This window comes from Lampetra planeri, chromosome 45 (genome assembly GCF_965212315.1).
Source record: "Lampetra planeri chromosome 45, kcLamPlan1.2.h2, whole genome shotgun sequence".
Lineage (NCBI taxonomy): Eukaryota > Metazoa > Chordata > Hyperoartia > Petromyzontiformes > Petromyzontidae > Lampetra > Lampetra planeri.
This window is the reverse complement of record NC_136151.1, coordinates 9,488,066-9,560,154: the sequence shown is the minus strand read 5'-3', so window position 1 is coordinate 9,560,154 and position 72,089 is coordinate 9,488,066. Positions and strand designations below refer to the sequence as shown.

General features: G+C 47.5%; 4 protein-coding genes across 4 annotated transcripts in view; 2 read left to right on the top strand and 2 right to left on the bottom strand.

Moving 5' to 3' along the window:
• Positions 1-23,364: 23,364 nt before the first annotated feature.
• Positions 23,365-36,143, bottom strand: ILKAP (ILK associated serine/threonine phosphatase). Its single transcript, XM_078614942.1, has 10 exons — positions 35,841-36,143; positions 34,212-34,328; positions 33,298-33,412; positions 32,801-32,907; positions 31,814-31,907; positions 30,903-30,990; positions 29,393-29,508; positions 27,237-27,356; positions 26,396-26,477; positions 23,365-25,191 (listed from the first exon to the last, which is right to left on the bottom strand). The coding sequence occupies exons 1-10, from the start codon at positions 35,875-35,877 to the stop codon at positions 25,030-25,032; spliced, it is 1,038 nt and encodes a 345-aa protein (XP_078471068.1). The 5' UTR covers positions 35,878-36,143; the 3' UTR covers positions 23,365-25,029.
• Positions 36,144-38,345: 2,202 nt separating this feature from the next.
• LOC144733160 (aerolysin-like protein) lies at positions 38,346-41,102 on the top strand. Its single transcript, XM_078614943.1, has 3 exons — positions 38,346-38,415; positions 39,474-39,537; positions 40,072-41,102. Exon 3 carries the CDS (start codon positions 40,081-40,083, stop codon positions 41,020-41,022), a length of 942 nt encoding a protein of 313 aa, XP_078471069.1. The 5' UTR covers positions 38,346-38,415; positions 39,474-39,537; positions 40,072-40,080; the 3' UTR covers positions 41,023-41,102.
• Positions 41,103-42,585: 1,483 nt separating this feature from the next.
• Positions 42,586-65,675, bottom strand: LOC144733158 (uncharacterized). The gene is made up of 13 exons (XM_078614941.1): positions 65,457-65,675; positions 62,746-62,911; positions 60,832-60,876; positions 58,436-58,511; positions 57,257-57,388; positions 56,698-56,811; positions 54,697-54,795; positions 54,137-54,195; positions 53,265-53,378; positions 51,483-51,801; positions 49,113-49,634; positions 47,548-47,943; positions 42,586-46,715 (listed from the first exon to the last, which is right to left on the bottom strand). The coding sequence occupies exons 2-13, from the start codon at positions 62,791-62,793 to the stop codon at positions 46,168-46,170; spliced, it is 2,472 nt and encodes an 823-aa protein (XP_078471067.1). The 5' UTR covers positions 62,794-62,911; positions 65,457-65,675; the 3' UTR covers positions 42,586-46,167.
• A 4,276-nt stretch (positions 65,676-69,951) lies between these two features.
• Positions 69,952-72,089, top strand: part of LOC144733143 (E3 ubiquitin-protein ligase TRIM11-like) — a 14,426-nt gene continuing 12,288 nt past the window's right edge. The window contains exon 1 of the mRNA XM_078614915.1: positions 69,952-71,362. Coding sequence (XP_078471041.1) covers positions 71,003-71,362 — 360 coding nt within the window. The 5' untranslated portion in view covers positions 69,952-71,002. The remainder of the gene's footprint in view (positions 71,363-72,089) is intronic.

The window sequence follows — 72,089 nt, the reverse complement described above, 5'->3', positions numbered from 1 at the left end:
TCTCCAAATTTACGGAGAGTGAATAAGTGGGCTTCCCACTTGTAATCTATCGGCAGTTTAATGTGTTGTTTATCTTCATAAAGACGTATAGATGTTTCTACTCGTTTTTTAAGTTCACGAATCATACCATTTTCGAAATGCTCAGCCTTCTTATCCTTGAGTATTAGCTTAGGCAATGATTCCAAATCATTCTCTAGCCAAGGGTGAATTTCACTTGTGCTGTTTTCAGTCTTTTTCGATGACCATGGCAATTGCCATTTCCATAGCCACTTATTTTTCTGTTCCGCTACTGCTTCTACTTCTCTGATTCCAAATGACTTCAGATGTGTCTTGTTACCGTATCGAGCAGGTATAGAAGTCGCTTGCTCATATTCTTCTTCTAGCTCCTCTTTGAGTTTTCTATCATCTGGTAAATCCTTGCTCATCGACGTAGCGATCCTGTAGAGATTTGATAGAATCTTTTCGACAATAATGCTGCGTTCCTTGTCAGAGAAATCTCCAGCTGGCCGTTCATTCAATTCCGTTTTTAGGCATCGCTTAATTTCCTCAAAGAACTGCTCCGAGCAGCCTTGACGCACTACGGCGGCGTCCAGTATCTGTGTGAGGGTCGTCAAAGTAGACTCGCGGATGCGCTGTACATAGCTGTTTACCGTTTTATTTATCTCGAGCTCGCACTGTTTTTCTTTTGCATATGCCTGTAAACTATTGATTTTTGTAGAGACATCCTCACATGCCTCGCATCGGGATGTTTTTGATGCACCATCGTTACAGCCATAAGGCACCGCATTCAATTCCTTTTGGAATATTCTCAACACATTTTGGTAAGCCAGATGTTGAGTTTTTTCATTCCAATTCTGCACCTCCATGCGCATTTTTCTTTTCAGCTTCTCTGTGTGCGAAAAAAATGCCACATCAGCGGCCTCTTTCATGGCTGCAATTCGGTGGCCACGGTCAATGAATTCGTAAATTTCTTTGATGTTTTTGAATCGGACAGCAAAATTGTCTTTGGAGACGCAACTCCAAAAGCTCTGTAAACGCGAGTGCCATTCTGAGAACAGCACCGAGCCACCAGAGTTTGCACAAATATCCAGGATCGTTTTATACAGATCCAGCACGTCCTCGTGGTACTGCTCCGATGGGGGAGAACCAGCGCTAGCCCCGTTCTTGAACGGGCGGAATTGTTTCAGAAGCTTGCCATTCTGGATTCTGTCAGTCAGGTTCTTCAAGCAGCTGACATCGGCAATGCCCATGTCAAAATCCTTCTTTTCCGTAAGCTCCAGTGCCTTTTCAATCGCTTGACAAAATTGGTTTTGAGCCGATGACATCATGTCCGAGTTCCTCTCTGTGAGATGCTGAACCATGAGAATGTCCGGCGCCATCTTAACCTCTTCGAGCCGAGCCATCGCGACGATCGCGATCTGCAGGATTTCAGTCAAATCCCGCATGTACTCCCCGAGGACGTTGATGAGCGTGAGGTTGCTCACGCTCATCGCGAACGTTGCGAGTATTCGGTCCTTTTGTTCCGCGTTGTCCTCGTTCATTTTCTCCGGCGCCCCAAGTCCCTCGGTGTCGATGAGCACGATCGCGTCGCATTTGAGCTTCTTCACGAGCTTCTCCTCCAAGAAGAGCAGCCTCATGAAGAGACCGCGGGTGCAGCGGCCAACGGAGACGGCGAATTTGCAAGCGAAGAGGGCGTTCAGGAGTGTGGATTTCCCAGACGACTGCAATCCCAGTATGGAGATCACGAATATGCGGAGTGTTGGGAAGTTGCGGGAAATGTGTTGAAAGATGTCTGCCAACCACGCTTCGGGCATTTTGCTGGAGTCACCGTTAAGCAGTTCAATGGCATGGCCTTGGGTGAGCAACTCTCCATACAATTTTGGAAATGTTAATATGTCTTCATTTTTACTTTGACCCCCTTGTACTATCTCATAAATATTACCCAACTCACGAAAGAAATGCTCCAAACCAAGACACATATGGTCAAGCTCTTTCAAGTTATCGTCAATATCCATTTTTATTTTATTCGCAAATTTCTTGTTTTGATTCTTTTGAACAATTTGTCGTTCCAAGTCAACAATTTTACTTGCAACTTTTTTTCTCATATTCGAGGATTCTGCATTGGATAGGAGTGAGATATCCCTCTCAAGATGGGCCATGGCTTTTAGTCTTTCTGAAAGAGGCAGGCTCAAAACTGCCCCATAATGTGTCATCAGCTGCTGGAGTATAGCATTGTCTCTCCATAATCTAAACAGATTTGTTTTTTGACTGGTTGCATGCAATTGAAAATGCATGACTTTTCTAATTTCTTTGCACGTCTTCTCTCGAACGAAATCTACCACTCGTTGTGATTCGACACATTCAATCCCGTGTGCGAGAGACAGTGGGTCGCATATTTTGTAGCTTTCAAGCTTCCGGTTAAGCGTCATTTTAGTAGAAGGCATTTTTAGAATTTCTCTAAAAATGGAGCGCACCTTCTCCAGAGTAGCGTCCTTTGTCAGCGTTGATGTCTGAATTTTGATTTCGTCTGCTTCGTCGCAGTCCGATGGAGGATCGACAAGAAGGAAGAAGGATTTATCTTCAGAAAGTGCATGTTTGCCAAACGCCTCATTTCTTTTTGCCAAGACGTTCTTTGTTCCTGGCATCATGAAAATGAGGTATGCTGAGGTGAACTTCTTTAGGAACTCGAGAGTTGTTGGGTGCTCGAGGGCATCGCCGTGGAGGTTCGCAAGGAGCACAATCTCCTGCTGCCCCTGCGAGTAAAACTGCTGCATGACAGATTCCCACAGACTGGCGCTGCACGTCTCCTGTGTGAGCCACGTGAACTCCACCGTCCCGGCCAGGGTCAGAGGTGGCCCTCGCTGTGCTCCTGGTTCCCCACACGACGAGAACATGTTCTCCACGGCCATGAGCTGGTTGAGGATTGTGCTCTTCCCGCAAGAACCACTGCCGAGTCTAACGGCCAGGATGAGTCTGAAAGGGCTGAGGAACAGGTGGTTCTCAGCAATGACGCCAGGTTGGGCCTCCCACTTAATCGTGTTTCCAGCAAGCAGAGGAAGCATCACCTTCAACTTGCCTCCAAGTTCCAGATCTGGCATCACCAGTGGGAGCGCCATTGGGAACTTGGTCATTATCTGCAGCATCTCTTGAACGACTGTGCAATCAGCAGCGCTCAGCACAGCAACGATGCAATCGAGTCGAGACAGGGAAGCTTTGTTCTTCTGTTGTGTTTTCTGAGCATTGCGCGCATTACCAATGTTAGTTGTAAAATTGGGACGTTTACTGGCATGGCCAATAACGGTTGCAGATTCTCTTTGACCCAACCTACAGATCGTATCTGCTCGAAGAATATTGCCTTTCCACATTTTAAATGTCTGCATGATATATGGCAGAGCTTTATTCATGATTCCTGATATTTTTTCAGAGGAAAAATCTGGTTGCTTGATAATTCCACGCACCATCACGTACTCATAAGGTGTGGTCATTGGCAAGGATTTGCCAAACACTGAGTGCCAATGTTCATGCACTATCACAATCACTTTCTTACCTTGCAGACTGGAGGTATTTGGTCGACGATCAACTTTCACATCGATACCAACATCTCTCTGTAATTTACGTAATTCGGCTGACTCCATCTCCTTGTTAAACTTCTGAATATTGTCCACAGAATCCTTGAATGTCTGCAGAGACCAACCCTCGCTGAATTGTTTATCCTTTTCATTCCAATATATCAGAGCGTTTGCTTCTTTTAGCGATTTCTCCAAAGTCGCATCATTGACAATGGATCGTGCAAAAATATTATCGAAATCGTGTGGGATATCTTTAAAAGTAATGATTTTCTGAAATTTGCTCAAAACACTTTCCAAACTTGAAAAGTCATTTGGCATTAGAGACACACTGTTGCATGGGAACTTATCTTGACATTCCTTTGGAATTAATGTGTGATCCATGAGGTTCATTGTTTGAAGCACGCTGTAGTCCTCGATTACACGTTTAATGAGGTACTTGAACGAAGAATTGGTCCAGAGATCTTCCCATTGATTTTCTTGCAGCCCAAGGGTTAACAGCAGGTTCAGCACCCCGACAACTGCCTTGGGCTCATTTGCCTCTTTGAGTTTGTCAAAAGCAAGCTGCAGCATGACCAGGTGACGATTATACTGCAATTTTGAGAGATGATGAATCAGTGCGTGAAGCTGATGTTTCTCTATGCATTGAGCAATGGATGTGTTTGAGCTGGAATATTGAGAGTTACTGAAATCAATTCGACCAACATATATATTTATGGCATCATAGGCATTAAAGAAATATGAGTCATTTTGATACATCTGTTTCAAAATTGAAATCAGTGATTTTACATGAATCGTTCCGTCTTGGTTTTCAGAACTGACCACAAAGTCATCTGCTGTTGCTAGAAATACGTTGCATTTATCATGGAAATCACTCTCCTGCAAACTTTGAATTTCATGAACAATATATTCTGGGCATTCTGGGTCATCTGCAACTAATTGCATAGCATTGTTAACCCTCATTACACTATCATCAGTGCACGGACCAGATGGCAACTGAAATTGCTGTGTGATTGCTTTGGCCGACTTAACCTTGGCGAAGAACTTATCTCGGGAACTTAACCACTCTTGCAGCCCAGTACTGATCAACTCACAATCTTGCAGCTCTAGACGGTCCTTGCCAAAACTGCAATCCACGTTTCTCCATCCGTGTTTCTCGAGAATATTGCGTATTTTTGGAGTATCCCTTATGGCAAAATGTGTAACCAATACAATTACATCCATGTCTACTCGGGAAAGACAACTGCGTACAATGTGCAGTGCATCGGTAAGCTTCTCATCGACATTATCCTCAAACGACTGCATCCTTAGGTGATTATAATTGTGCTCATAATGATTTGCTTGATTCATGAGTTCCATGGCCTTCACTGCGTAAATGGCTCTGTTGTGATAGATAGAACACTTCAGGGACGCTGGCGACAGATCGGACAAATCGGGCTCATTGTGTTCAGAGGTTGCCGCTTTGTTGAAGAGATCGACAAGAATCATAATGTCCAGATGGTCTAGACATATGGCTTTCACTTCCTTGTCACGAAGGACAAACAATAAGGGTGCTTCGTGCTGCTTGGCAATGTCCAGCCTACCCACCACCCACTTTCCATTGGCACAGGCGAGTCGTTTCAAGTTGTCGCAAAGGCCGACTATGGATTCATACGCAGTATCCAATGCATCGATTGGGACAAAAAACATCCAGTGGGAGTCGCCACTCCAGAGGCACTTTAAAGATTCCATGTAGGAGGAGGCAATGTGTACATATCCCATTTTTAATAATTCCACTAGGCGATGAAGATCTTTGAATTCGTTCGGCTGAAGCGGCAATCTGATTTTTAAGCGTGAAGCCACGATCGTGTAAAACTGATTCTCCACTGACCAATCTGTGCTTATGGTGGCACTGACAATGCCAAGGATGAGTGGAATATCAGCCACCTGATAAATTTGTTGGTGTTCTCTAGCCTTAATTGTAAGAGAGAAGTTGTCAGAGATGGAAGGCAGTGCAATTCCCACATCAATGTTATGCTCTTTCAGTGCATGACTGATTTTAAAGAGGCGATGGAATACTCCACTGGCAGGGCCACCCTTTGTCTGCAACAATAGTTTAATGTTCGACTCTGTGTTCATCCATTCGTTCAATAATTCACGGTTGGTAAAGATGCAGATTTCAGCCTCCATTTGAGTTGCATCTTTCTCATGGATTCCGTCAAGTTCGTGTTTTCCATTCATCACGAATTTGTCCACCTTTGTGTATATGTCAACTGCGCTGAAGTGAGACATTTCATATTCTTCTATGATCTTGTGAAGCTCAGTGCATGTGATTACTGCCTGCTTATAGTCTTTCAAAGCATTACAGGCACAAATAAAGAACGATTCGACATTTTTGTTCAGTTCCTTCTCGTATTGTGAAATGTCTTGAGAGAGTGGGGAGCTGGAGTCCGACAGGATGCGCTGCAGACGATGCTCTTTCTCGAGCACTCGTCTCTTAATGCAGTCGGGATGACGAGAATCCTGCAGGGAGATGAGCATGGCTCTGAAGTCGCAGAGTAAAGTATCGTTGATCTGCACGTAGAGCTTCTCCACGTCAACGTCGAGGAACTGAGCAATGGGTACAAGCACCCAGCGTATCGGCACTCCCGTGATGTTCGCGTCACTGAACTTGTAATGTTGCTCATCGGCAACAGACGCGTCTATATTTTCCACCAACTCAAACATCTCCTTGACCGTGGATGGCTGCCGCTTCATTGGCGGCTTGGAGTGAATGTCGATCTGCGTGCTGTAGTCATTCGCCTCGCTCGTGTCCAACCACTCCAGCTGAGCTTTCAGTGAGGCCGTTACTTTGCCAAAACCGAGTTTCCCAACCGCACCGCCGCTGATGCCGTCGCTCGTTTGCGTCTCATTCCGCGTGACCAGTACGTGCGCGTTCACTTCCGCGCCCAAGATCACCCCATACACCACGTGTGTTGCTTTGATGCGTCTTTTCATCAGCTGTCTGTGTACGTGCTCATCGATTTCCGTTTTAGATATTGGAAGCAAGGAGATTGAAAAGTTTTCCAAATTGTACTGACAGATTAGTTTTTCTTCGTTCACGCTTCTCACAGATTTATTGCTATACTCTGCAAATCCTTCAACTTTAATGAGCCCACATAGTAGCTCCAGGCCCATAGAACCTTGGGCTTTGACCATTGTGATTTGGTCTTCGGTTCCCTTGATGTGTTTTAAGCTGTACTCAAGCTTCTTGAGTGGGTGGGCAATCAGGTGTTCACTTTTAAGTTGTTTCTTGAACAGGTTTTGATGAGTTGTTTCAGAGCTATGACAATTCCAGAGCTCACCAAGGCCACTGACACCATTCTTTACAATCGGTAGAACTATGGTGACGTCTTCCATGTAGACGTCATCTTTCTTGACAACATTTCCACTTGCCTAAAAAATACAAACGTGTTGAATGGTCAATTAATGTAATATTAAGTTTAACAAGTAGTAATAGTAGAAGTAGAAGGGCTTTTGCAACCAATATTATCCATAATAAAGGGTATTTTGGGGATAAATCGTGTAAATATAAATGTGTGTCAGTAAACCCACCACAACCACCACCCAACACAGCCAATCAGTGAGGGGTTTGTCACAGAAACAAAACAGTGGTGCCAATTCGTTACTAGATTAGCACTAACCGGTTGTTGTGTGTTGGAGGGTAAACCCACAAAACATATTCGAGTAACCGTGACGTTTCACCAGGAATCACAACAACCAGCCTCAATTATGGATAACATAATCCTACAAATATGCGGAGAGAAAATACAAAAAGACCTGTAGTTACCTGTGATGGCTGTCCAACTGTTTGCTTTGCTGCAGTCTCCATGTCGAGACACCAATGGAAGTCTGTAACATTCAGAACGCCACAGACAAAGTGAACGTTATTCACATGGGCATGGATCGGCACTCTGATGGGAACAACAATAATTTTAACTTGTGGATGGATTGTTTACGGATTATTATTTGTTTAAAGCAACCAATCATTGACATGACTGCACAAAACCCGGCTAGAAATGCAAGATCAATAAAAGGCATTCTATTTACAGCCACACAACTGCCACCGCTATCATGTTATAACGTGGAACGCGTGCACCCAATCACCCACCCACTTACTGACCAACTTACCTACCCACTCACCCACGCACCCACCAACTCACTGACCAACCGACCTACTCATTCACCCACGCATTCACTCACCCATTCACTCACCGACCCACCCACTCACTGACTAACTTAATGACTCACTCACGCACGAGCTCACCCACTCACTCACCCACTCACTCACCCACTCATTCACCAACTTACCCACTCACTCACTCACCCACGTATTCACTCACTCACCCACTCACTCACTGACCCACCCATTCACTGACTAACTTAACAACTCACTCACGCATGAACTCACCCACTCACTCACTCACTCACCCACTCACTCACCCACGCATTCACTCACTCACCCACGCATTCACTCACCCACTCACTCACTCACCCACTCACTCACCGACCCACCCACTCACTGACTAACTTAACGACTTACTCATGCACGAACTCACCCACTCAATCTTAATTTTGGAGCTTTCGTGACTGCAGGAATTATTCTTTGGTTCTTTCGGTTAAGTCACGTCTAAAGATAAAATAATAAATTAAAATAATAGCATATTACGACGTTTCAATTGCAACACAAGCAATCATCATCAGGCATAAAAGAAATAGCAACAAAAATCTAAATAGAAAACTATAGACAGACATACAAGCAGACAGACATCACAAGGACACACAGAGAGAGGACACATATCGGCACAAAGAGAGGGGTCGTTTCTGTGACGGTCCCTTAAATATAGAGAGGGGGGGCGGGGACGGAGAGAGGGAGGGGGCAGAGAAAATTAGCATATCAATGAGTGGACGGCAACGTGCTGCTGCTGCAAGTAAGATGACGACGTGGCACGGCAACGCAAGCTTGAAAATTAGGAAAAAGGCACACTAAAATTAAATAACCTAGCAAAATATCGAAATGTGATGTAGTGTGCCTTTTTCCTAATTTTCAAGCTTGCGTTGCCGTGCCACGTCGTCATTTTACTTGCAGCAGCAGCACGTTGCCGTCCACTCATTGATATGCTAATTTTCTCTGCCCCCTCCCTCTCTCCGTCCCCGCCCCCCCTCTCTATATTTAAGGGACCGTCACAGAAACGACCCCTCTCTTTGTGCCGATATGTGTCCTCTCTCTGTGTGTCCTTATGATGTCTGTCTGCTTGTATGTCTGTCTATAGTTTTCTATTTAGATTTTTGTTGCTATTTCTTTTATGCCTGATGATGATTGCTTGTGTTGCAATCGAAACGTCGTAATATGCTTTTATTTTATTTTAATTTATTATTTTATCTTTAGACGTGACTGAACCGAAAGAACCAAAGAATACTCACCCACTCACTCACTCACCCCCTCACTGACAAACTTACCTACTCACTCACCCACTCACTCACCCACCCACTCACTTACTCACTCACCCACTCACTCACCCCTCAGCCCAACTTAGATCCGCCTTGGCACAGTGCATCGTTCTTGTGCATTTTAACAGCCACACATAAAATGACTTACTTTACCAAAGAATTTCCCATTGACTACTCACCTCGTGTTTAAGAGGTAGCAGGAGTGAGGCAAGCCGACATCGTCAGGCAGGTTGACATTGGGGTTCAGGCCGCTTGCAATCCACCTACGAGTTTTACACAAGCAACAGAGATATTCTACGTTAGTCCAACAGATATTGCATAATAATCGGAATTATAAAAATACACTATCCTAAATGCATACTCGGAGCACTAAAAGTAGTCTTTGTTAAGTATCAATATGCCGAGGCGATGTGTTGCGAGGATGTTATTTAGTTTAATGTTCTCTAGGATCCAAAGGAAAATTGTGGCTAAGTAAATTGCATTGACAGGAGGACAAATTGTAAAGTTTTGAGTGATTTTAAATTAACAGTGGCCAGGACTTCTGTAGTCATGGCAAGATATGTCTACGTTCGATTTGCGATATTTCCTCAACTTCTTTCATTCTGCTTAACACATAAAAAGCTTTCGTGACCATTATCATCTATAATACAAGCTTATTTCGGTTAGATCGCATAAATATACAAATTAGTAAGATATGTCACGTAAACAGAACGTGCCAATCCCTTCCTAGTACAGTGATACCTTGACTTTCGCCACTTGACTTTCATCGCTTCGCTCTTTCGGCCGTTTTCAATTATAACCAAATTTAAAATTTCGTCCACACGGCTTTCCTCTTTCGTCTGATTTCATCCCAAACCTTGCACAACATTTGCGCAATGCGCTGTCTTTTTCGTTCAGTCTTTGAATAGTCCAGTCGGCATCTCGTATATTTGTGTTCATTCATTTATTATTAATACTGTACTTATTTCTGTGATTATGCTGTAAACAATTAAGTTATTTTTGTCATAACAGTATAATACCACAGTGTTCATAGTTATCTTCGTGATTATAAAACACGTGTATAGTATTCATACTGTGCTTTTTTATTACTGTAAAATACTTATTTTTGCAAGGTATTCCTTATTATTATTTTTTCTATCTACGTGGCTTTACCGAAAGACCCAAATAATCCTTATTTTTGTTCTGTAATATATTCATAATGGGTCCTAAGTGTGGTGATAGTAAAGCTAAAATAATCTATAAGGTTCTGAATTGCAAGAAAAGCTTGACATAATCAAACTTAATGATCAAATTTGTCCCCCCATCCCACTCTCCCCCGCCCCCTGCCGCCCTCCCCCACCCCATCCGTGGGGGAGAGACGTGATTGGTTGGAGAGAAACGAGGGAGAGAAAGCGGGAAAGAGATCGGGGGGGAAGTCTCGGGGCGCTTTTGATGGTGGAAGTTGACGTGAATGCCTTGAACAGGAATTGAACTCGGGCCGCTGAGTTTGTTCGCGCAGCGCATATACGGTAACAGCTGTGCCACCGCTCCTCGCATGTAAACAACATGTATAGATGTTTACACACATGCACGTAAATACTGGACACAACTAAAACAAAAAAAAATTAATACGTACAGACACCAGAAAAATGTGCGTGTGCTTTTGCACCCTCAAAGATGCAGCGATTTTAGATACAGCCATTACAGATGTAGTGTAGTAACTCGGCGGGAGACGACTTCACGGGTAACACACTCTTTATTTTATCAAACTCGTTCACAGGTGACTAACACCTACTTTGTATCTCGGGTGACAAACACCCACTTAGTATCTCGGGTGACAAACACCCACTTAGTATCTCGGGTGACAAACACCCACTTAGCTACTTGGCGACTAACGCCCACTGAGCTACTCGGATGACCAACATCCACTTAGTATCTCGGGTGACAAACACCCACTTAGCTACTTGGCGACTAACGCCCACTGAGCTACTCGGATGACCAACATCCACTTAGTATCTCGGGTGACAAACACCCACTTAGCTACTCGGCGACTAACGCCACTGAGCTACTCGGATGACCAACATCCACTTAGCTACTCGGCGACTAACGCCACTGAGCTACTCGGGACACTCCCTGCCCGGGGTATCCGTCTCGACTGTGGGTCCCCAGCCCGACCCACGGGGGCGTCGGACCCCGGGTCCCACAGCCTCGCCTCCGAGCCACACAGGGCCCCGGTCCCCACAAGGACGGCGGGACTAGGGGTCTCGGGGCACTAGGTCTTCAGCTCCGTCTTCGGGTCTTCAACTGGGTAACTCTCCCCGAGTGCTCTCGCGCGTCCCCCTTTATACCCCACCTGCGGACGTCGCTGCGAGCACCCACTTATTCGACCAATCGCTGGGCGCTGTCTACGATCCTCTTTTCCCACATCTCATCGTGCCTCACCACCCACGCCGCGCCGCCCCGTCATCTGTCACTCCCGGCGCGCGCGTCCACACCACGCCCACAACGCGTGCCCAACCCCGCACCCCGCGCCGCCCCGTGATCCATCACTGTCACAGTCGGCGCACGTCAATACCACCACTACACAGATACCAGCATTAAAGGTGTATTCAATAAAGATGCAGCCATTACAGATACAGGCATTAAAGATGCAGCTCTTAAAGAGCAACACTCATTCACGCGAAACTTTTCGCATGAAACAACAATAAAAGACGTACCGTTTTTGGCTATTTAACGGGAGTGGCGTTTTGATATTCAAACCACCCAATAGAAACACACGACACGTCTATTGCAATGTATCGTCAAGTATTGCATTAACCACACAACGTAGTTGTGGTAACACATCCACACAGACAACGGTTCTGATACCAAAAATAATAATAATAATCATCACAATGTTACTATACCAGCAGCTAGAGGCTTCCTCTGTGGCCTCGTGGCTGCCCCAGCGGTGTTAGTAGACCAGAGAAGACGGTCAGAAAACGAACAGCAACAAGAGTGCCAAGTATCAGAGCACTTAAATATATAACTGATCACCCAGAGTATTAGGCCGTCTCTGGTGCAGGCCAATGAGTCTCAAGTTCAATGCACACATTATCATCATCATTACCGTCAAAGCAGTGTTTGGTTGCATGACGTGTGGTAAATGCAGACGGTTCCGTGGGATAGGTGTGTGTCTCTACTGTGTGTTTAAACATCGTAACACCCTCCTGTGTTAATGCCGTGCATGGATATTGATACGTTTTGAGGGGATGGTTAGTCTGAAGAGAATTGTTATCAATGGTGAGTGTCTAAATAACAACAACGTTGATGATAATAGGGAGTGGTGGGCATGTGGTTAATGTCACGTTAGTTGTGATTTGGTGTGCGAGGTGCACGGGTGAGTAATGTATGTGGGTATGTGGGTAGTGTTAGTCTATGGGCAGTGAGTGTGTGTATGTTGAACTTCTTTAGCACCGTACGTAGCCAACCGTATTAGTGTTGAGTCTATGGGCAGTGTTGAGTCTATGGGCAGTGTTGAGTCTATGGGAAGTGTTGAATCTCTAGGTGGTGTTGAGTCTATGGGTAGTGTTGAGTCTATGGGTAGTGTTGAGTCTATGGGTAGTGTTGAGTCTATGGGTAGTGTTGAGTCTATGGGCAGTGTTGAGTCTATGGGCGGTGTTGAGTCTATGGGCAGTGTTGAGTCTATGGGAAGTGTTGAATCTCTAGGTGGTGTTGAGTCTATGGGTAGTGTTGAGTCTATGGGTAGTGTTGAGTCTATGGGCAGTGTTGAGTCTATGGGCGGTGTTGAGTCTATGGGTAGTGATGAGTCTATGGGGAGTGTTGAGTCTATGGGTGGCAGTGTTGAGTCTATGGGTGGTATTGAGTCTATGGGCAGTGTTGAGTCTATGGGTAGTGTTGAGTCTATGGGTAGTGATGAGTCTATGGGCAGTGTTGAGTCTATGGGTAGTATTGAGTCTATGGGTGGTGTTGAGTCTATGGGTAGTGTTGCGTCTATGGGCAGTGTTGAGTCAATGGGCAGTGTTGAGTCTATGGGCAGTGTTGAGTCTGTGGGTAGTGTTGAGTCTATGGGCAGTGTTGAGTCTGTGGGTAGTGTTGAGTCTATGGGTAGTGTTGAGTCTATGGGTAGTGTTGAGTCTATGGATAGTGTTGAGTCTATCGGCAATAGTGAGTCTATGGGCAGTGTTGAATCTATGGGCAGTGTTGAGTCTATGGATAGTTATGAGTCTATGGGTAGTGTTGAATCTACATGGGCAGAGAGTAACAACGGATCACGATCTGATCAGTTAATCTGATTGCCGTCAAACGATTGTGCAGTGAGAATGAAACACCAACATATCTGCAGGGTAACCACAGTTATCAACGCAACGTCTGGCGAGTGAACCGTGATTGAATGTATCGTGATGACAACGAATCCATAATTGAATGCTTTTTTAGGTGGTTAGATGTTTGACACGGTCTAACAAACCCTCTAGTTATGAGTATTGGTGGCAAGCGCCTACTGTGTTGAAATGCTAAGGCGTATTCTTGTAAAGGTGTAGAACGAGCAGGCGTTTTAAAGTGCTTACCTCCTTCCTCCTTGCGAATCCAATGGGCTGTGGTGTTTGTAATGTTAAGAGCGAGCGGTATTTATACGCTGCCTTGCCTTGTTTCGACATCCACTATGACGCAAATTCCCGGACTTGAACAAGACAATACAATTTCCAGGAAGCACACACAAACACACACACACCTGTGCGTGTGTGAAATACAAACATGGGTGGGTGGGTGAGTGAGTGGGTTGGTGGGTAAATTAGTGGGTGAGTGAGTGAATGGGTGAGCAGGTGGGTGAGTGAGAGGGAGGGTGGGGGGTGAGTGGGCGGGTGAGTGAGTGGGTGGGTTAGTGGGTGGGTGAGTTAGTGGGTGGGTGAGGGAGGGAGGGAGTGAGTGGGTGGGTGGGTAAGTGAGTCAATGGATGATTGAGTGGGTGGGTGGGTGAGAGAGTCGGTGAGTGAGTTAGTGGGTTGTTGGGTGGGTGAGTGAGTAGGTGAGTGAGTGAGTGAGTGGGTTGGTGGGTGGGTGAGTGAGTGGGTGAGTGAGAGGGAGGGTGGGGGGTGAGTGGGCGGGTGACTGAGTGGGTTGGTGGGTGAGTGAGTGAGTGAGTGAGTGGGTGGGTGAGTGAGTGGGTGAGCAGGTGGGTGAGTGAGAGAGAGGGTGGGGGGTGAGTGGGCGGGTGAATGAGTGGGTTAGTGGGTGAGTAAGTGAGTGGATGGGTGGGTGAGTGAGTTGGTGGGTGAGCGGGTGGGTGAGTGAGCAGGAGGGTGAGTGAGCGGGTGGGTGAGTGGATGGGTGAGTTAGTGGGTGGGTGAGGGAGTGAGTGAGTGAGTTAGTAAGTGGGTGAGTGAGTGAGTGAGCGGGTGGGTGGGTGAGTGAGTGGGTGGGTGAGCGGGTGGGTGGGTGAGTGAATGGGTGGGTGAGCGGGTGGATGAGAGAGTCGGTGGGTGAGTGGATGAGCAGGTGTGAGTGTGGGTGAATTAGTGTGGGTGGGTATGGTTGTGACTGAGTGTGAGTGAGTGTGAAGACCTACATCTCTGCTTTATTGACCTGGTCAAGGCCTATGATACTGTAGGGCTGTTACGGGAGGGCTGTATGTACATAGGATCCAACGGGGAACAAACACAGTTGGCGGAGCTCCGGGAGTACACGGGGCGGTGCCCGCAACGACGTCCGCATCGGGCAGCCTGGGGGGTAGGGCTGCCCGGGGGTTGTGATCCTGATGGGGGTATAAAGGGGGATGACAGAGAGAGCTCGTGGCTCAGTATTAGAACGAAAGAGGGAAGACTGAAGACCCGGGTAGCTAGAGCCCTGGACTCCCCTGAGACGCCGCCCTTGTCAGGGCCGCGCAGGACCGAGCCAGCGGCGTGGTCCTGTGAACCAGGGTCAGTACCCTGGGACTCCGGAGACCGTAGCCCAACTCACCAGTGTCGGGCCAGATAGCCTCCCCTAGCCCGTTAGTGGAGGACTTGGAGGTAGGTCAGGATTAGCTAGGGTGTATCCCCAGTTATCCGGGTGAGGGGGCCGATACCCCCTCTGGTGCTGTCCTGTAGCAACAACTTGTAAATAAATATACGTGTGCCTCAACCTCGGTGTCCAGCGTCTTCATCGGTACTTCATCTGGTGTCAGAAGAACTACGGACATGGAAACACGCCAGACAGCTCGAGCCAGAGTACCGGAGGAGGACACTGCTGAGATCGTTGAGCCCGAGACGGCTCAACAAGACATGGTGCAGCCGGGGCCTGACGCGTTCCTACCGGGGCATCGGCATGAAGAGGGGCCGCAGCCAGACGCGCTACGGCTGGCTCACGAAAGGCTGGCGGAGCTGCTGTACGCCGCTGCCGCCACGCTGGAGAACATCACGCGGCTGGGGGCTGGTGGTCCACCACGGGGCGAGGGGAGCCGACGACCGGAGCGCCTTCCCGCCATTTCGGAAGACTCAAACTTTGAATTTCCCGCCATCACCACGGCAGCTGCAGAGGGCGTGGCCGGGCTCAACCTTGGGTCCGACACCGCTCTCGCTGGGGCAGCCGCATCATCGCCAGCGGAGGGAGCGTCATCACGGCTGCGACAGGCGATTCCATCTGCCATTCGCGCCGACGCACAGCCGAGTCCCGGGGATAGCAGCCTGCAGGCTTCCAAGGCGAACGCTGCGCTGCAACAACGGCTGCCTCCGCTTAAAGAATTTGTTGGCGCGGAGGGCGACTGGGGCGGCTTCCAGCGACGCTTCATCGCCCACCAAAAAATGGCAAGGTGGTCGGACGCTGAAGCTCTCTGCGCGCTGCCGGCGCTCCTCGACGCCGACGCGCTCGCCGCCCTCACATCGGCGCCGAGAGAGAAGCGTTCTACTCTGCCGATGGCGTTGCAGCTGCTGGCCGGGGTCTATGGACCTTCAGCAGAATGCAGACAGCAGTTCTACGATCGCAAGCGGGGTGAAAAGGAGTCGCCCCTGGCATACAGGACGAGTCTCCTGGCGCTGGCTAAGACGGCTTTTCCCCGTATGGACGACGACGGCGTGGACGCGATGGTCACGGAAAAAATCCTCCTCCTGGCAGACGACCTGGACATCGCTGTCGTCGCACAGGAGGACGCCGAGATGACCTCTCTTCAGGCGGCGCGCCTCCTTCACGCCAACCTTCTGTCCCTGCGGCGGAAAGCCAGCAGGGCATCGGCCGGGCGTGCGGTGGCTGCAGCCACCCTTCCGACGGAGGAGCTCTACGCCGTCGACCATCGACGGCAACGGGCGACAGGAGCACGGTCGGGCCGGGACGGGTCGAGCCGTTTCGACCGTCCATCATCGCCACCGGGGCTCCCGCGGTGTTTCAACTGCGGCGTCCGGGGCCACGTCGCCTCGGGGTGCCGCTCTCCTCGACAGCGCGGGACGACGCCTCGACGGGACGCCGGCCCTCCTCCTCCCAAGCTCCAGCAACATGATCCGGCGAGTCGCGGCACCACACATGGTTGGCCAAAGCACCCACCTGTCGCACACTCTCACACCACAACAAACGGGGGGCCGATGTTGCGCTGCGACGGGCCAACACGGATCACTGCGGGGACTCAAATCGAGCCCAAGCAGTGGTCCGTGTTAGCCCATCGCGTGGTGGCCGCGTCGTCAGGGTCGTCGGCCGTGGTCGGACACATTGACGGGGTAGAGGTACGCATCCTGGTCGATACGGGGGCATCGGCGACAATCATTTCGGAGTTAATTTACAATATTCTGCCTGTACAAAGCCGGCCTTTACTGCCGGTTAACGTCCCATTCTATGCCGCTAACGGGGGCTCTCTCGGCATCATGGGACAGATTCGAGCGCAAATTTGTATCGGGGACATCAAATTGTCGGGGCCGATTTTTGTTTCCTCCTCGCTGGCGGTTCCGTGCCTGCTGGGGACGGACTTCTTAGGCAAAATGCCGATTCGTATTTTGATCGACCAAGGATGCATTGAGCTTCCGTCGGGGCGACGCATGGCGTTCCTGCCTTCCTCTGCTGCGGCTCGGACGGCGTTCGCGACGGTACCGGCGTTCGTAGTTAGAACAGTTCGTGTGCCGCCGGGAGCTCAAATGTTAGTGCCTCTGAAACTTCGTAGGCCCTTCGCTAAGGGCGTAGGGGATCAGGGTGTTTTGCTGGGACCGTCTAGGGCCGGGGTTAATGGACCTCATTTAATTCCGGCCCAGACCGTCGTAAGAGGGGACGGGGACCCTTTCATCGCGGTCCTCAATGTGGGGTCGCAGACAGTGGTGGTTCCTCAAGGGACGGTGCTCGCTCACGCGACGCCGGTGCCCTGCGAGGAACCTGTCGCGAACCACGTTGGCACTGCTTCCCGGATGCACCCACATTCGGACAGCGATGAAGGGTGGCTCGACGCGCTTTGTGCGGGATCGACGGACCTGTCTAATTCAGAGCGCCAACAGCTTAGAACGCTACTGAGGGAATTTTCCGACGTTTTCAGTCGGAATAAATACGATTTGGGTTGCACTCACCTGCTGCGTCACCATATTGACACGGGTGACAGCGCGCCAATTCGCCAAAATCCGTTTCGGTTAAGTCCCGCCGAAAAGGACCATGTCAAATCGGCTGTTGATGACATGTTAGCCGCCGACATCATTTCTCCCTCCACCAGCCCTTGGGGAGCGCCGATCGTCCTGGTTAAAAAGCAGGACGGCTCGATACCATCAGTAGGCCTGGGCTCTGGGTTGTTCTTCGTGCTTTCGGAGTCCCTGACCCTCTGCTCACGATCATGAAGGACCTTCATACGTAATGGTGAGTGGGCCCGGGTAAAACTACGTGGCCTGGAGTCAAATTCACCAAAATAAAGCTATAAAAACAATGTAACAGTGATCATAGGAACTGTGATTCAAATTTAAAAATAAACGATATACATAAAATGTACGACCAAACTTTACAGCCATAGCTGGCTGCATGAGTCACTCCATAACAGCAGGAGTATCAGTAGGAGTATAATTTTTTTTCAATGCACCTTTAAAGATCAGCACACTATAATCAAAACTCAAGATCATACTTTGCAGCGGTCATCCGGAGCGATACATTTCATTTCAGGCCATTCTGAATAGCAGTGGCAGCTGGGGGTGTACAACTCCTCTAGAGCAGTTTTGAGCGAAGATCTCACAGGTAGTGATTCAAGTTGCAGTTTATTGGCGATATAATTCCAGACCCTGTGGACATCAATATAATAGGCCCTTCCTTGTGGTGGTTGTAATGATAAGAGAGAGCGGTATTTATACGCTGCCTGGCTGGTTTCGACTTCCACTTTGACTTTATTAACATACCTGTGTGTGTGTCTTTGTGTGTGTGTGAAGTACTAAGATCGATGTTTTCTGTACCCAACGCATTTCTTACGAGATGCAAACGGTTGGCGGAGTCGAGATCATCAGCGATGTGTTCAGTGCACACGGAACAATTAAGCAGCTTCGGGTATAATTAAGGGGAAAGTGTGGAAGGCGGGAGGCCTGTGAGTGGTGTTGGTTTTCGTCGTCTTGTCGTACGGCTGCTGTAGACGCAGAGCCAACGACTGCGATTTCACACTCAGCTGGGTCAAGCCACGGATCACAATTGGATGAGTGGGTGGGTGTTTGGGTGAGTGTGTGGATGAGTGAGTGTATGAGTGAGTGAGTGGATGAGTGAGTGGATGAGTGAGTGGGTGGATGAGTGAGTGGGTGGATGAGTGAGTGGGTGGATGAGTGAGTGGGTGGATGAGTGAGTGGGTGGATGAGTGAGTGGGTGGATGAGTGGATAAGTGATTGAGTGAGTGGGTTAGTGGTTGAGAATGTAGGTGATTAAGTGGGTGAGTGCGTGGGTGAGTGTGGGTGAGTGTGGGTGAGTGTGGGTGTCGGTGGGTGTGGGTTAGTGTGAGTGAGTGTGGGTGGGTGGGTGAGTGAGTGGGTTGTTGGGTGAATGAGTGGGCGGGTGAGTGAGTGGGTGGGTGACTGGATCGGTGGGTGGGTGAGTGGGTGAGTGGGTGAGCAGGTAGGTAGATGCCAGAGCAGGTTATATTTAGGCTGAGTCGACCAAATGAGGAAGTCATAAAACAGCAGATAACGGCACCGTATTGATTGAGGGAGAATCGAACAGTAAACCAGGCCACAAAGAGTCAAAAAACATTCCCAAGGGCAATTGAGAACATTTGCGTCCACACGAGCCTTGAGATAACCTCCAAAGGAAGGGGGGGAGTGGCCGAGGGGACAATCGCTGGCTTAGGGCCACTAAAAACCGACCAGGTGAATGCGAGGGGCTTCAAGGTGGGAGTGACATCTTATCGGGGTTACAACGTCAGGCGCCAGGATGTCTGCGGAGCCAGAACTGGAGATGAACTCGGGCTGAATTCGCTCCCTCTCGGCGCACCGTGCTTTCAAAGGTGGCAGACGCTTCGGGCCTTAACGCGTCCTTACAAATGTTGAGTAGTTGTTGAGTAGTAGACGGAGGTACTCGGAGACGGAGGTGAGTTAGGGGCTTCCGCCAGGGTTTATTAACACGTATCACTATCCCTGCTTCCCTCTTTACCCCTTCTATTATCCCCGTTCCTCCAGTGACCCCGCTTACGTCACGGGGTCTCCCTTAAATACCCTAGGAGGGGTGACGTCACGTGCACTGCCCAGCGCGTGCGACCCCACGTCCCGTGATGTCACCGCACCGGACAGCGCACACGACGCCACCACTCTCCTCTACTCCTCTACACAAAGTTAATGAAACGATCCAGAAATTTTTAGTTGGTTGCGAGTGGGACCAGAACCGGGAAAGAACTCAGGCTGACCCGCCGGATGCACCACGTTGCGCAAAGATGAGTGGAGGATGTTGGGCCATAAGGTGTCCTAGGCAATCAACCACTGATCTAAAAATTCGATATGAACAGCACCCAGAATGATACAAGTCAGTCATCTTTCAAGTTTCAAGTTTCATTTATTAGGTATAGCCCTGTGAGTCATGCGGCTCTTAAGTCGGGTACAACCGCAACAAACAAAATATGAACAGAGAACATCTTAAAGCGACGACGCGCAACAGAAACATCCCGCAAAAACCAGCAAATCTTCCAGAAAAAAAAAACGTATTACAACGCTGTGTGCAAAACTCCCAGTGTGATTCAAGTCAAACAATAACAACCATCAGACAATTTAGATTAACCATATGTTTTCGAAATCACCCAAATGAAGCTATGAAAACCAGGGGCGGTTTCTTCATTAGGGCGATTGGGCGATGCACCACCAAGCTCATTCAACCACAGAGTTACGCTAGCCGTTACTGTGCCTCTGGATATAGTCCAATCAGCGTCATGTCACGTTCTGTGGAGTACCGCCTCTTTTTGGGCGATTTCCCTCCGGCTGAGAATCGCCCCGAGTGGCCCCATAGACTTACATTCAAAGATGTTTTTTTTCGAACGGCGGGCGCTGCAATGCATTCTCTATGGCTTCCGGGAGGGCTCGCACTAACGTGCTTACGTCATCATACGTAAGCACGTTTCAGTCAACAATATTATTTGTCGCCACCTAGTGGAATCTTTAATAAAAGAAACTGAGTGGATTGTAATAATAGTGAGTATAGAAACAAACAAGGAGATGTATTGTAAGAGTCACTTTATTTTTTCATTAATATTCAAAGTAGTGAAGTTGCCTTTACATGCTTAAGCTGTTAATTTATCCATTGCATGGGTGGACCTTATCCTTATCAATCATCCAGACATTTGCCCCCCCTGAGAGATTTTGCAGGAGCCGCCACTGGTGAGTAGTGAGTGTGAGAGGTGTGAGGTGTGAGTGTGCGAGATGATTGTGAGTCGTGAGAGGTCAGTGGTGTGAGAGTTCAGTGGTGAGTGTTGAGTTGCGAGTGTGAGTGGGAGAGTAGTGATTTCGTGCGTGTTGAGTGGTGAGTTGTGAGTGGTGAGTTGTGAGAGGTGAGTGGTGAGTTGTGAGTGGTGAGTGGTGAGTTGTGTGAGTAGTGAGTGTGAGAGGTGAGTTGTGAGTGGTGAGTGATTATCGCGATTGAAATCGCCAAAGTAAATGTTCGAATTATTGTTCTTGATATAAACGAATGACATTCAAGTCCATGCTCATGACGGCGTCGCGATTTGCACCGCTGTGCCGATGCTGTGCACATTGTTGCAGCATTGCAGTCTTTGGGTGTCTTAGTGTTCCGGATGAAGCTAAGTGTAGCATTTGTTGCTATAAAGGGGCCCTAAATAAAATAAACACAAATATTAAAACACAAATTGTTTAACTTGCATAGTGCAGTAATTGTATTGTTTCATTTGCTCTACAGCCAGTTAATACGTTAAATCTCTAACCTTAAACACCCCCAGTAGTTCGTACAAGTTGAAGGCGGTGTAGCGCCAGTGAAACATTCACGCGTTTTAATGTTTTTGTTTAAAAAAAAAATTATATTCAGGGGCCCCTTCAGAACGATGAAGGCTGCGTTCGCATTGAGCGCAAACACCGCCAGAGGTGGGGGGGTGTGAGGTGGGGGGGGTGTGAGGTGGGGGGGGGTGTGAGGTGGGGGGGTGAGGTGGTGGGGGGGTGTGAGGTGGGGGGGTGTGAGGTGGGGGGGTGTGAGGTGGGGGGGGGTGTGTGAGGTGGGGGGGGGTGTGTGAGGTGGGGGGGTGAGGTGGGGGGTGTGAGGTGGTGGGGGGGGGTGAGGTGGGGGGGGGTGTGAGGTGGGGGTGGTGTGAAGGTGCGAGGTGGTGGGGGGTGAGGTGGGGATCTGCCTCGGGATTCTGGGCAAGGGCGGCTCAGACATCGACTGCATGGGCTTCGTGTTCATCAATTCGGTGAAGCGGTCCGAGATGATCAAGGTGACGTACCCGACGCTGCACCGGGAGCTCCCGAAGGTCCAGATGGAGGAGATCAAGTCCATCAGCTACAAGAACCGGGGCTCCGTCCCGCAAACCTACAAGGTGGAGACCTCCAAGACGCTGACCAAGACCTCGTCGTGGTCGATCGCGAACAAGCTCGAGGCGACCGTCAGCATCAGCGTCAAGGCCGGCATCCCCGACGTCGTCGAGGTGGAGAGCGGCTTCAGCTTCACGGTGGGCACCGAGAGCACCCGCGGCGTCGCGAACTCCGAGTCGAAGACAGAGCGGCGGTGAAGTCACCACGGCAATTGTACCAGGCTAGGTGCACCACATCGAGGCCACGTGAAGTGTCGAATGCCCGCCGGCAGGAGGTCACGTGTGTGTGCGAGTGTGTGTGTGGACTTGCCTTCAACTTCACACCACGAAGCGCAAATCAGGAGGAAGGTGGCCTCAAATTGGCGACAGCTCCTCGGACGTTGACATCCAAAACGAGTTGGGGGGGGGGCCCCCCCACCCACCCCCTCTTATCGCGTCTGTCGCCACCAATTCACGTTATGAGTCGCGTGCTCTTTGAATCGTGGGAAAGTGCATGCAAGCAGAAAGGGGGTCGCGCGCGCATTTGACTGCGCGTGAATCGGTGCTACGGGATGAAAGTGCAGGGTGAGAAATAAAATAAAATGTTTGGATTTAAAGCTTTCGTGACTGCAGGGATTCATCTTCTTGGTTCTTCCGGTAAAGTCACGTAGAAGGGAAATAATAAAATAATAAAATGAAAGATTTTTTTATTTAATTAATAAAATAACAATAAAAATAAAATAAGTTAATGTGTTTTTTCATCATTTTATTATTTCGCTTCTACGTGACTTTACCGAGCGAACCAAGAAGAGAAATAAAAAAAGTCTTCGAAAGAGAACCCCGGAACCGCGGTCGCGTGCTCTGGGTGGAAGGGCTGCATCTCAAAAAAAAAAACACCACCTGGGTTCGATTCCAGACGCGGTTGAGCCGGGACTCACGGCCGCGGCGAGTTGGTGGCCATGGGAAGAAAAAAAGAACATAATAAAATTATCATAAGAAAAAAAAGAAAAAATTATAATACAAAAAACAATAAGAAATAAAAAACCTGGTTAGCTGTGGCGGAGAACTCACGTGGCACCGCTGACATCACGGGTTTTGCATTTTTTTTATTCATTAGATTTTCAATCGCACGTGATTAAGACGGAATTCTCGGTTCTCCGAGTCTCTCCCTCTCTGCCGAGTGATCGACACCGTCGCTTTGAAGGGCAAAGTGCGGGCTCAGAAGTCCCATTTGGGGCCGTCCATAAATGACGTCATGCACCTGGGGGGGGGGGTCAGACATTTGTGACGATGTGTGACGACGGGGGGGGGGGGGTGAGAAATGTGACGTCACATCAAAATGCGCAACTTTAAATAAATATAGAATTGTTGAGTGCAGCGCCACGTTAAATACGCACTACAATGACAATAGTTTAAAGCGATTTGAAAGCATCTTTTATTTTCAAAATGTAAATATGGTTTTGGGGGGGGGGGGAGGGGGGCAGAGCTTTGTGACGTCATATTTGAGGGGGGGGGTCTGACTTTTTGTGACGAGGGGGGGGGGAGGTCAAAAATCGTCCAAAATTGCGTGACGCCATTTATGGAAGGCCCATTTCCGACGAACCACTCACACAGCTTACCGTCCATTGATGACCGTACGAGGAACCCACGCGGCAATGGATACCCACGGTGATTTAAAGGCATTAATCCCCTCCAAAATCGCCCAAAGAAGCGCTCACAAGTGGTGCCATCACGTCTATCCCCTCTTATTCATTCAGCAAAGCAGGAGGAGGATTTCTCCACAAATCCGCGGCTGTCGCCTGATGAAGACGGTCGTTGTGATTACCGGCGAAACGTCACGGGGCTCGGATTGTAAATGTCGTGGCTTTGCTCTCCAACACACAACCGGTGTGCTGTACTAGTGTACTACACTACACTATACACTACCATACACTACACTATACTACACACTACACTACTATACACCAATATACTACAATATACACTATATACCACTATACACTACACTATTATACACCACTATACCGTACACTAAACTATACACTACACTATAAACTAGTTTACACTACACTATACATGACACTATACACTACGATACACTACACTATACACTACACTATAATCTTGGTTCTTTCGGTAAAGTCACGTAGAAGGGAAATAATAAAATAATACAAAAATTTATTATTTCCCTTCTACGTGACTTTACCGAAAGAACCAAGATGAATCCCTGCAGTCACGAAAGCTTTAAATCGAAACTACACTAGAAACTATACTGTACACTACACAATAAACTATACACTACACTATGCACTACTATACACTACAAACTATACACTACACTGTGCACTACACAATACACTATACACTACACTATGCACTACTATACACTACACTATGAACTATACACTACACTATAAACTATACACTACACTATAAACTACTATACACTACACTCGAGTGCTGTACTAGTCAAGAACTGGCTGAGCTGTTCCCGTGACACCGAAGCTCACCGATTGGATGCGTCGGGCGGTGGGCGGGGCTCTAACGACATCGACGCGGTCACGCGACCTGAACTTGATCTTAGCGTGACGACAAGAGAGCGACAACAGTGGGGGGGGTGGTGTAGTGGTGGTGTGGTGGTGGTGGTGGTGGGACGGACGTCGAAATTCGTCCCGAGGGATTTGCTGGTGGGCGAGCGTTCGCCATGAGACCGCGTTTGAGTAGCAAGGCTGTGTGTTTGTGTGTCTGTGTGTCTATGTTTGTGTGTCTGTGTGTGTCTGTATCTACCTGTGTGTCTACCTGTGTGTGTCTTTGTGTGTGTGTCGTTGTGTGTGTGTCTTTGTGTGTGTGGGTCTTTGTGTCTGTGTCTTTTGTGTGTGTGCATCTTTGTGTGTGTGCATCTTTGTGTGTGTGTGCATCTTTGTGTGTGTGTCTTTGTGCGTGTGTATCTTTGTGTGTGTGTCTTTGTGTGTGTGTACCGATGTCTCTGTGTGTGTGTCTGTGTGTGTGCGCGCGTGCGCGCGTGCGTCAACGACGATGAGATCACTGGCGGGGGGGACGAGCGCTGCCGTGACGTTGCCGGCCACGTTGTCGGTGACGTCACCGGCGATGACGTCACTGCGGGGGCGAGTGCAGCTGGACCAGCACGGCCGTGACGTTGTCGGCGCTCCCCCGGCGCACCGCCTCGGTGGTCACGCGGACGCACGAACTCGCCCAGCGCTCGGCACGCGCAGACGAGGAGGAGGACGAGGAGGATGAGGAGGACCCCTCGGGAACCTGAGACAACACAGAGACGCAGACACACAGAGACACAGACACACACAGACAAAAAAAGATAAAAGACAAAGATCCCCCGTGTAAGAATTGTTTTTTTACCCTTTTATCTGGCAACAAAACTGACACCTTTTTTACAAGGAGTCATGATTGCATAGACCACAATACCTGCAGTCATAACGCAAACAAAAAACCATAACTCTGATAATGTATGTGCACTGTCCTTGAAGTTGATTGGTCCACACCCGAGACAGCTTTCCTTAGAGCCTAGTCTCACATGGTGTTGGACCAGATGACGCCAAAAGGCGCACAACTCAAAGACAATGCACCATCAGAGTATGAGAGCTCGGGGTAAGCATTTACACCATTGGAACCTCATTTGCCAGTAAAAAAATGATAATTGGTTTTTTACCCTTTTATCTGGCAACAAAACTGACACCTTTTTTCCCCCGTGTAGCCTATAACAGACTGTTTGGGGCAAGTGCTGTTAGCGAGCGGCACCGATGAAAGCCGGCACGGCACATGACGGGGTGGGTGGCCAGCACCATGCCCGGCCGCCTTTGTCTCCCCAGTGCTAGCGATGTTTACTACACACCGCTATACCAGGTATTCATTTGAGGCCGAGTCGACCTAGGGGAGGCCCAGGACCGGTTAAAGTAATCGTCACTGCTGGTGGCCGTGAGCGGGAATCGAACTTAGGTCGCCGGGTTCGTAGCGCAGCGTAGCGCTGACAGCTACTACACTACTGCTCCCCACTAGAGACACAGATACAGAGACACATACACAGAGACACAGAGACAGAGAGAGACACAGCCACAGAGAGACAGAAAGACAGAGAGGCAGAGGGAGAGACAGAGAGACACAGATACAGAGACACAGATACAGAGACACATATATGAATAGATGAATGTATGAATGTACTCTTTGGTTTTTTCGGTTAAAGTCACGTAGTTAGAAAACTAATAGATCACGATGTTTCGATCGCAACACAAGCAATCGTCATCAGGTGGGACAACCACAAAGTTGGGTTTTTTCCTTATTTTATTCTTGCTGTGGTTGTCCCACCTGATGACGATTGCTTGTGTTGCGATCGAAACATCGTGATCTATTAGTTTCTACCTACGTGACTGAACCGAAAGAACCAAAGAGTATGGATTCCTGCATTCACGAAAGTCTTCAAATCAAGAATGTATTAATGTGTTTGTACCTCCAGGCTCTTGTTGATGAAGGAGACCGCCTCGTCAGCGGTGAACGCCTTGAAGAGACCATCACACGCCAGCAGAAGGAACCTGGGACACATACACACACAGACACACACAGACTCACACACAGACACACACAGACTCAAACACAGACACATACAGACACACAAAGACACATACAGACACACAAAGACACATACAGACACACACAGACACACACACAAAGACACACAAAGACACACATAGAGACACACACAGACACACACACAGACACATACAGACACACGTCCGATCAGCACGACTGGACTACATACGGCACAATAATCAGTTCAACGTACGCATGGAAATAAAAACTGTTCTAGTACGTGCGTGTGCTGTGTGTCTCTGGGTGTCTCTGTATGTCTCTGTGTCTGTGGGTGTCTGTGGGTGTCTCTGGCTGTCTCTGGGTGTCTCTGGGTGTCTCTGTGTGTCTCTGGGTGTCTCTGGGTGTTATGTGTGTGCTAAGTGTCTCTGTGTGTCTCTGCATGTGCCGAGTGTCTGTGTGTCTCTGGATGTCTCTGTGTGTCTGTGTGTCTCTGTGTGTGCTAAATGTCTCTGTGTCTCTGTGTCTCTGTGTGTTCCGTATGTTTCTGGGTGTCTCTGTGTGTGCTAAGTGTCTCTGTGTGTGCTGAGTGTCTCTGTGTCTCTGGGTGTCTGCGCGTGCTGTGTGGCTCCGTGTGTCTGCGCGTGCTGCGTGTCTGCACGTGTCTCTGTGTCCCTGCGTGTCTGCACATGCAACGTGTCTCCGCGTGTCTGGGCGTGCTGTGTGTCTCTGCGTGTCTCCGCGTGTCTCCACGCGTGCTGCACCTGTCGTTGGCCGTGAGCTGGCATCGCCTGATGTCGGGCGTCGAGATGACGCCGCACCGCTTGTATTGCCCGTCGCCGATCGACCGAGACACCTCGAGCACGCCCAGCACTCTACCGTCCCTGCGTTCACCGCCGGTCGCAAGGACACACGCACAGTACACAACGCTCGCCCCACTCCACAATCTTAACATAGGGGGCAGCAGCAGTGGCCTGGGAGATATTGACTCCCTCGCCTTGTACGCGGGAGGATCGTGGGTTCGATCTCGGACCCTAGCGATGCCTTGCTGCTGCTGTATATTTGGAGTTTACGTCTCTCTCTCTCTCTCATCATCATCACGGTGGCCGGGAAATGTTGGCTACCTCGCCTGGTACGCGGGAGGCGGTGGGTCCCACCCTGAACCCTGACGATGCTTGCTGCTGTATATGAGGAGTTAGCGTACACAACAACAACGAACATTGTCCACTAAGTTGCGATGACATCATCTCGACGCTTATGCCAGGCTCTGTGCACATTGAGGCCACGTGAAGTGTTGAACGCCCGCTGGCAGGTCACGGGACAGACCCAGGTGCCACGGGTCGACTGACTGGCTGATGCACCACCTGTGCCCCCTACTGTGCCAACTTGTTGTGCTTTATCCACCTGGCGCGCCGCTCATTGTTGTGAGCGTCACTCCTCTGCCCTCCATTGTTGTTGGAGGGTGACTGCCTCCAACTGCCCAGTAGCGTCCTTCACGAGCCTCCTCCACAGAAGCCGATCTTGACACCGCTGGTATCAGTCATCGGTAAAGGCCACTCAGCTCCACATCCTCCTGTACCACATCACTCCAACTCTTCTCTAGCCCGTGCCACGCCCATTTAGCTCCTTCTATCCAGCCGAACAAAAGCTGTTTAGGCATGCGGTGACTGGGCATGCCGGCTACATGACCAGCCAATGCAGCCTTGCCTGCGCCGGAGGTGCTCACCGATGGGACTTTGTCCAGATCTTTCAAGGATTTGTGAGCTCCTCATACAATCCAGCCTGGTTAAACACAGGATGGATCGTAGGCAGGCCAGCCTAGCATAGAGAAAGGAGGGAATGACCAAGGCCGAGAAGACCTGAAGCTTCGTGCGGAGCGACAGACCAGGTAGCTTCCACACAGCGTTACGCAACCAGTGAAACGATAATGCCTTTCGACTGATTCTGAGTGAGACCTCTGCTGTCAAACCGGAGTCGGTCATGAGTACACTGCCCAGGTATGGCAAACTCTCCACTCTCTCCACAACTGCCCTATCACCAATTGGAAGTTGTGGGGGTGGAGTGTCCGATAGTACAAAATACCCAGGCAGGTGCTTAGTTTTGGTGGGGCTGATGGTAAGGCCCCACCTCTTAGTGGCACACTCCAGGTTCAGCAGCAGCACCTCCAACTCCTCCTCTGAGTGATCAGCAGTTACCAGATCATCGGCATACGTAACATGGTTTTGTGGTAATTAATTGAAGGTGGAGGAGTTACCAGCCCCTTGCACCCATCCACAGCCCCCATTTGGCCACTGTGGTGGTTATAAACGCCATGAGGGGAATAGCCAATCTAAATTGGCCCTCCCCCCACGGCACTGCCCTCACAGCGTTGTCGTCCGGCACCACGAGGAGGTAGGGGGTTGTTTTTGCGTACACACACACACACACACGTGCGCAAACACGTACGTCACCAGAGGTCAACATTGAAACCACCACCACCGCTGCCACCACCCCCACCACCACCACCATCCCCACCACCATCCCCACAACCACCACCCCCACCACCACCACCATCCCCACCACCACCCCCACCACCCCTGCCACCCCCACCACCACCCCAACCACCACCCCCCACCACCACCACCCCAACCACCACCCCCACCAGCCCAGCCACCACCCCCGCCACCGCCACCACCCCCGCCACCACCACCACCCCCCGCCACCATCCCCACCACCATCCCCACAACCACCACCCCCGCCACCACCACCACCCCCGCCACCCCCGCCCCCACCACCCCGACCACCACCCCCACCATCCCCAACACCACCCCCACCACCCCCGCCAGCCCAGCCACCACCCCCACCCCCACCACCACCCCCACCACCACCACCACCACCGCCACCACCACCACCACGTGAAGCTCCTCTGTCCAGGCCATACCTTACCGTGGCGCCGGCGCGCTGCAGCCGCATGCGCTCCTCGTACTGCACCGCGCTGTGCTCGCGGCTCAGCGGCACGGCGAGGACGGCGGAGCTCGCAGCGCGGCACAGCACGGCCTGGGGGGGCGCCACGCGCACGCGGGGACACACGCACACAGACACACACACACACACAGACACACACACAGAGACACACAGACATGCACACAGACAGACACACACACACAGACATACACACACAGACATACACACACACACACACAGACACACACACGGAGACACACAGAGACACACAGGCATACACACGCACACAGACAGACACACACAGAGACACACAGGCACACACAGACAGACACACACAGAGACACACACAGACACACAGACACACACACAGACACACACACACACAGACAGACACACAGACACGCACACAGACACACAGACATGCACAGACACACAGACACACACACAGACACATAGACATGCACAGACACACAGACACACGCACAGATGCACACACACAGACACACGCACAGACACACACACACACACAGACACACATAAGGAGACACACAGAGACACACAGGCATACACACGCACACAGACAGACACACACAGAGACACACAGGCACACGCAGACAGACACACACAGAGACACACACAGACACACACACACACAGACACACAGACATGCACAGACACACACACAGACACATAGACATGCACAGACACACAGACACACGCACAGATGCACACACAGACACACACACACAGACACACACACACACACAGACACACACACAGAGACACACAGAGACACACAGGCATACACACGCACACAGACAGACACACACAGAGACACACAGGCACACACAGACAGACACACACAGAGACACACACAGACACACACACAGACACACAGACACACAGACATGCACACAGACACACAGACATGCACAGACACACAGACACACACAAAGACACATAGACATGCACAGACACACAGACACAAGCACAGATGCACACACATAGACAGACGGACACACAGACACACACAGACACACACACACGCACAGACACACAGAGACACACAGGCACACACACGCACACAGACAGACACACACAGAGACACACACAGACTGCTGTGTTTACTCTGTGCTGTGTATACTCCGTGCCGTGTGCACTCTGTGCCGTGTGTACTTCGTGCCGTGTTAACTCCGTGCCGTGTGTACTAAGTGCCGTGTGTACTAAGTGCCATGTGTACTAAGTGCCGTGTGTACTCCGTGCCGTGTGTACTCCGTGCCGTGTGTACTAAGTGCCATGTGTACTAAGTGCCGTGTGTACTAAGTGCCGTGTGTACTCCGTGCCGTGTGTACTTCGTGCCGTGTGTACTCCGTGCCGTGTGTACTCCGTGCCGTGTGTACTCCGTGCCGTGTGTACTAAGTGCCATGTGTACTAAGTGCCGTGTGTACTAAGTGCCGTGTGTACTCCGTGCCGTGTGTACTCGGTACCCTGCTGTCCCCCAGGTTGGCCACGTAGGCGACGTTGTCGACGATCAGAGCACAGATAGCCGTCGTGCCGTCCTTCCACACCGGCTTCCTGCGGGCAGAAAACGCAACAACAACAATGGAGCGTCGCCTCCACGCACACGCATACACACACAAACAATCTTAAACACGCTCACACACTCACACAGGAACTCTCTCTCACAGACACCCTCAAGGTCACACACGCACTCACACGCTCACACGGACACCCTCACGCTCACACACACACGCTCACACACACTCTCACATGCTCACATGCTCACACTCACTCACAGACACCCTCACACTCTCACACACACGCTCACACACACACTCACACACACTCACATACACTCACACACACTCTCACACTCTCCCACTCACTCATACTCACATACTCTCTCACACTCACACCCTCACACTCGCACACACACGAGCTCACAAACACACGTGCTCACACACACACGCGCTCACACACACACACACACATGCTCACACACACACTATCTCTCTCTCTCTCTCACACACTCTCACACACTCTCTCACACACTCTCTCACACACACACAGACAGACACACAGACAGACACACACACAGACCTACACACTGACATATACACACTGACACAGACACACACACAGACACACTCAGACACTGGCACTCACACACTAACACACTCACACTCTCTCACACACACACAGACATACACACTGACACAGACACACACAGACAAACACATACACACAGACACTGACACTCACACACTAGCACACTCACACACTCTCTCACACTCTCACACACTCTCTCACACTCTCTCACACTCTCTCACACTCTCTCACACACTCACACTCTCCCACACTCTCTCACACACTCACACACGCTCACACGGGGACTCACTGGCTGGATGCCAGCTTGAGGAAAGCGGCGTCCGTCTGCTTAAATGCGTCCCTGAGGCTCCTCCTGATCTCCTTGTCCAGGTCGGAGACGGCTCCTGCAACTCAGCAAGAGACCCACAGAGATACACAGAGATCCATAGAGACCCACAGAGACCCACAAAGACCCACAGAGACACACAGAGATACACAGAGATCCATAGAGATCCATATAGACACATCACATAGAGACCCACAGAGACACACAGAGATCCATAGAGACCCACAGAGACACACAAAGACCCACAGAGACACACAGAGATACACAGAGATCCATAGAGATCCATATAGACACATCACATAGAGACCCACAGAGACACAGCGAGATCCAGAGACCCACAGAGACACATCACAAAGAGACCCACAGAGACACAGCGAGATCCATAGAGACCCACAGAGATCCACAGAGATCCATAGATACAGACAGAGATACACAGAGATCCATAGAGACCCACAGAGACACATCACATAGAGACCCACAGAGACACACAGAGACCCATAGATACCGACAGAGATACACAGAGACCCACGGAGACCCATAGAGATCCATATAGATCCATATAGACACACAGAGACACAGCGAGATCCATATAGACACACAGAGACACAGCGAGATCCATAGAGAACCACTGAGACACACAGAGTCCCATAGAGATCCATATAGACACATAGAGACACAGCGAGATCCACAGAGAGATCCACAGAGACACACAGAGACACACAGAGACCCACAGAGACCCACAGAGAGGTGACGCGCGGCAAAGGAGGATTGTTGTTGTGATATTATACTTATTATTTTACGTCTTATTCGTAATGTTATTTGTATTCTTATCATTCATTCTTTCTTCTTCTTATTATTATTTTACTTATTATAAATGTTACTTTTACTCTTATTATTTTCCTTATTTTTATTATTTGCAATTATTCCGTAGTGGCTGTGCGTGGGCCTCACCCTGGGGCAGGCACAGCATCAGCTGCTGGTGGAGGTGACGTGCGGCGAAGGAGGAGGCACGGGAGCCGCCGTGGCCGTCGAAGACGGCAAAGTAGGCGAGGCGCGAGCTGGGACGGGGGCGGCGTGGGCAGCGTCGTCATCATTGTCATCATCGTCATCATCATTATCGTCATAAACATAATCATCATCATCGTCGTCAACATAATCATCATCATCGTCGTCATCATCGTCGTCACCATCATCATCATCATCATCGTTATCATCAACGTTATCGTTATCATAATCATTATCATCATCGTCATCAATCATCACTACACTACTATACACTACACACTACACTACTATAGACTACACACTACACTACACTATACACTACACTATACACTACACACTACACTATACACTACACACTACACACTACACTATACACTACGCTACACTACACACTATACACTACACACTATACTACTACACACTACACTACACACTACTCTCACACTCCGTGGGGTAGTCGCTCCGTGAGAGACGGGATGACCGTGTGGGCGTCCTGCATCTCGTCACGTTCGCCCCTCCGCTCCGACACGAAGGCTCGCAGCTCCAGCAAGGCCGGCTCTGGGGGGGGCGGGGTGGGGGGGGGTACACACAAAGATAAAGGCAAAGATCCCCCACTGTGTAGCCTCTAGCAGGCTGTAGGGGCAAGTGCTGTTAGGAGTGGCTTTTGGCCGGTTATACACTCCACTATACACTAGACTATACACTACACACAACTTATACACTCCCCTATATACTACACTACACAATACACTACTATATACACTACACACCTATACACTACACACTACACTACACACTAGACTAAACTATACACTTCACGACTTTACACCATACACTACATTATACACTATGCTACCCTATAAACTACATGACTGTACACTATACGCGACACACTACGCAATACACTACACTATACACTACGCGACTATACACTACACTAAACATTACACGACTCTATACACTAACACACCAAACTACGACTCCACGCTACACTACACACTACACTACACACTACATGCTACACGCTACACTACACACTACACGCTACACTACACACTACACTACACACTACACTACACACTACACACACGCTACACTACAATACACAATACACTACACACTACACGCTACACACTACACTACACGCTACACTACACACTACACTACACACACGCTACACTACACACTACACTACACTAAACATTACACGACTCTATACACTAACACCAAACTACTACTACTACACACTACACTACACGCTACACACTACACTACACTACACGCTACACTACACTACACGCTACACTACACACTACACTACACACTACACACACGCTCCACTACACTACACGCGTACCTGTGTGGGGTTCGGGCTCGTCACGATCGTCAGCGTTGGCCTCCGCTTTCCTCTTCGCTCCGCGCTGCTCTTCCCGGGGTTCCGCGTCTTCGGCGGCGGGCGGCTCCTTAGCCCCTTCTACCCCACCCAGGCAGAGACATCGTGAGCATCACCTGATACAATACACTACACTATACACTACAATATACACTGCACTATACACTGCACTATACACTACACTATACACTACACTATACACACTATACTGTACACTACACTAAGCACTACACTACCATACAATACAATATACTATACACTACACTATACATTACACCTTACTATACACTACACAATACTACACCAAACACTACACTACCATTGACTATACACTACACTATACATTAAACTATACATTACACTATACACTACACTATACACCACTATCATAGACTATAAACTACACTTTCCACTACACTATACACAAAATCCACTACATAATCCACTACTATACACTATACACTACAATATAAGTGTAAATGCTGCAGTGGGCTGTTGCTCTCCAAGACACCGGTTTAGTGCTGTACAAGTAACGAATTGGCACCTGAGCTCGATTCCCTCGTCCCCTAGGTCGACTCAGCCTCAAATGAGGTGGTGGTGGTGTAGCGGTGGTGTAGTGGTGTAGCGGTGGTGGTATAGCGGTGGTGGTGTGGTGGTGGTGGTAGTGTAGCGGTGGTGGTGGGTGTAGTGGTGTAGTGCTGGTGGTGTAGTGAACATCGCTGGCACTGGGGGAGAGACAAAGGCGGCCGGGCGTGGTGGTGCTGGCCACACCACCTCCTGTGTGTGTAGCCAGTGCCGGTAGCCTTCATAGGTGCTGCTGCTACTCGCTACTAGCAGCACTTGCCCCAACAGTTTGTAACAGGCTGTCTGTGTATCCGTGTCTGTCAGTGTGTCTGTGTGTGTCAGTGTGTCTGTGTGTGTCTGTCTGTGTGTGTCTGTGAGTGTGCCTGTCTGTCTGTGTCTTTGTGTCTGTGTGTCAGTGTCTATGTGTATGTCTCTGTGTGTGTCTGTGTCTATTATGGATATTGGTCGCGAAATTCTCCTACTACGTGTTAAATTAACGCTAAATCGATGATAAATCGACGATAAATTGACGTTAAATTAACTTTAAATCGATGTTAAATTGACGTTAAATTGACGTTAAGCCTTTTGGCGTTCTGTCGTACCGTAAATGCATTGCAAGGCGCCAGCACTAAACAGTTTAATATAATCCATATCTAAAATGGAATCGTGGAAAGGGGGGGGGGGATTAAACATATATATTGTAATTTTAATAGTATCGCGATTTGCAACATTTTTATTTTAATAAAAAAATATTTTTTAAAAAGTCATGTGTTAGGCCGAAGCCTTCGGCTTCGCCTGGCCACCTCGGGCGGCCAGTGGAGTCGCTGGACCCCGGCCGGGGGTTCTATCCGAGAACGGTAACATCGAGCGTGAGGCCTAGTCAACTTGCAAAATAATGTAAAGATTTCTTCGCTATCGTCGTTTCCTTGCGCTAAATGCACCTCGCAGTCATCAAAAGTAAAAAAAAACCCTCGTGATTATTCGTTGTTATCGTTATTGTTCAGAATAAAATACAAATTATCACTGTACCTGCCGCCGGCTCTGGTAAGTCTCCGAACAGATCCATGCTTTGTATTCTTTATTTATTTTGTTGTTAGCTCAGCTTAAAGGCGCCTGTTCCGGAATTGGGTTTGCACCGCGTTCGTTTTACACTCGGTGCTGTCTCTGCCGCGTTCTAGAACTGGGTCCGGTGTAGAGTTGGGCCGGACCCGAATTCTGGTGCAGATCTCTGTTCCAAAGTCGAATGAAGTCACTCACTCATCCACTCACTCATCCACTCAGTGATGTATCCACTCACTCATTAATCCACTCACTCATTAATCCACTCACTCATTAATCCACTCACTCATTCATCCACTCACTCATTCATCCACTCACTCATTCATCCACTCACTCATTCATCCACTCACTCATTCATCCACTCACTCATCCACTCACCCATCCACTCACTCACCCACTCACTCATCCACTCACTCACTCATCCACTCACCCATCCACTCATCCACTCACTCACTCACTCATCCACTCACTCACTCATCCACTCACTCACTCATCCACTCACTCACTCATCCACTCACTCACTCATCCACTCACTCATCCACTCACCCATCCACTCACTCACCCATCCACTCACTCACCCATTCACTCACTCACCCATCCACTCACTCATCCACTCACTCACTCATCCACTCACTCACTCATCCACTCACTCACTCATCCACTCACTCACTCATCCACCCACTCACTCACTCACCCATCCACTCACTCATCCACTCACTCCTCATCCACTCACTCTCATCCACTCACTCACCCATCCACTCACTCACCCATTCACTCACTCACTCACCCATCCACTCACTCACCCATCCACTCACTCACCCATTCACTCACTCACTCACTCACCCATCCACTCACTCACCCATCCACTCACTCATCCACTCGCGTAAATATATAAACGTGGTGTCGTTCAACCCGGGCACCACCTGACACAGCCAACTAGTAAGGTTTAGTGCCACATAAACAGAACGTGGCCATTTTGTTACTAGTACAACACTACTGCACAGTGTAGTGTGTAGTGTCGTATGTAGTGTAGTGTGCAATGTAGTGTCGTGTGTAGTGTAGTGTGTATTTTTTCGTGTAGTGTCGTGTGTAGTGTAGTGTGTAGTGTATAGTGCGCTATACACTGCACTATAATTGTAAATGTCGTGAATTTACTCTCAAACACACCGGGTTAGTGCTATACCAGCAACGAACTGGCACAGCACGTTCTGTTTACGTGGCAAACCCCCTTACGAATTGGCTTACTTTGGGTGGTGGTGGGGTTTAACGAGACAAAACACTACTACACTTCTATTCATGCGATCTAACACAAAAATGCAACATCTATTGTGGACAAACACTCGTAGATGCATGTATTGTGAGTGTAAGAAATTACTTTAAATCAATGCAATGCTACTTGATTAAATCTTTTAATCAATGCAACCAAGACCAATTAAGGGTCAGATGGTGATAGTCTGAGAAGTGCAATTTAACAGTTACAATGATGCACAAATCAACAGGGCATTGAATGCCAAAACCAAATCAAATAACTGCCCAAGTAATTAAAACGATCAAAATACCGCACATTGCGGGAATAACTGATAAATTAGCCAGATGTTTGGAAAAACAAAACATCCCAGTCAGATTTGGCACGGTACATAAAATACAGAAATTAATTTCTGGTACAAAAGATGTGTTATCGAAGCTATCGACAGAAGGTTTGTACAGGATTAACTGCACGTGGTAATTAATCTTCTTGGTTCTTTCGGTAAAGTCACGTAGAAGGGAAGTAATAAAATAATAAAAATAAAACATAATAAAATTATTCTCACGACGTCATTCAGACTCTGTCGCCTCGACGGACCTGGTTTTCACCTGAGGACGGCTGCTTGCGTTGTGGCCGAAACGTCGTGAGAATTATTTTATTATGTTTTATTTTTATTATTGTATTACTTCCCTTCTACGTGACTTTACCGAAAGAACCAAGAAGATGAATCCCTGCAGTCACGAAAGCTTTAAATCGAAAAATACAAAAGATGTGTTATCGAAGCTATCGACAGAAGGTTTGTAAAGGATTAACTGCACGTGGTAAATTAACGAGGCGCGTGCCAGTAGCTCGGCTCATGAACGGCGCCTCACACACAATGGGCGCGCGTGCAATGAGCGAATCTTCGCTCTGATTGGCTCCCGATGATGGGCCTAGAGGGGAAAATGGTCGGAGGCACGTGCGCGTAATTACGTCACGTGATGTGAGCTCCCTTAATGGACTCTCAACATACTCACTTGGGGGCCGTGATTGCGTCTATGAGGCCATAGCGCGCGTGGCTGGGCTCGTTAACGGAGTCTCACGCAGAATAGGAACGAGTGCAGGAAGCGCCACCCATCCAATTAGTGAATCATCATGCTGATTCTCTCGCGATGATTGCCTTCTCCCTCCGACCCCCATGATTGGCCAGGGATGGGAAGGCAAACCCGCGTGATTGTTCCACGTGACGTGCGCTCCCTCGATATAAAGGAGGGAGCAGACGGCACACCGCATCTGCTCTTCACGGGACTGACTGCTTTTGTAAGTGGGGTGGTTGATTTGCTGTAGGATTTGCTGTAGGATTTGCTGTAGGATTTGCTGTAGGATTTGCTGTAGGATTTGCTGTAGGATTTGCTGTAGGATTTGCTGTAGGATTTGCTGTAGGATTTGCTGTAGGATTTGCTGTAGGATTTGCTGTAGGGCCCCTTTCCATACCATGTTGGGTGCATGTTTTTTTCATTCTTTTATATTAACTTTCTGCGTTGTCAGTTTTCTTTTTTAGCTCTGAGGCTTAATGGCTTCGTAGGTACTAAGCCGAACGAGCTGACACTCCTACACGCACTCGCCGCGCATGACAATTCAATATTTCCTTATGACCTGTCCAGGTCCCGTATATTTTGCTCCTTATTGCGTTTTAACATAATCCATGTAACCTTCCATTTTGACATTTTATGCAAGATAACATCTCATTAAAGAGTTTTGGTCAAGTTTTTATGCTGCAAGTAAAAGCATGCATTAACTTGTTTACCTAAATTTTCCCTTCCCAACATCAACAATGGGCTTGTTTTGAACAATATTTTTCCAGTATTGGCTAGGTTGATCTCCCCGTTATTTTCTAAAACCATGTCTGTTCTGTACCTTTTCAAAGTCTCGCCTGCCAAAATTCTGGCTGAATCTCATGTTTTAAAAATGGATTCGTAGCATAGGGCCCGCACTACTTCCGTTTTTATTGACCTGAAATCTGAGGGTTGTATGGCAGAAGCTGAAAACTCTTAAGTTTGAAACGCAGCTAATGGAATGTCTGAAATTAATTTTATTTATCCTGCAACCTAATTTTTTTTCTATCTAAAGAAGGGTATAATTTGACCCCCTTTTCAAACGGTGCTGTCATAAATTTCTCCACCCTGACATGATGCAACACCTAATGACCACTGCATTATGCCTGCGCTCTAAAAAACCTCTGCTGTTTATTTTTTGGTCAGGATGGTTCTTACCTGGGCGATTTGCATATGCAAACATCTTTGCCTTGGATTATAGGGTTAATCTGGTTTTCCCACACTACCTTAACCCAACTGCTTCTGTTCATATGACACGTCTAGGTCGCCTTCAGCCAAGTCCCTGGATCGTCTATCCGAGCTTTTCATTGTTCGTGGAAAGAAAAAGGTATTTGTGCTCTTGCAACTTGACACGTGCATCCCTCTTGCGTTGCCCCACTGCATGATGGTCTACTGTGGCTGAGTGGATCGAGGGTTGTGGATTGGGAACATACTCTAGCCTGTTTGTAGGGAGAAAAATGTATGGGAATTTAGTTTTGATACTCTGCCACCAACAATGCCCGCAGTTCCATGAGCACGCACGCTTGTGCTTGGAATAATTGTTCATTGATCAGCAGAGTTCATTGTGTTGTGCACTTTTTGCTTTAACATTGATTCTACAAATTTAAATCTTAAAACGGTAGTCATTTTGACTAGGGTTAGGTTTGCTTATGTTGCATACTTGCCAAAGATTGAAAACATGATTTAACATGTGAAATGGCTTGCGCACTATTTGGTGCCCACTTTTCCAGTCCTTCCGAAGTATTTTAACACACAAATGGTACACTGAACTATAGTCCTGATTTTCAGTTTTTTTTTTGTAAATGATAGTACGGCAGGACTACTTGGCTTGAAACATGCTGTCCCGTCTGTCTCCATCCAGGTTGACATAATGTCGTACCCACTTACGCTGCACATCATTGGAGGCCAAGGTGGAAATGCGTTCTCGTTTGATGGGAGGAGCAATGCGGCCACGCTGCAGAAAATCTCCGTGAGCGTCGGAGGCTGGCAAGTGAGGGGCGTGGAGGTGTGGCTGACTGACGGGCGAAGGCAGAAATTCGGCACTGTGGACTTCTCTGCTCAGCAGTTTGAATTCCAGTCGGGCGAGTTCATGTCGCAGCTCTCCCTGTGGGGCAATGGGGCCGGCACGCGTCTGGGTGCCATCAAGTTCAGAACGAGCCGCAACCGAGAGTTCTTTGCCAAGATGACGGACTGGGGGCTCAAGACCGAGTACAAGATCGACGTGGGCTCCGGCATCTGCCTGGGCGTTCAGGGCCGAGCGGGGGCTGACATCGACTCCATGGGCTTCCTTTTCATCAATGCTGTAAAGTCGTCTGTGATCCAGAACATGAAGTACCCAACTATGCACCAGGTTCGGCCTAACGTGCAGATGGAGGAGATTAAAGAAATGGAGTACATAAACGCCACCAGCATCGTGCAGTCTCACACCTTCCAGAGCTCCAAGAAGATAACCAAAACGTCATCGTGGTCTACGACCAACAAGATCGAGTTCACCTTCAGCCTGACCGTCTCGGCAGGCATCCCTGAGGTCGTGGAGGTGGAGACCGGGTTCAGCTTCACCGTGAGCTCTGAGACCACGCACGCATTGGAGAACTCTGAGGAGCGGACGGAAACTCTCACGTTCCCCGTCTCGGTTCCTCCGCACAAGACCGTCACCGTTGTCGCCAAAATCGGGCGTGCAAACATCGACCTCCCGTACACGGCCCTGCTGCGCATCACCTGCATGAACGGCGCTCTCTTTGACGTTCCCCTGAGTGGCGTCTACAAGGGGCTCACCTACACCAAAATGACCGCCCGTGCTACCGAGAAATAGAGCTGCGTTTTGTTCCGTTTTTGATCAAATGTTCTGAGAATAATTGTGGCTGACTACGAATAAAAGCTTTCTGCATTGCACTGCAATTTTCTCTTTGCATGTTTGTGGTTGCATGTAAGGAATTTATATTTTTACGAGTTTCTAATGTTTATAGACATGGATATTTCACCATTAGCAGGGATTTTTGTAGTTACATTAAGCTTCATCCTAGATTTTAAGTTTTTGTGACTGCAAGGATCCACTCGTTTTTTTTTTTTCACCATGACTTTACCGAAAGAACCAGAGTCAAGCTTCATATCCTCCATTCCGCATTGCATGGCTATTATTGAAACGGTGGGTTAGTGGCATGGTATGTTTTACAGGTGGCAACAACAGGCGTCCCACCAGGGATTCTTTCTGTTGTGCACGAATGCACTATCAAACCAAGTTCCTACCTGCCCACTCCGAAGGAACGTGTTTTGCCACGGTTATCGCTTGAGTGCTGTCGGAGTGTTTTTATCATTTTAAGGTTTATTTTTTTAGTTGCCTATCTACGCAACTTTACCGAAAGAACCAAGAATATGAATTCCTGCAGTCGCGAACGTTTTAAGTCGCATTTTAAGCTCGTTCCCTTGTTAGCCCTCTCCAAACACAACTCACCTCGGTTCGCCACCACAACTCGCTCACACCTACAGATTAAAACATACTCTGATAATAGATGCATTGTCTTTGAAACTGGGCCACACCAGAGACTGCTTTCGAGCCGAGTCTCAAACGGTGTAAGACAAGAGGACGTCGAAGACGATGCATCATATGCGATCAGTGTTTTTGCATTCTGTGGTTAATGCAGACATGATTTTGTCAAAGGCTTCAGTTTGGTGTTTTATCGTCTTGACAACTGTTTCATTGCCAGAAAAAAAGTGGAAAACCTATTCTCATATTTTTGTACTGGAAAAGAAGATCCCATGAGCTATGGGATGATCATGTTTTTACCAACATCACAAACGATTAAAGAACAGGCGTCCTTCTTTGCCTCACCCCCATCCTTTCTGGCAGCAAAACACGAGTTGTGGCAATACTTCCAAACGACAAATAGATTACACGTTAACAATGCACTAAAGACCCTCGTAACAGTGCAGGGTGGGGGGCGGCACACGAGGGGATGGGGTGGGTGGCCAGCACCACACGCAAGCCCAGCCCTCCAAGTGACGATAGCTCGCTATGTAACACGATTTTTGTTCCTGGGTAGTATATGTTATTTTCTAATTGCTTATGCCTCAAAAGTATAGAAAATGGCTATTATTCCCCACAAACTTTGCTGGGTGCTGTACTAGTATCCTACACTATACACTACTCTGGGCGATGGTGATTGAGTGCCTCCACCAAGACGTTGAGGGGTAACTTGGCGACGTCACCACGTTAGGGGGAGGAGCGTGCGTGGTGACGTCACAGGCATCGATGACGCAGCAGATAACTTGAACTGCGTGGATATTGTTGTCGCCTTTTGTGTTTGTCGCTTCGTGTTTAATGAATGGGCAGCGTTGCGGGATGCAGCGAGCACGAATGACGCTGTACACAACTACGTTGCTGTTTGTGTTCTGTATTTTTTATTGTAGAATCGACGATACAAGCCACTCGTACGCGAATATTTCTACTTTTTAAAATTTATATTAATGTTGTATATCTCCCACAACCCATGACACCACAAGAGTAAAATATATCCCAGTTTCTATTGCTAATCACTGCACCCCTATCAATTACACCCCCAGTGGAAAACAAATTCCAGTTCACCATTGCTAATCACTGCACTCCTATCAATTACACCACCAGTGTATAAACACATCCCAGATCACCATTGATAATCACTGCACCCCTATCGATTACACCTCCAGTGTATGAACACATTTCAGTTTACCATTGCCAATCACTGCACCCTATCGATTACATCCCCAGTGTATAAACACATCCTAGTCCACCATTGCTAATCACTGCACCCCCACACTACAGTCACACTCCTCTGGCAGGGTGCATACATCCACGTTGGCTTCACACACACACAGAGCAGTACTTATTTTATCAACCCCCCTCTATCCCCTAAAAAGGTTGTGATGATTGTTTACGCTCAGACCCCCCTCCCCCCCATTCTGACGGACAGCCACCAGCCAGTCGAGTGACGGTGACGAGGGTGGCGAGCGCCGCGCGTCGTGGCGTCTGCCCTCTGCGCTGTTCGTGGTCACCTCCCTCAGGACGCACCACTCAGATCCACGATCCTCACTGAGTCACAAACTTTATAGTGCGACATCACAAGCTCCATAACCCCCACATGCCCCACTCCCAGCCCAGGATGTAGGGGCTGAGTGAAAGTTTTATTAAATGAGTGCAGCAGCGCCATGGAGTCGGCGTTGTAAAACGACAGCAGCCCCGCGTCCCAGTTCAGGTGAACCCAGACTCTCCGCGGAGGCTCCCTCACCGACAGTGAAGTCTCTACCCCGCCATGCCACACTGAGAATCTGTCGCCTAATTTCCGTAGACACCAGGAGACGTCACTCCCTCCCAGGCCGCACTCATCACCACCCCCTCTCCGTGGGATCAGCGGGACCAGTCCAGTCTTCCAAACTGTAGGGCAGTCTGTACACAAACGCCACCCTCCCTCAGCATTTTCCTTGGGAGATCATCTCTGCCCGGTTCTTTTCCTGGTCTGAGACTCTGGATCGCCTTCAGTACTTCCTCAACAGATGGCACCTCAGTCAGCCACTCACAGGCAGTGACTACGTCTTCCAATATTCAAGGCACACAGACAACAACAACCGCCATTCGCCACTAAGTGGTGGTGACGTCACCACGACGCTTGTGCCAGGCACACACAGACACACATGTTAATTGATACCCATATATGGTTGGGTTGCCTGTGGCAAGTGACACCGATGACTGGGTACTCGGAGTCCCTTTATTGAAGTCACAGAGTGACCTGCACTCAGCCAGGCAATTGGTTCTTCACTCTGTGGAGTTGCCCCTTCCCTTGAGCGTCCCCCACCCCCCACACTCCTCGTGCTCTACCCCCTTTCATGCTCCTCAGAGCCCCCTTAAAATAACTTTCCATTGCCTCCCGGCTCGACTCCGTTTCCCGATTATTATTATTATCGGTTCAAATCTTTCCCTTATGGTCAATTCCACCCCCTCTGCCTCCCGGACCCATCATCGACGAGGCAAATTTTCGCCAACCTGAGGCCCCTGGGCTACTTTTTGAAAGTCAACTCTGCTGCACATTGGCCTGGGGCGATCGCCCCTCAAGCTCATCCAGTTGCAAACGACCGAACTTAAGTGTGGGAGCTCCTGGACCGTATTTTGGGGCTCGCCAGATTTGTGCCCAGCTCTGCCGAGCGATGTCGTGCCGCACGAAACCCATTCCAGAGTTTCTGGTTACCGGTCTGGTACCAACCCTCCCTTCTCCATGGAACCGATAGGCTTCTGGCAGTCTGCAGATGTCCCTGGGTGCTTCCTGCCAACCAAATGTGGGGTAGGGAATCACTGAATAAAGTTCAATAACAGATCGGACACTCACTGTCAAAGTATGAAAAAAATAATAAGAGGTTTTAACCCTTTCTGGCAATAAAACAGTCGTGTTAAAATGTTTAAACACCAAATAGAAACCTCTTGCAAGGAATCGTGTCTGCGTTAACCACATGCGGAACGTGTGGTGAACATGCAAACAAAAAACATGCTCTGATAATTAATGGTATTGTCTTTGAGACTGATTGATCCACACCAGAGACAGCAGACTTCTTTAGGGCCCAGTCTCACCAGTGTCGGACAACAGAACGCCAAAAGGCGAGCAGCATGTTTGCATGTTCACTATAATTACCCTGTGTGTGGTTAACGCAGTGACACGGTTCCTTGGAGAATGTTTCTATTTGATGTTTAAACATCTTAACACGACCGGTTTATTGGCAGAAAGGGTTAAAACCTCTTGTTATTTTTTCATACTTTAATACTCGCAAAAAATTTCCCATGTTGTAGCTGCTCACTCACAGTCAAGTTTAAGATGATATACGCCATGGTAATTCAATGGTTTTGTTTGCACTCACTGTATGGAGTTTAATACAAAATATGACACTCACAGAATCAAGTTAAAGACGAAGTAGGACATCGGAATACCGTATATACACTGAATCGCAGACATGATAAAATCAGTCATTAGCATGACATTGATTCATAAGCATAAAATAAATACATTTTACACAGCGTCTTAACATAGCAGTATGATCGACCATATGCACAGATTAATATAAATAAACTCGTTTAAAACGAGAAGTCAATGGCGCCTGAGGCACGCGGCACCTGCGTTTTGTGCGAGCCGATTTCACAGTTTAGGGACCGTGGCGTTTTTGACCTACACAAATATCTAAATAAAATAAGGTGTCCCATACAAAATGTAAATTGCTTTCAAGTATCGAATTAAATGATTGATGCCGATTTTGATAAGGCATACATCGCCACCGGATCTGAGTACGTGTGCAAAATGTGGAATTGATTGGACAACGGGAAGAGGACGAAATTTTGATTACAAGATTTGACCACGACAGAAGAATCAAGTTAAGTAAAACCGTTAAGGAAAAATACGTCAAAACCTGACATCAATACAGATGTTTTGTATGCTCTGCCGCGAAATGTAAAACAAATTCCGCGGGACCGTGGAGCTGCTCAACTGATCAGCTGGTCGTCTGTTTTGTTGTACAGTACTCCATGGTGCACATTCATTTTGCCCTTAATTATTGACCCAAGCGTGCAGCGAGTGGTAAGAGTGAGAGTGTGTTGAGTCTGTGGCCCGGAGGAAGAGGACGTGGCTGGGCTGAGCCTCTCCTCCTTCTAACCAGCCCTCCCCCCATCATCTCATTGTCATCGTCATCATCATCGTCGTTAATACGTCTTAATTTAAAACTAAACAGCTCAACTAAGTTGCCCGATTTATTATCAGGCAACTTAGTTAAGCTGTGGCGAGTCTGACCACGCTATGGTTCCCCTATCCCCCTACTACCCATAGGTCCCCTGTAACTTTACCAACCGCGAGGTTTTTCAGGAACCTGAACCCTCGCGGTTGGCCAGGGAGTTACTCTACATACATACAGGGGTCGCATGGGCAACGACTCAAATAGAGGCCTCTCATCTCTAACAGCGAGCGTCTGCGTACGGCAACGGGCATATTGAGAGACTTTCACGCAGCACGGCCATTGCAGGGTACAGCTCTCGATCAAAACGTCCAAGAAATCGATGCAGCAGTGACATGGAGTCGGCGCTGTAGAATGACAAGACGCCCGCCTCCCAGTCCAGGTGAACCCCGACTCTTTTGGGAGCATCTCGCACCGACAGTTTTGTTTCCGTCTCGTTATGTACCGCCTTGTATGTGTTGCCCCTTTTCTTAAAGCTCCACGAAACTTCATTGAACCCAATTTTACAGGCTTTGTCATCATCTTTCCGTGGTATCGCGTCATACGTGACACCGATGTTAAATTTCTCAGAACCCCTCACATCCACCTCCCAGTAGTGGCGACCCGACGAGAATTTCTCAGAGCAAATTACCTCTTGGTAGTGGCTGAACCTGCCTAAGTTATCAGGGTAAGGTTGGGAGTGTTTGGAGGTCCTGACGGTTTTAAAGTCGGCAGATATCTGGAGGTTCCGATGTGCCGTGTTTGGATTTAAAGTCGGCGAGCAAGTGTCTGTAAACGATAATAATGCAAATATTGTGTTAAGCGAACATTTTTTACTTTTGAGAAATACACTTTGCGATATGTCAGTACGAAGTACAAACATCTGATGACAATTATAGTGTGCCGGGCTGCACTTCACACATCTGATGTAGTCTTTATCAGGGGTTCCTACGTTTCTGCCCTAGTTTCCTGCCATTACTATGAAAGGCAAATTAAAGAGCCCAATGTATCAACCGACTGACCCAATCTCACTCTCAGTAAACTGTTCACCAAACTGTCCGATGGCTTCAGGATACGTCTGGTCGCTACCAATGGCGTCGCCTGTAATCCAGCAAGTTGGTGGATCACACAGATTCGTGAATCTCCCTATGCAAGGACGACGAAGTCGCCACCTGCTGCCATGCCAGGGTATGGCAGTACAGCAAGTGGATTCATCTTTATACGGAATCCATATATACGGGGATTACGTGTTACCCGCTTCATTCTCATTGTTTGGTATTGATGTAACTCGCTGACCCCGTGTCCCTACTGGACATCTGTGAAAAAAAAGTTTCATAGCTCATCGGAGTCCTCATCCAGGATAAAGATTCTGATGCTCGTGGGTTTTCTCCACGTACTCCAGTTTACTGCCACAATGCATGAACGCATTTTCCCTTAATGCGGCGCTTCTCAGCAACGCATCTACTGTGCTCAACGATGACTTATTGCACTGCATTAAGGGTTCACATCTCATATGGATATCTTTCTTCATCCTACATCAGCATTAGAGATGAGTGACAAAGATGATGCATTAATACACTCAGCAATGCACGTTGTGTGGCGTGTACAGCATATCACGTACTCGATTCTCTCCGCATTTTCAGGAATGCCTCTTGCTTTTCACGATGTTTACGCAGAATGTCTTGAAATTGTGGGCTCTCTTCCTGCTTGCGATCGAGGCGGCTTATGATGAAGTCAGCTCGTGCTGATGCGCGGGGTAACGAATAGACTTCTGAGAGCTCGGATTCCGTGATGAAACCCGTGATGAACAACTCGCCATGTAGCATTGCAGGGATCCTACCGATCAACTCTCGTACCACCGGAGGTTCCTCCGTCGTAGTTCTGAGCAATGCATCTTCGCTTTCACCCTTCAATGCATCGGTGTTATTTGTGCGATGATCTCCACTGTTTACAAAGTGATCAAAAATCTGAATGTCTTCTCTGCTCTCATCCACAGTCAGGTTCTTGAATGATTGCACTGTTAAAATATTTGTAAAAATAAACAAAACAAATTTGAGTTCTAACTTTGCAATTGTTCGATCGCAACACAAGCTGTGATTACTCACCTGATGATTGCTTGTGTTGTAATAGAAACGTCGTGATCTATTAATTTTCTATCTACGTGACTTTACCGAAAGAACCAAAGAGTATGGATTCCTGCAGTCACGAAAGCTTTAAATCTAGTTGTAATTACTGGCGAAACGTCATAATCAGATTGTAAATGTTGTGGCTTGACTCTCCAACACACCGGTGTGCTGTACTAGTATACTTCACTATACTATACAACAGTGCTGTACTAGTGACAAATTGGAATGTTCTGTTTACGTGACAACCCTTACTAGTTGGCTGTGTCGGGTGCTGGCTGGTTTAATGACACATTTATACATTTACGCGATCTAACCCAAAAACCTCCATTATGGATGTCACAATATATTTCTGCACGTTAACTGATAGCACTCCATCTCCGTCTCTGTCACCAACAGCCATCAATGTGCCCACAACCACGCTTTGTACATTCTCTTTATATCTCCCAGTATGATTTAGAATAGCAACTTCCACCATCACTTTTCGTAATGTTTAGGCTTTTTCGATTAACATCCGCTTTCACCTTTCGGCATCTGTGCTCCCGATTTTATAATTATAATGAAAAAGAAAAAATACTAAAATAAAGCCTCGATATGAAATTTCAGACAATTGGAAAGTGTTGTCGATGTGTGTTACAGAATGAGACAATCTGCCTTTAATTTCCCCGAGTGGTGACCCAAACAATGTCGCAGTGTTTCAGGAACCACCGCTGTGTCTGCGTTCTGCAGAAACACAGAGCTTGTAGATACCCTCGCTCCCAGCTCCACGCTCTACTGCTATGACCTTGCATCTAGACTCTCTCGCCTTCACTACCCCCGCCACACACAAAGATAGCAGGTGAAGTTGGGCCAAATAACCTCCACGACAGACCCATAGAAAGTGGGTGGGCACTCACCCAGCAGTGGATTGACAAAGGGGATGTTCACGTGCTCTACTGCTGTGGCTACATCACCTGCATGCACACTCGGAGGCGACGATTCTGAACCGTTTTCCCTGCTGGATATGAATACACTCCAAGTCAGTGTCAAGGATTCCTTATGCGTGACACGCCCTTGTACTCACCTTCGTAAATCGCGACTGAGCCCGACTTCACTTTGAAAGCCGGAAAGAGCGGCCCACTTGAAATGTCCTCGAATGAGTGCAACAGCTCCATGGTGTTGGCGTTGTAAAACGAAAGCTTTCCTGCGTTAAAGTTCAACCGAACGCCGACTCTCTCTAAATGCATAATCTTTGGATAAGGAATGCATCGGTCGCCATGTCTTGCAGAATGATTTGAATCCCATTGAATGAACGCCCAAGACTGCTTATTCCAGCCCAGCCTGCCAGACATGTCTTGGCATTTCCGAGGAATCGACCCACGTGCGACACCTATAGAACAGTTTTCCGAGGCTCTCACGTCCACTTCCCAGTAGTGGTCACCTGACGAAAAGTTCTCGAAGCAGAGGACCATTGACCACCACGCAAACCTCTCTGCGTGATCAGAGTAAGGCTGATCATCCTTGTTACATGTCACCGTCCTGAGATCGGAAGAAATGTTGAGCCATCGATGTCCTGAGTTGGGGTTCAGAGTGGGCGAGCACACATCTGCAAGATAAACAAATTATTGTGTAAATCTTTACAATCACGACTCAGTTTCTTTCTCACTATCGTCAGCCATGATTAAGTGGTCGCAATGAGAGGCAACGGTGCACCTGGGTATTTCTTGCCCATGTCACTGCTGGTGGAAGGATCTCGACTAGAAGCAGCTTTAGAGCCCCCTTCTTGAGGATATTTTGCCCTCCCTTCCAAGCTGGTGACATGTGCCACAGTGGCTAGGAGATGTTAACTACCTCGCCTGTTATGTATGAGGTAACGTGTTCAATCCCGACCCTGACTCCTATTCTATATTTGGAGTCTGTGTGTCTCTCTCTCCCCGTGGAATTTTCTCCACATTTACGCATTTAGAGCATTAGGCTGCTACAAATTTCCACGTGATGATGATATCAGCTACTTGGTTTATCTATCATTTGTGATGGCCAGCTCGCTTCTGAAAAATAGTTAGATAGCTCAGTTCAGAGTATTTGGCTTCTACTATGAATGACAACATGGTGATCATGGATAATCCACTTCCTTGAGCTGTTATTTGTGGCCAGGTCGCTTCTGAAAAAGAACTACTACATAGCAGCTCAGTGGGGCTTTACCTTGTAAAATTAAATAGCTTCGTTTAAAAAATAATTGTTTTAGTTTAGTTTACTCCACTACCAGTGACCACTCATTGTGCTGTAGCCAGTGGGATTGCCTCGTCATGTACCAAACCTTTACACCGCGGCAGCATCGGAGCACGTGGTGCCCGTGCCGTGTTGCTTCAACATTGATTGTCTTGATAAATTGGCCGCAGACATCGCAAAATGCATCTGCCAGATGTTTGCAGCCTCTTGATGCCATCTCAGAAAAATCCAGATATGTATCCACTTAGGCAGCTGGAACTAAACTGAACTGGTGGGCTATTATACTACTATTTATATTACTGGAAAGATATCGAATGTTATAGAATTTACCCCAAGTTTATTCAACACTGAATCTATCTGGAATATTCTGGAAAATAGGTAAATTTCTAAATATCACTGTCCTGGTCACAAAAGTTTGTGGGGAATGAATAGCCATTTTCTGTACTTTTGAGGCATATGCAATTAGAAAATAACACTTACTACCCTGGGACAATTTTTTTTAAATGTTACACAGTGTTATCGAGGCTCCCCTGAATGCAAGAGGACAATTGAGGAATACTACGCTTACTTTTCAGAAATGTATTCAAACAATTGCATTGCACAAACCTACATCGAACTGCGGATGTATGTTAATATATGCATGGAGCTACTGCCGGTGATTATATCAGCTCGCGTGCGAGTGCTAAGTGAATCGTTGCATAGCAGGGTCGTGGGAGGTATTCAAGGCTTGGGGAGGCCTTCATCCAGCGGTGGATTGACCTTGGCTGATGACGATGTAAAGGGAATAAGTATGACATGTATCCAGTGTCCACTGAGATCGGCCTAAATTAGTTGCAACTTTGCTGGCCACTCCACCACTGCCCTGCCTGTGAAGGATTTCCCGCTTGAGTGAGACACTGAGACTGTGGGCCTGTGATGCTGAGAATTAGTGGACTAATTTCTCTGTTGTGATTACTTTTTTGTCATTGTTGTTTGTGTCTTTTTAGTTTTGGTGACATGCATTTGATTATTATAAAATTATTATCATTTTACTTTCTGAGAGTGTTCAAATGCTCACTAATTGCTATATTCTAATAGGATTTGTATAGCGCCATGGAATATAATTAGCATGAATGTCGCAATATTTAATTAAATTATTATAACGAAGTGCTCCGGCCTGAAAAAAGTGAAAAAAAGTCTACGAGTAATGGATTGCAATGCTGACGAGTGTGTAAAGTGTACGCACGGCTCGTCTTCAGCATGTCCAGGAAATGCCGTTCCCTGCTCCGCTGTTGTTCGAGTATCTCCAGCAGCTCTCGGCGTTTGTCTTCTCCTAGTCTCATGACGGGCAACAGGATTGAGTCCGCGCGCTTGGCGGCGTCGGGAATAGTAAATGCCCTCCAGTACGCCTCTTCTGTAATCAAATTCTTCCTCTTCAGCTCGTGCAGGAAAAGGGAGGGAGTTTTGCCGATCCACTCTCGCAACTCCGGCAACTTCCTCTTGACGTCCTTCCAGTTGCCTTTTTTGCCTCGCGCGGTTATTTTACCGATGAAATCCTCTGCGCTCTGCCAGAGTAAAGGCACGACAAGTGAGTGAGCAGCAATCGTCAGATCATCATCAGCACGCACAACACGGCTGACCAATAGGGAGCCATCCCTCGACCACACCCGACCATCGATCAGCCTCCCATTTTACCTTTACCAGATGGGAATTCCTCCGGTACAGCCATGGCATGCCCAGGTATGGAAAACCTCTCCACTCTCTCCACAACTGATCTCCCCGTAGAATGCTGGTTAGTTCCTCACACCCCCCTCATATATATTTATATAAAAGCTACCACTCTACACAACCGACAGAGAACACCTTCAAGGGTGGACACCGATAATTTTATCCGTGCACCTAGACAACACTTCAAGCATCTAAAGTCCCCCCTCCTCTACCCAACGGTCTTTCTGTACCCCCACCACCTTCCTCCAAAAACCATGGACCCGTTGTGTCGGGGCTTGTGAGCTCACCACAATAATGAAAAACAGAACAACAGGAGTGTGGGATAGATTTAGTAATGTGGAATGACTTACATTCACTCCATCATGACCGGAGGTATTACTGCGCAGTGAATAATTTCTCAACAGCTTCATATAACAAAAAATAGAATCTTTTCATTTGCAATCAAGGCCCTTCATAATGAACATGCATTCTACATGTAGCAGTAACCCCATCTTGCTCGTCAGCAATATCACGTGAGCATTTATTCTGATCACAGATGGTCGCCCGACTTCTCACTCAATTCAAATACTCAATTGCTACCCACGGCCACCCGTATCAACACATCAACTTTCATCAATAACGTAACAAAAGATACAGCCACCTCTCTCTCTCTCTCGCTGTCCTCCTCCATTCTCGAGCCTTGTAGCCCTCCATGTCCTCCTCGCTCGCCTGCCTCGTCCACACCCACCCCACACTTCCAGCCTGCCCCCACCCCCCTACAGGAACTCTCTCCATGGCTACCCAGCCTCGTCTCTTTTCCCCCCAGCCCCTCCACCATTCTCGATTATTGTGCGTGACATATGTAAACATTTTTTTGAAGGATTCGTTTTTTGTTCCAAAGGTTTTGGTAAACGCTGATCTTACATTGCTGCAGTGTGTAGTAGGTACCGCACGGCAGGCTGTTTTTTTAATTACCAGTTTAGAGAACCACCGGTCAAATGCACAAAGCGATCAGCTGCCAATTGCACATCTTTCGTTGGAAATTGTGGCATAGTTCTATCATCACTGAACATCGGTATGTGAAAGATGATCGCGTGAAGATATGCCGAGTGATTTGATTATAGACGGAAATACAACCCGACGTTTTGGCTCAACCTTTTTTTAAAGGATATTCATGGAAGTAACAATGAAAGCTAATTGCTTTTGAAAAGAAGGCAATTATAATACATTTTACGTGTAATGAGTCCACCAGACGAATGTTCAGACGACACAGCTCCTCTTTGTTTTCCACACGAACTCTCGCCGTGTGAGGACCACTCACCTCCAAACTCCGAGCCTCATCCGGTGACGTCTCAACTTCCCTCGTGGGCGTTCCCTCTCTCTCACGTCCCACCTTCTCTTTCCGTTGGTCCAGGACGTCATCTTCAACAGTAATCTGAGATCCCGTGGGTATTTCCACCCCCGAATGGCATGAGTATTAACACTACACATGAACCTAATGGTGGGACCCTGGGGTCCCGTCATGAGGTTCACATGAAGTGGAACATTTACTCCGTAGATCCCAATGCACCACCGTGTATGGAAAACAGATAATATACAGAACGTGCAGGGTAGATCGCCTGAACTAGGTGGGTAAATGCTGATTTACCCCATCAGCTACTCACTCAACCACACACCACTCAACCACTCACTCGCTGATCCACTCACCCAGTTTCTCAACCATACACCCACTCACTCACCCACTTAGTCATTCACTCACTCATCCACCCACTCAGCCACTCACCCACTCACCCTCTCACTCAACAACCCACTCCCCCATCCACTCACCCACTCGCGCACTCAATACCCACTCACTCACCCACCCATCCACCCACTCACACACTCAACCACACACATACACACTCAACCACACACATACCCACTCACTAGGCCTGATCACCCCAGGATCAGAGCCTTGACCACGGAGTCCTTAGAAAGAAGGTGATCTGAAGGTCTGAGGGACCTCGTTGGAGAGTCAACAAGGACCGGTTGCTGCAGATTATAATTATGAGTGCTGCCACGCCTATTGCTTCACTTACCTACGCTGACTATGTGACTCACGCGGTCTGCTGAGGTTCTCATTAAGCAGAGACACCAATAACAGGAGTGTGTTTTGGTCAGGTCACACAGACTTGGCGAGGTGGAATGACTTACATTCAAATACTCTTCTTCCATATTCAAAGATATGTTTTGGCTTCTATCACGACTCCTTTCTATATAAGAGAGAAATATACATTATTATAGAGCATTGTTTTATATATATGCTTGAGAATTATACATTACATCATATAGACCTGTCGTGAAGGGCTTTTGTTGATGACAATGATTATCATGTTAGTCTCTTCTTCATATATCTTAAAAGGTTAATGTGAAGTGTAATATCACACCCACTCAAGGATGTTCACTATTTTGGAAAATCGCCAGATGATGATTGTTGATGTAATTACCAGCGAAACGTCATGGTACTCAAATTGTAAATGTTGTGGATTTACTCTCCAACACACCGGTGGGCTGAAGTAGTATACTACACTATACACTACACTATACAATACACACCACACTGCATACTACACCGTGATGATGATGATGAGAAAGAGACATCTAAACTCTAAATATACAGCAGCAGGTATCTATTATCAGGGTCTGGCATCGAAACCACATTCTCCTACATACCAAGTGAGGTAGTCAACATCCTCCTAGCCACCGCGACTTACCCCAGGGGAAGCGTTTATGGCGTATTTTGTAGAGAAGGAGGCCCACGATCGCCACAAGTAAAATGAGGAGCAGGACAGCACTGATGACAACACCGACGTCTGAGGATCGTACACATATAGTAGTGTATAGTGTCGTATATATTCGTGTCGTGTATAGTGTAGTGTATGTGCAATGTGTGTGTAGTGTATAGTAGTGTAGTGAATAATAGTGTAGTGTGCAGTGTAGTGTATGGTAGTGTATATTGTATAGTAATGCAGAGTAAGTGCATAGTAGTGTAGTGTCTAGTAGTGTAGTGTCTAGCAGTGTCGTGTAGTTGTATAGTAGTGTAGTTGTATAGTGTAGTGTAATAAATATATAGGATTTGATTCAACAAAGTCAGTTGTAACTTAACGTGCTCTGTGCTTAATTTGTGTATTTCGATGATTCACCTAAAAAAAAATCTGTCCAACCCCAGGCTAAGAACGACCACTGGTGCAGTGAATTGTTATGGTGCGATTGCCATCAGTATCTCTCTTGCGTAGCAACGAGGTCACGGGAGCCTTCAACACCTCATGTGGCCCCAAGAGTGCACCTAACCTGGCACAGGCGCAGTGGGTACGTCACTGCCACTTAGAATTGAGCAGCTGCTGTTGTTGGTAGATGGCGAGAGATGGCAACGAATTGGGGGTAGGGGTATGGGTGGTAGGCCTTCACACTTAGCACTTGCAACACGAAGGTTATTTGTTGTGTCCTGCTCTAAAACCGACATGTAATCGAGGATCAACTCTACAATTTGCTGAAAAGGTTTTACCCTTTCTAGCAATAAAACTGGGGTTATGTCAAGATGTTAAAACACCAAACAAAAACATTTTGCAAGGAATCAAGTTACTTTATTCACCGCATGTACTTGTGGCGAGCATGCAAACAAAAACATGCTCTGGTAATATACTCATTGTCTTTGAAACTGCTAGGTCCAGTTTTAAAGACAATGCACCTCCTGTTTTACTGCCATAAAGATTAAAACCTCTTCTCAGATTTTGAAACTGACAAGGGAGGTCCCCATGATGCTACAAATCACATTGGCAAATGTGATTTGTAACTTTGATCCATGGCCACACGTGCATGACCCATAGTTACATTCGAAAGTGTTATTTTATCGAGGGTACTGTTGATATCTTGGTGTGATCTGAGACTGTTGTTGTCTTGGTGTGGTCTGGGACTGTTGTTGTTGTTGTTGTCTTGGTGTGGTCTGGGACTGTCCTCTGGTCTGCACCCCTATCGTGTGTTTGTGTGCTCGTTCCTGTAACTCGCTCACTGCGTGCGCCTCACCGGGACGTCTGAGAACAAAGAACTTCATAGCTCATCAGATCCCTCCTCCTCCTCCTGCAAGCCTCTACACTACTAAACACTACACAATATACATTATATACTACACCATGTACTACTATACACTACACTGTACACTCCACTCCAATACACTACTATACACTACACTCCGAAACACTACACATCCATACCCTACACTACTATACACTATTACTATGCACTACACCGCTATACACTACAATATACATTACACTCCAATACACTACTATACACTACACTATACACTATCCTGATTTGAAGCTTTCGTGACTGCAGAAATCCATACTCTTTGGTTCTTTTGGTAAAATCACGTGGGTAGAAAATTAATAGATCACGACGTTTCCATCGCAACACAAGCGACCATCTTCAGGTAAGAGCTCCTCTCGCTTGTGTTGTGATCGAAACGTCGTCATCTATGAATTTTCTATCTACGTGACTTTACCGAAAGAACCAAAGAGTATACACTAACCTATATACTAAACTATAAACTACACTATAAACGAAACTATACACTACAATTCTCATCACGGTCGTCATTCACCTTTCCCGCGCAGCTCTCCCAATCCCTGTGTGTGTCCCCCTTACCCTCCCCGACCCGCCAGCGTCGATTGTGAGCGCGTTAGAGCCGCGTGGGTGTGGCGAGCGGTCGTCCGAACCTGCGTCTCCCTTCGCTTCCGTGCAGGGGTCTGATGGGGCAGTCCTCCGGAAGCCGTCTTTACAGCGACAGCGAGTATCCTCCATGGTGGTGCATCCGCTCACAGTTTTCTCGACTGCGGAACAACACAACCACCACCGCCGCCGCCGCATGTGGGTAATACTTTGGTGAACATCTGAGCATGCAGCGCAGCATCACGCGGTAACGCGAAGCGACACGCGGTGACACTTTATTGAAGAACGGTCATGCGGCACGGTGAAGAATGATTCTAAATATGGAGGGAAAAACGGAGGACACGGAGAAAAATCCACGCGACCACGAAGAGAGAGACGCAAACACCAAAAATACAACAGCAGGCATCGTCAGGGTCGTGATCGATTCCAGGACCTCCCGTGTACCAGGCGAGGTAGTTAACATCTCCCTCGCCGCAGTGGCGAGATTTGACTTTGTATTGTGAGTGGTGAGTGAATCGCGCAAACCACTTGATTCCCCAAACCCGTCCCCTCCTTTTTGTGAACAAGTTCACGTCGTGTCCACAAACAACCACCCACCCCTCTTACAATTCACGTTGCAAACGGTGCACTTCTTGCACTCGTTGGAGCTGTTCGGTTCGTCCGTGTAGTCTTCTCCTAGGTAGCATTCCGTGCAAAACGTGCCGCTGTTTGGTTCGCAATCCATCACCTTCCTGCTACCTGCAAGTTGACAGAAGGGGTGGTGGGTAGGTGGGTGGGTAGGGGGAGGGAAACAGACTCATCGACTGAACTAGAATTCAAATCCAAAGGTGTTTTTTATCCTTCCCCACCTTGCTGTGTTCCAGACTCACTTAGGAACGGGTCTCAGGAACTAATTAGGTTCACAACCTGAGGACTGCCGGACCACTACTATACACTGTACACTGTACTGTACACTACAGTACTAGTTTAAAAACTAATTTATTTAGAGCTGCTGCTTGTTGTTGTTGTGTAGTTTGTTGTCTTCTTTTCCCGTACCTCCGATTTTATATATTGTTTAGTTTGTTGTGCCAAGAAGAATGGATACATGTAGGTACAATGGCCGAAGCAACAGACCACACCGCAGCTCAAACGATTGGATTTATCCACTCATTTGAGTATATTCCTTAAAAAATAAATTATTTCCCAACCCTGTGCTCAATTCAAATAAAGATTAACTTGAATGTGGTAACTCTGAGCGATAAAATGCACTATTTAATCATCCAGACTTAAACGTAATTTCATTTAGAACTGCCGCTTGTTTTTTTGTTGTGTTCAGTGTTGTTGTCTTTCCTCCCACACATATTAGCCACGATCGGCTACATACGGTGTGAAAAAGAGTTCAACATATACACTGTCCATAGACTAACACTACCCATATAGATTCTACACTACCCATAGACGAACACTACCCATATAGATTCAACAATGCCCATAAACTAACACTACCCATATAGATTCAACACTGCCCATAGACTCAACACTAACCATATAGATTCAACACTGCCCAGAGACTAACACTACCCATATCGATTCAACACTTCCCATAGACTCAACACTACTCATATAGATTCGACATTGCCCATAGACTACACAACCCATATAGATTCAACACTGCCCATAGACTCAAAAATGCACCTCCGATTATCCACTGTTGGCTACGTGCAGTGCGATAGAAGTTCAACGAACCTACATTAAAACCTTTCGATTGTGGTATTTGAGTCAGGCCTTTCGGTCTTTGCACGTTACCTGCTTGGCAGAGCTCACAGCAGATGCCACTGCTTGACAAGTAGTGCGTTGTTTCGTTACATCCGCCTTTGATAACCTGCGTGGAAAAAAAACATTCAAGACGAGGAAAAGTTAACAACCAAAGTAATTTATGTTACCAGGTGTAACGAGACACAAATGAGCTGCTGTGTAGTGGCTCTTTTGTTCAGAAGCGACCCTGACCATCAGAAATGATGATAGCAACTTAACCAAGTGGCTGATGTCATCATCAATGTGTGGACATGCATAGCAGCAGCCCAATACTCTAAACGCATAGAGATGCGAAGAGACACATAGATGTGCAATAAGGTAAATAGAGACCCACAGAGACACAGATACCTATAGCGATACATATAGACCCACAGAGACACATAGAGACTCTTAGAGACAAATAGAGATCCGTAGAGACATATAGAGATACAGAGAGACCCACAGAGACATACAGAGATCCATAGAGACCCATACATTAAACTATTTTATGTACCAGGTGTAAGGCCCCACTGAGCTGTGTAGCTCTCTTTAAGAAGCTACCCTGACCATCACAAATGACAGCTCTGCGCAGTGGCTGATTTCATCGTCACTTTGGAATTCATGGCAGCAAACAAAGACTCTGAATGCACGGTGATGTTAATTCTAAATGTGGGGGAGAAAAACCGGAGGACTCGGGAAAAAAATCCACGCGACCACGGGGAGAGAGACTCAGATTTCAAATATACAGCAGCAGGTGTCAGGGTCTGGGATCAAACCCACGTCCTCCTGCATACCCGACGAGGTAGTCAACAACTCCTAGCCACCACGGGGACGCCCCAATTCTCAGCGTCCTCGCCCACCGTGAATTTGTCCATCAACAGGGGCCGCTTTGGGTGTGGACAAACCGCAGACCTCCCAGCCACACTCCGTATGCTCAGCTTCACGTTATCTGTTCTGCCATCGCCCCTGCCATCGAGTTACAGGATGAAGATCTGCAACCCGGGGGATGAGGGGTTCCCCTAGGTCGACCCAGCCTCAAGTGAGCTACAAAATGTAGTAAAGCATCGCCACTGGGGGAGACAAAAGCGGCTGGGCACGCGTGCTGTTGGCCACCCCCACCCCCTCTGTGTGTGTGCCACAGTGACGGTAGCCTCTATAGGTGCTGCTACTCGCTAACAGCACTTGCCCCTGCGGTCTGCCAAGGCTACATGGGGGTCTTTGTCCTTGCGTGCGCATTTCCCAATCTGGCGACCAAAGTTCTTTTCCCGCACATGGCCAACACCAGCGACTGCGATGATCTGACCTGGTCCTGGGCCACCACTAGGTCGACTCAGCCTAACATGGGGACATCTTTGCTTTCGAAGGCTGTATATGTGTGTGTGTGTGTTTAATTGTGCGCTATAGCCGATTCCCCTTCAGGGCGTTTGTGACCACCACGCGGATAAATGGGGGCCTTGGACAAGTGCGAGGGGCTGGTAACCCCTCCACCTTCAATAAATTACCACTAAACGACGTGAAAATATCGAATTAATAAGCTTGTGCCGGAGGCTCCGGGCGGACAGGCGTCTATGACGTCTCCTGGCCAAACCCCTTCTGGCGGAACCAGATGTAATCTTTACCCTCGGGGCTCCTCCAAAAACAACAAAAAAACACTACCTGTGGCCATATGGAATGTTTGAACGCTCACTGCGGAGGAGAGGCTGCCACTAATCTCTGTCGGGAGCTGGACCGGTACCGCCTGGATCTCTGTGGATTTCAGGAGGTCCGGCCGGATCGAGGGGGCTAAACGGGCGCGGCATGGGCTAGACGCCGTGATGTAGTACAGGAGGATGTGGAGCTGACTGGACTTGCCGATGACTGGTACCAGCGGTGTCAAGATCGGCCTCAGTGGAGGAGGCTCATGAAGGACGCTACTGGGCAGTTGGAGGCAGTCGCCCTCCAACAACAAAGGGTGGAGGAGCAACGCTCACAACAACGAGCGGAGTGCCGGGTGACTAAAGCACAGCAAGTTGGCACAGTAGGGGGCACAGGTGGTGAATCTCGGTCATCTGTCAGTCAACCCATGGCACCTGGGTCTGCCCCATGACCTCCTGCGAGCGGGCGTTCGACACTTCACATGGCCTAAAGGTGCACACGGCCTGGCACAAGCGTCGTGGTGACGTCACCGTCACTTAGTGGCGAATGGCGGTTGTTGTTGTTGCTATAGCTGAGCGCACAGGAACGACGCTCACAACAATGAGCGGAGCGCCGGGCAGATAAAATGCTGCGAGTTGTTACAGTAGGGGGTACAGCTGGTGGTGCATCTACCAGTCATCTCAGTCAGCCAACCCTTGGCTTTGAGATGCTGGGGTGCAATTGACGAGCCCTACAATTTTCCTGGTGGCCACACGTTTTTGTTTGCACCTTACCTCTTGTAGTCCGTTGCTGATCGTCGCACTTTCAGAGAGAAGTATCTGCAGACAGCAGGAAACGCGCGTCCATCAACACGTTCTCAAAATACGCCATTTAAACTAAAACTGCGTCTATTTAAAATTTCAAAAATTAAAAATGAGGACCAAAAGAATGCACAATGGTAAATAAGGAAGCGGTGAATCTATAGAGAGATCGATAGAGACCTATAGAGATACTTAGAGACTCATAAACTGAACCAAACTATGTATTTATTTAACCAGATGTAAGGCCCCCAACACTGAACTATGTTTGTTCAGAAGCCACCCCTGGCCACCGCACCCAACGATAGCAGATCAACCAAGTGGCAGATATCGTCACCGCGTGGACATTCACAGCAGCAGCCAAATAATGTAGATGCATAGAGACCTATGGGGATACAGAGACCCACAGAGACACATAGAGACCAGAGGTCGCAAACGGGTTTTGATTCCTTACCCGTACCCGGCCGCACCAGGGTCGCAAACGGCTACCCGTACCCGGCCGGGTACGGGTAGCCGGGTATCGGGTAGGGTACGGGTATCGGGTACCCGGTTGCGACCTCTGATAGAGACCCACATAAGAACATAGAGACCTACGGAGATACATCGAGACCCATACTAAAACTAAACTATGTTGTATTCCACCAGGTGCTGTGTAGTGGCTCTTTTGTTCAGAAGCGACCCTGGCCATCACAAATGATAGCAGATCAACCAAGTGGGCTGATATAATCATCATCACCGCGTGTAAATTTACAGCAACAGTCAAATACTCTAAACGCGTGGTGACGTTGATTCTAAATGTGGAGGGAAAAACCGGTTGATCTGGAGACAAAATCCACACGACCACAGTGAGAGAGAGAGACAGCAGACTCTACATATGCAGCAACCTGGAAAGTGGGTTCTTTGCTTTTATTTTAAAATTTATTTTAAATTTATTTTCTATCTACGTGACTTTATCGAAAGAATCAAAGAATATGAATTCCTGCAGTCACTAAAATTAAGTCAAATTTTTACATTAAAAAGTTATACACTTTTATATCTTGGATATGTTTATTTACAGGTCACACACTGCTTAATCCCAAACAAATGTGTTGCACCGGTTAATACAAAATCCGCGTGCTCGCCACTACAGTACAATAGTTGCAATATATTTACACACAGGGGGGGCTGAGCTTGGTTCATGTTGACTGGCTGTGGCTCTCACATCCACTTAGTGGGGCTGCGTTTGATTGACGTTGATTGGCTGTGGCTCTGCTATCATCCAATTAGTGGGGTTGAGTTTGATTGATGTTGATTGGCTGTGGCTCTGCTAGCATCCATTAGTGGGGCTGAGTTTGATTGATGTTGATTGGCTGTGGCTCTATAATCCACTTAGTGGGGTTGAGTTTGATTGATGTTGATTGGTTGTGGCTCTACTATCATCGACGTAGTGGGCCGAATCTTCTGCTGGGTGGGTGCCAGGAATGTGATCTTATCACTGAGTACGCGCTTTATCCGTTGGTCGAACATTCTCAATCGAAAGAGTAACAATTGAAATCGCCATCAGTTGTGCATCATTGTGAGTGACTTATCCGATCATTTAATTGGTGAGTTTTCATTTTGAAAACTTTGCCGTGGAAGAGAAACCTATTTTTTTTTTAGACATTCGAGGAAAATTCGTGCGAAGAAAAGAGAGTCAAATAGACATCAATTCGTGGCGATTTATCAACACTAAATGCAAGCTTGGGGCAAGGCAACACAACAACGGTCCCAGACCCCACCAAGACAACAAGAACAGTCCAACACCACACCAAGACAACAAGAACAGTCCAACACCACACCAAGACAACAACAGTCCCAGACCACACCAGGCGTCCTCCGGTTTGCGAAGGCGCCGTGCGTAAGTTCACTCACCATCGTCGCAAACAATTGAAGGGCAATGAAACACGACGGAAGATTCATTTTTAGGTCCCTCCGCTCGTCCGCCGTCGGTGATTTTCCTTCCTCTGCGCTGCGGCTTCTTCATGAGCCTCCTCCACTCCCCGTGCGCTCGCTTAAGCGGCGCCGACTGAAGAGAGAACTGAAAGAATGACGGAAATGGTTATCGATCAGCATCTTCGGAGACCTTGAAAACAGAATGCAGCGATCGAGGTGATGCGTAGTCAAACAAACACGCGAGAGCGCATGGTGTTTGCTAGGTACGGCAGTATTGTTAAACCAGTCAAGCTGCATTCCAGGTCGTAGCCCCTTCAAGTTGGTGTGAGGCTTTGGCTACCCCCACCTCTTACAACGTCGTTGGCGCAGCGTGGAAGAGGAGACCCAAAAGTGCCGACTGGAGGGCCTCTCTCGATGCTCCCTCTCGTGCGAGCTGTTGTTTCGAGATGTTGACTACCTCGCCTGGTACGCAGGAGGTCGTGGGTTCGATACGGACCCTGACAATGCCTGCTGCTGTATATGTGGAGTCTGTGTGTCTCTCTCCCCGTGATCGCGTGGGATTTTTTATTGGGGTCCTCCGGCTTCTTTCTCCACATTAACAATCAACGTCACCACGCGTTCAGAGTCTTCGTCTGCCGCTGTAAATATCCACAACGATGATGATGACGATGTCAGCTAATGCGTTGAGCTGCCATTCGTGGCCAAGTGGCTTTTGAAACAGAGCTACGTAGCTCAGCGGGTTCTTATCTGGTAACATAATAATAATAGTATTCTTGTTTTTTTCGGTAAAGTCACGTAGAAGGAAAATAATAAAAATAAAACATAATAAAATACAATTTTCACAACGTTTCGGCCACGACGCAAGCAGCTGTCCTCAGCTGTCGGAAAGACAGGACGCTGTCTTTCCGATAGCTCTGTTTCTTCACCTGAGGACGGCTTCTTGCGTTGTGGCCGAAACGTCGTGAGAATTTTATTATGTTTTATTTTTATTACTTTATTACTTCCCTTCTATGTGAATTTACCGAAAGAATCAAGAATATGAATCCTTGCAGTCACGAAAGCTTTAAATCGAAATATATTAATAGTAGTTTAGTAAATAGTTTAGAGATTGTTTATAGTCAACCGTCCCGGATTACTGGTACCGGTGGTGTCAAGAACGCCCTCTGTGGAGGAGGCTCGTGAAGGATGCCACTGGGCAGTGCCAGGCTAGGTGCACATTGATTAAACTACTGAAACACACTGAGATACACAGACAACAACAACAACCGCCATTCGCCACTAAGTGGCGGTGACGTCACCACGACGCTTGTGCCAGGCCATGTGCATCTTGAGGCCACGTGAAGTGTCGAACACCCGCTGGCAGGAGGTCACGGGGCACACCCAGGTGCCACAGGTCGACTGACTGATATGATTGAGATGACTGGCTGATGCACCACCTGTGCCCCCTACTGTGCCAACTTGCTGTGCTTTATCCACCCGGCGCTCCCTCGTTGTTGTGAGCGTCGCTCCTCCGCCCTCCGTTGTTGTTGGAGGGCGACTGCCTCCAACTGCCCAGTAGCGTCCTTCACGAGCCTTCTCCACTGAGACAGATATTGACAACTCTGGTACCAGTCATCGACAAGTCCACTCAGCTCCACGTCCTCCTGTACCACATCACTCCATCTCTTCTCTAGCCCGTGCCGCGCCCGTTTAGCCCCCTCTCTCCGGCCGAACAAAAGCTGTTTAGGCATGCGGTGACTAGATATGCGGCCAACATGACACAGACACACACAGATACACATACACACACATATATACAGACACACAGAAACACACGTAGATACACAGACACACACACAGACAAGCACACAGACACATAGATATACAAACACACACATATACATACATACAGACACACACATCGATACACACAGACAAAGACAGATACAAAGACATACAGATACACACAGACATACAGACACACACAGACACACACATATACACAGACACACACAGATACACAGACACAAACATACACAGAAACACACATACATACACAGATACACGGACACACACATACACACACAGACACACACAGATACACAGACACACACAACAGCAACAACAACCGCCATTCGCCACTAAGTGGCAGTGATGTTTTAGATTTGAAGCTTTCGTGACTGCAAGGATTCATATTCTTAGGTTTTTTCGGTAGTCACGTAAGTAAAAAAATTAAATTAATAAAAAATAAAATAAAAATCACGACGTTTCGTCGTGATTTTTATTTAATTTTTATTAATTTTTATTTTTTACTTACGTGACTACCGAAAAAACCTAAGAATATGGCAGTGACGTCACCACGACGCTTGTGCCAGGCTCGGTGCACCTTGAGGCAACGTGAAGTGTCGAACGCCCGCTGGCAGGTCACGGGGCAGACCCAGCAGGTGCCACGGTTCGACTAACTGAGATGACTGGCTGTTGCACACATACACACAGACACACAAATACGCACACAGCCACATACAGATACACAGACACACACGGATACACAAATACACAGACACACTCACACAGATACACACACACAGACACACGCACACAGATACACAGACACAAACACAGAAACACACGCAGATACACACACAAACACACAGATACACACAGACACACACACGGACACAAACACACACAGACACACATACGCGTCTCACCTGTGCCACTTGGATGACGACTCACCGTCTTCACCACGCTCAGCCTGGTCCAGACAGACACAGAGACAGCCTCAGACAGACACAGAGACAGCCTCAGACAGACACAGACACAGAGACTGCCTCGGTGTGTCTCGTTAACCTCCCACGCCGAGGTCACGGAGCTCCTTGCTTCCGTTTGCGTGGGACTGAAGACTTCCCTGTCCTTGAGTTTCGGCTTAACGATCGCTGCTGATTCTTATCGCCCTCGCCGCGAGCCTCTAGCGGCAGGCGGTGACATGGATTTACTTCTTCTTGGTTCTTTCGGTAAAGTCATGTAGAAGGGAAATAATGGCTCATTCAGACGCTGTCTTTCCGACAGACCTGTTCTTCACCTGAGGACGGCTGCTTGCGTTGTATCCGATACGTCGTGAGAATTGTATTTTATTATGTTTTATTTTTATTATTTTATTATTTCCCTTCTACGTGACTTTACCGAAAGAACTAAGAAGATGAATCCCTACAGTCACGAAAGCTTTAAAACGGATTTCCTTTTTGAGAGACAGGATATCGAGATGACCCGAATGTTAACTCGTTCGCCTGGTCTACAGGAGGTCGTGTGTTCGATAACAGACCCTGGCGATGCCCGTTGTAGATGTGGAGTCTGTTTGTGTCTCTCTCATCATAATCTGGTCTACAGGCGAGGGTTCGATCCCGACCCTGTCGATACCTGCGCTTATGTATATTTTGATTCTGCATCTCTCTCTCATCATCATCACGGTAGTGAGATGTTAACTACCTCGCTTGGTCTACAGGAGGTCGTGGGTTCGATTCCGGCCTGCTGTATAGTTGGAGTCTGCGTCTCTCTCTCGCCATCATGATGGTGGTTAGGAGATGTTGATTCCCTCTCCTGGTATACAGGAGGTCGTGGGTTCGATTATGAACGATGCCTGCTGTTGTATATGCGGAGTCTGCGTTTTTTGTCTCTCTCCGTGATCACGTGGAATTTTTCTCCGAGTCCTCCCGTTGTCCCCTCCACATTTACAATCAACGTCACTGCGCGTCCAGAGTCTTTGTCTGCCGCTGTAAGTTTCCACAACGATGATGATGACGATGTCAACCGCTGCGTTGAGCTCCCATTCGTGGCCAGGTGGCTCTTGAAAAATAGCTACTTAGCTCAGCGGGTTCTCACCTGGTAACGTAATAATAGCTTAGTAAATAGTTTATAGATAAAATTTTGAATTAAGACTTTCGTGACTGCAGGAATTCATATTCTTTGGTTCTTTCGATAAAGTCACGTAGATAGACATTTTATTAAAATAAAAATAAAACCAATGTAGACTGTATTTTTTTCTTATTCACTTTCTTTTTTATAAGTATATTTCTATCTACGTGACTTTACCGAAAGAAGCAAAGAATAGTTTAGAGATTGTTTATAGTCACCCGTTCCGGGTTACCGGTTACCAGCGGTGTCAAGAGCGCCCTCTGTGGAGGAGGCTCGTGAAGGATGCCACTGGGCAGCTAGGTGCACGTTGATGAAGCTACTGGGGCAGTTGGAGGCAGTCGACCTCGAGCAACAACAGCGGAGGGCAGAGGAACGACGCTCACAACAACGAGCGGAGCACCGGGTGGCTAAAGCACAACAAGTTGGCACAGTTGGGGGCACAATTGTTTTTTTAATAAATAATTGCAAATGGTCATATGCAAATGGTTTGCTTGTTGTACTTGATTATGATGTGGGATACTTAAGGCGGGGGCTTATAGCATGCATCATAGTAAAACATGAAAGTGAGGTGCTTTTTGTTCTCCAAGAAAAGATGGCTAACATTGTACCTGATCTTGGTGTGTATGAAGTAGAACACATTAGCCAGAGTAAAGTAATTTGTAAAAGCTCTTCTATGATTCATAACTACATGCCTCTTACACGTTATCACAGAGGGGGGAAACGGCTTTTACCATTGAAGCACAAACCTGTAAACGATGGAAAGAGTGAAAGAGCTGCTGAAGGTGGCACTGCCATTCCTCTGTGAAGACACAACTGAAAGCCTACTACAAAGTCTGCATGAGATTGGGGTAGAGTGTAAAGATGATTTAACCCTGGTAAAATAGAAGACCTGGAGATAATTATTGGGACCAATTCAAGGTTGAAAGCTGCTGCAAGCATTCATAGCAGGTATGTTTTTTTTTAAAGTATTGCAATGATAAAAAGTAGTCTATACAATTTTTTTCCAATTTACTTAAATTGATTGCTGTGTTTCTAATAAAATGGTGATGATTTCTTATATTGACACTTAACTTCTTGGGTATGAACATTTGTTTAATGTGATGTGTGTTGTATAGGTATGCATTGTTTCCCGCAGAAATTTGCATAGGCAAGGCGGTCTGAAACGGAAAAGCCTTCTGGAATATATAATAATTGGTGTATGTGAGTGTTTTATAAACATTATAAAACACCCACATATACAAAAAATAAAAAAAAATTGTTACATTTTTCTACCTACGTGACTTGACCGAAAGAACCAAATAGTTTGTAATTAGATGTTTTAGAGGGCTCATTAAATATTTGATGTTTTGCATTTTTGATGAAGCTCTTGTCAGAATAGACCCATGCAATTATTGACAGATTGTTGCTATTTTTTTAAAATGTCATACACTGACATGATACACTGATAACTATGAAGTATTGAATGACTAGACAGATACTCATTTACATATGCAGTAGGTTCCAACATTATTAATTAAGTTGTTGATTGGTTCTTAGTTTATTTGGTTCAATACTGACATTTATCCTTTCATATTCTAGATGCTTTGTTGGAATTAATCCAGAACGAGGATCAAAAAGGAGCAGAAACGTGGAAAGAAAAGCCACAACACACACCCCCGAATCCTGAGACTCCTTTCGGATCTGAAAGACTTTGAAACCCCTTGGAAGCTCTGAAGTCTCTGAAAACACTTTTGAAGACATTTTTTAAAATTTTCATTCTTTTTTTTTCAGTTTACATTGTGTCTATCATATCGTATGCGTATGCTTGTGTACAATATAGCTGCCATACCATGTCAGATCTTTATATTGTTACAAATAAAATTAAACTGAAGATCTGACATGATATGACAGCCATATTGTACACAAACATACACGTACTGTTTTACAGACACAATGTAAACTGATAAAATACAAATATATAAAAGTACTTTCTACCCAGTGTATTACAATCTCCATACACTGATACACTTTTGACCACTAATGCAAAGGAAACACTACCTCATTCCTTTTGAGTTGGGACTCCTTTCTGTTAAAAGCAAGTTGCTGAATGCAAAAACAGATACACGTAAACTCTTCAAACTTTTGAAATGATTATTTAAAAAATAAATATCAAGAACTAAACCAGTTTCCTCCAGTACTTGCTAAAGTGTTTGATGCTGGTGCTGGTACTGCAGCTTGGAAGCTGTAAAAACTCTTTGAAGATACTTGTTTTTTCTTCTCATGTTTGTTCCAGATGATTGTACATTTACTTACTATACAAAGTTTATCTGTTCAAGGCTAATGCAGAAGCTTTTTTAATTGTTTTATTTTTAAAGACCGTTTTATAAAATAGCGTATAATACTTTCACAATTCCATATTTTAAAACATGTTCAAATGCATGTACTGACTGTTTTCATATGCCAATGTATGTAGATTTACATATTAAAAAGAAAAGACAATAAAGTCTTTCACACCACCAGGAAGAGGTAATGGTGGGGAGCAGCAGACAAACTGCCCGTGTATAGGGTGAAACATTTCCATTTAAAATAAATATAATTAGGGTTTTATTCGTTGTTTTCATAATGGACATTTTTTTTACATGGAGTGCCTTTAAAAATATATATAATTTACAGTAACATAACACAAAAAAAATCGGTAAAATTACAGAAAATTTTACTGCCAACTTTCTGCTAGAAGAGTTACTGTTCATTTACAGATCTCGTTTTTTTACAGTCATGGGATATATTGTTTTTTTTACTGAATACAACTGTGTTTTTACGGAGAAACTACTGTAAAAAACACGGATGGTATTTAGTGAAAATACAGTAATTTCTGTAAATTTATGTGAATATTTCTGTAAAAAATGGGATTTCATCTTCCGTATAATTACATAAAAATTTACTTGCAACTTTCTGCCACAAAAGTTACTGTAAATTTACGGATGTATTTTTTACAGTGTAGTGTATATCCGTGTAGTATATAGTGTAGTTTGTAGTAGAGTGTATAGTGTTGTGTATAGTGTAGTTTATAGTAGTGTATTGTATAGTGTAGTTTGTAGTAGAGTGTATAATGTCGTGTATAGTGTTATATATTGCCAATTCGTTGGCCAGTGTTTTCGACAAAAGCATAGAATGTGTTGACCCAAGCCGGCGTGACCACATTCCAAATTTCGCCACGGTAATGTTCTTAGAGCAACAGCAAAAAAAAGAACACGTCCTGACGTTATCTTGACAGACATCGGGTTTCAGCACCCTCTCTGACCTCGGCTCATTTCCGTGTCAAAATTGCTTCCTTGACCACCTCCTTTGGCCATTCGCTATGTGAGCAGCATCAGCAGTCGCAGCGACAAGAGACGGAGTCGCTGTTATAGTTGTGGTGGTGGTCGCTGCTGGTGCTGTCGCTTTTTCTCGGACTGTAACTCTTTCACTGCTGCTGGTCAAACAAACAAAAAAAAACCTCTCCCGTATTTTGTGTTTCCTACCAAAGGTCTCGCGTGATTCGTTCACGTCTCGATATCTTTCCCCCTCCTCCTCCTACTACTCCTCATCGTCGTCTTCATCTTCCGTTCGCTTCTATAACCCTTAAGCCTCATACGCACCGAGACAGACAAATACAGCCACATCCACAAAGACACACACACAGGCAGATAAACACCCACACACACAGAAACGCACAATCACACACACGCAGACACACGCACACAGACAAATACACACACACAGATACACACACACCCCCACACGGACACCCAGACACACACACAGACACCCAGACACACACAGACACACGCACACAGACAGATACACACAGACACCCAGACACACACACAGACAGATACACACATAACCGCACACAGACACACAGACATCCAGACACATACAAAGATAGACAAAGATAAAGATCCCCCGTATAGCCTTAACAGACACATACATACACACAGACACACACACACAGACAGATACACACAGACACCCAGACACACACACATACAGACAGATACACACAGACACCCATACACACAGACACACAGACACCCAGACACATACACACAGACACACGCACACAGACAGATACACACAGACACCCAGACACACAAACATACAGACAGATACACACAGACACACAGACACCCAGACACATACACACAGACACACGCACACAGACAGATACACACAGGCACCCAGACACACAAACATACAGACAGATACACACAGACATACACACAAACAGATACACACATAACCACACACAGACACCCAGACACACACATACAGACACACACACGCACACACACACACACAGACACACACACACCCAGACACACCGATGTCTTCCACGGCCCCGCCGTGCGACAGCTGCCCAGGCGCCGACGACGACGGCGTCGTCTCGGCGGCCGTCAAGACGTGCCTCAAGTGCGAGGCGTCGTTCTGCGCGGAGCACCTGAGGCCGCACCTGGCCAACGCGCGGTTCGCCGACCACGTCCTCGTGGCGCCGGGCGCGCGCCTCGAGGAGCGGAGGTGCGCGGCTCACGGGAGGCGCCTCGACCTCTTCTGCCGCAGCGACGGGAGCCTCGTGTGCGTCGCGTGCGTCGCGGGGGGCGGCGGCGGCGGCGACGATGCCGTGGGGGGCGAAGGTCACGGGGGTCACGAGCTGAGCTCGGTCGAGGACGAGCACAAGGCGCGTAAGGTGAGGAGGGATTGAGGGGGGGGGGTGGACAACATCGAAGTCGAGAATTAGTTCGGGCTGTTTGGCGAGATGCGAACGTCTTGTACCTACGAACGTTCTGTTACTTCACTTGCGAACGTCTCAGACTTATGAAGGTTTCGTACTTTACTTACGAACGTTGCGTACTTTACAACGTTTTGTACCTGCGAACGTCTCTTACTTACAAAGTTTTGTACTTACCGATGCCTTGCACTTACCAATGCCTCCCACTTACAACCGTCTCCCACTTACGACCGTTTCCTACTAACCAACATCTCCCTCTTATGAACATCTCCCCCTTACGAACAAACCCGCCGTGATACGTTATTATTTCCAACAATCCACCTCGCAAAAGTGCGCTCGTACTTACGGAGCAAACCGTGGATTTTCTTTTTACCGGAGATGGAGGATCGTACCAGCGATCCAGCGATCCCACTGGGACTCATTTCTGAACCATTTTTGATCGATTTTGACCGGGTAAAGGCCCCAATGAAGCGACCTGGCTAACAACAAACGATAGCTCAACGAAGTGGCTCATCACGTGGCAGTGTATAGCAAGCCGAGCAATCTAAATGTAGAGGCAAAAAAACGGAGCACCCGGAGAAAAATACACGGGACTGCGGGGAGAGAGGCACACAGACTTAAAATATTCGGGGTGGTCAAGATTGGACCCAAAAGTCCTCCATACCAGGCGTAGGATGTAATGTTC

Coding starts and splice junctions, on each gene's coding strand:
- ILKAP (XM_078614942.1), bottom strand. CDS start 35,877: ATGGATCTGTTCGGAGACTTACCAGAGCCGGCGGCAG. Junction 32,908..33,297: donor GAGCGACTACCCCACGGAGT/GTGAGAGTAGTG, acceptor CCCCCGTCCCAG/CTCGCGCCTCGCCTACTTTG. Junction 27,357..29,392: donor CGCGCCGGCGCCACGGTAAG/GTATGGCCTGGA, acceptor CGGTGAACGCAG/GGACGGTAGAGTGCTGGGCG.
- LOC144733160 (XM_078614943.1), top strand. CDS start 40,081: ATGTCGTACCCACTTACGCTGCACATCATTGGAGGCCAAGGTGGAAAT.
- LOC144733158 (XM_078614941.1), bottom strand. CDS start 62,793: ATGAATCTTCCGTCGTGTTTCATTGCCCTTCAATTGTTTGCGACGATG. Junction 51,802..53,264: donor ATGAGGCTCGGAGTTTGGAG/GTGAGTGGTCCT, acceptor TTACTCTGGCAG/AGCGCAGAGGATTTCATCGG. Junction 49,635..51,482: donor GGACATGCTGAAGACGAGCC/GTGCGTACACTT, acceptor TTTATCTTGCAG/ATGTGTGCTCGCCCACTCTG.